General features: G+C 36.9%; 5 protein-coding genes, 1 non-coding gene and 1 pseudogene across 7 annotated transcripts; 3 read left to right on the top strand and 4 right to left on the bottom strand.

Annotated features, from left to right (window-relative positions):
- Window positions 1–324: 324 nt before the first annotated feature.
- LOC133302672 (uncharacterized) lies at window positions 325–2,246 on the top strand. Its single transcript, XM_061502486.1, has 4 exons — window positions 325–770; window positions 1,046–1,432; window positions 1,607–1,796; window positions 1,848–2,246. The coding sequence occupies exons 1-4, from the start codon at window positions 325–327 to the stop codon at window positions 2,244–2,246; spliced, it is 1,422 nt and encodes a 473-aa protein (XP_061358470.1).
- Window positions 862–968, bottom strand: LOC133302690 (small nucleolar RNA R71). The gene has a single exon (XR_009750375.1). It is a non-coding gene; the product is annotated as a small nucleolar RNA R71 (small nucleolar RNA).
- A 20,712-nt stretch (window positions 2,247–22,958) lies between the features above and the next one.
- Window positions 22,959–30,396, top strand: LOC133302676 (vacuolar protein sorting-associated protein 36-like). Of its 2 annotated transcripts, XM_061502490.1 has the most exons (9): window positions 22,959–23,662; window positions 24,403–24,606; window positions 25,545–25,638; window positions 25,741–25,798; window positions 27,691–27,760; window positions 29,051–29,186; window positions 29,262–29,346; window positions 29,901–29,992; window positions 30,083–30,396. In XM_061502490.1, exons 1-8 carry the CDS (start codon window positions 23,027–23,029, stop codon window positions 29,956–29,958), a joined length of 1,341 nt encoding a protein of 446 aa, XP_061358474.1. In that variant the 5' UTR covers window positions 22,959–23,026; the 3' UTR covers window positions 29,959–29,992; window positions 30,083–30,396. The 2 variants fall into 2 exon arrangements, with proteins under 2 accessions (XP_061358474.1, XP_061358475.1); XM_061502491.1 differs by lacking the exons at window positions 27,691–27,760; window positions 29,051–29,186; window positions 29,262–29,346; window positions 29,901–29,992; window positions 30,083–30,396 and adding an exon at window positions 26,264–26,410.
- A 2,736-nt stretch (window positions 30,397–33,132) lies between these two features.
- Window positions 33,133–43,367, bottom strand: LOC133302689 (NADH--cytochrome b5 reductase 1-like). The gene is made up of 9 exons (XM_061502503.1): window positions 43,202–43,367; window positions 42,052–42,193; window positions 41,152–41,245; window positions 40,953–41,030; window positions 40,451–40,531; window positions 40,190–40,279; window positions 33,755–33,820; window positions 33,350–33,436; window positions 33,133–33,225 (listed from the first exon to the last, which is right to left on the bottom strand). Exons 1-9 carry the CDS (start codon window positions 43,365–43,367, stop codon window positions 33,133–33,135), a joined length of 897 nt encoding a protein of 298 aa, XP_061358487.1.
- A 16,135-nt stretch (window positions 43,368–59,502) lies between these two features.
- Window positions 59,503–60,663, bottom strand: LOC133302677 (uncharacterized). The gene is made up of 3 exons (XM_061502493.1): window positions 60,108–60,663; window positions 59,715–59,797; window positions 59,503–59,541 (listed from the first exon to the last, which is right to left on the bottom strand). The coding sequence occupies exons 1-3, from the start codon at window positions 60,661–60,663 to the stop codon at window positions 59,503–59,505; spliced, it is 678 nt and encodes a 225-aa protein (XP_061358477.1).
- A 1,798-nt stretch (window positions 60,664–62,461) lies between these two features.
- LOC133302678 (F-box protein CPR1-like) lies at window positions 62,462–63,786 on the top strand. Its single transcript, XM_061502494.1, has 2 exons — window positions 62,462–63,623; window positions 63,737–63,786. The coding sequence occupies exons 1-2, from the start codon at window positions 62,462–62,464 to the stop codon at window positions 63,784–63,786; spliced, it is 1,212 nt and encodes a 403-aa protein (XP_061358478.1).
- A 1,316-nt stretch (window positions 63,787–65,102) lies between these two features.
- LOC133302679 (uncharacterized) overlaps window positions 65,103–71,411 on the bottom strand; it is an 8,760-nt pseudogene continuing 2,451 nt past the window's right edge.

A 71,411-nucleotide genomic window follows, 5' to 3' on the forward strand; every position in this document is an offset into this window, starting at 1 on the left:
TTGCTTTTAATTCTTGCAATCAATTAGTTTTAATATTTTAAATTTTCAACTCAAATTCTGTTTCCAAATATAACTTTGATTGTCCAACAAAATTTGCGATAGTGAATTAGTGCTTGAGTATAATCCTCGTGGGAACGATATCTTATTCAATCATTATATTACTTGTACAATCGGTGCACTTGCCGTGAGTAGCAACATGTTTTTGGCACCGTTGCCGGGGATTACTATTTCAACATTTATAGTAGCTATTAATTCTTTAGATTGGACCTTATTTTCTGTTATTTAAATTCAGTTTTTATTTTTATATAATTTATTTTTTAGTTAATGCGAGGTACCCTTGACACCGATTCCTTGCAATTCGACCCGGAGATAGAGAAAACAGCAAAAAGAAACAGAAAACTTGCTAAAGAAAGGAGACAGCAAGAAAAAGAAGCTTCAAGCTCAATAGAACCAAGAGAAGAAGCAATGGGAGACAACAATGTACCTCCACCACCTCCGAGAACGTTAGGAGATTACATGACTCCTGCTCGAGTTCCACGGACGGCAAGCATTGTTAGACCAAACGTGGATGCTAATAATTTTGAACTCAAGCCTGCATTATTGCAACTGATTCAAAAAGACCAGTTTGCCGGAGGAAGCACGGAAGACCCTTACATCCATCTTGAAAACTTCTTGCTATATTGTGATACCTTGAAGATGAATGGGGTGTCTTGGGATGCTATTTTGCTCAGATTGTTCCCTTGTTCACTTAAAGATGATCCGAGAGGATGGTTGTAGTCATTATCTCAAGGAAGCATCACCAACTGGGACGACTTGGCAACAAAATTTTTAGAGAAATTTTTCTCATCTTCGAAAATGGCAAAGCTCAAGGCGGATATCACTTATTTTGAACAAAAAGAAAGTGAATCTCTATATGAAGCATGGGAAAGATTCAAAGGACTACTCAGGAAGTGTCCCCAACATGGCATTGAAGCCTGGGAGCAAGCGAGAACTTTCTTCCAAGGGATGACACCCAACACAAGAACATTGGTGAATGCTGCATCAGGAGGGTCCTTAAAACAAAAACTCCAGAGGAAGCTTTGGAATTACTAGAATCTCTAGCCTCTCAGGAGTACGATAATGCTCCAGTACCACAGAGAAGAGCGAGGATTATGAAGCTTGATGGCTATGATGCCATCTTAGCTCAGAATGAACAGATTTTACAAATTAACAAGAAACAACAAGAACAACTAGATGCTCTCACAAAGCAATTTACCAGTTCTCAAGTCTCTTCTGTTAATAATATTCAAATAACTTGTGATATTTGTGCAGGTGCCCATGCTACTGAAGACTGCAGGGCACCCGAAACTGCAGATGTTAATGGAATTTGGCATGATCAAAAGGCTCCATATAATCCGGGGAGGAACCGATACGGAAATAACCAGAATCAAGGGTGGAGAAATAAAAATCAAAATCAACACCCGAGATTTAGTTACAGTTCGAACCATCAGCTGAATCCTCCTATGCCCGTGCAACAACAACCTCCATAACAATCAGAATGGGAGAAGGCTTTTGGACAACTATCCAAGACTACGTCAGATTACATTCAGAGTTCCAATGCTTTCAGAGAAGACACTTCAGCCTTTATGCAAGAAACAAAGGCCTCATTCCGGAATCTTGAAACTCAGATTGGCCAGCTGTCAAGGCAATTCACTGAAAGAGTTCAAGGAACTTTTCCAGGTAACACTATTCCAAATCCAAGTAGGGAACACTACAATGCAATTACTATTATGAGTGAGAAAGCCATTGAACCTGTGGTAAAGCCTTTAGTTGAGAAAAATAAAGATGATGAACCTGCAACTGAAAAGGAAAAAGAAAAGGAAGTTGCTAAAGAATCTGCTGCAGAGAAAACTGTTCCTGAAAAGAAAGAGTTCAAATGGGAGAAAAAGAAAGCTCAAGAAAGGCAAGAAAAGTCATTGGAGCTCTCACCTTATGCAAAGATTCCATATCCACAGTCGTTCAGAGAAGAAATTCAAAAGCAACAGTACTCCAGGTTCCTTGATATTTTCAAGAAGCTGCAAATCAATATCCCATTTACCGAAGCCTTGGAGAATATGCCCAATTACGTGAAGTTCATGAAAGATCTACTGTCAAGAAAGCGTAAGCTGCAGGAATGTGAGACGGTGACTCTGACAGAGGAATGCAGTGCCATTATCCAGAAAAAGTTGCCTCCAAAGATTAAAGATCCAACATTCCATGCAACATAGGCAATGTGGAAGTGTAAAATGTTCTATGTGATCTCGGTGCCAGAATTAACGTGATGCCACTATCTATGATGAAGAAACTGGGGATCACTAAAGTAAAGCCAACCAAGACAATAGTGCAACTGGCTGACCGCTCTACAAAACAAGCTTATGGCATCATTGAGGACATATTGGTAAAAGTTGACAAATTCATTATTCCTGTTGATTTTGTCATCCTTGATATAGAGGAAAATGCTATTGTTCCGATGATCTTCGGAAGACCTTTCTTGGCAACCTCAGGAGCACTGATTGATGTACAGAAAAGCGAGTTGATCTTACGGGTAGACGGGGAGAAAGCTATTTTCAAGTTCTTTGATAAAGAAGTCCCTTCACCTATAATTGAACCGCAAGATCAAGTCTACTATATTAGTGAAAAGAAAGGAAAAGAAGAGCACAAAGAGAATTCTTCTCAAGAAAGCAAGCCAAAGGTTAAAATGGAGAAGCTCAGGAGCAAAGGAAAACACGTAAACACCAAATTCAAAGCTATTGAGCCTACTACATCTCACTCATATGCACAAGAGTACTACGGGAGGACATCATTTCTGAATGATGGAGTTTGGTCATCACCAAGCCCATGCTTTGAGCCACCATGAACGTAAAAGAGGTACGTCAGGCTCGTGACGTAAAACAAGCGCTTATGGAAGGCAACCCAACCATTTTTTAATTTTCCAGTATTTTAAGTTTCAGTATTTTAATTTAGTTAGTTTAGTTTAGTTTCAGTTTTAATTATAGTCTAGTTATTTAAGTATTATGTTACATAAAAATAAAAACATTGAGGCTAATGATCAAATTCTATTGGGATGGACTTTTAGGTGTAAGTGGGATTAAAGCATACACAGGTACGCAACTCTTATTAATTTGTACGTTTTGTGTATGATATTGAGCGGAATTATTGAGGTTGAAGAATACACAATAGAGATGAATGCAAGGAATAGGAAAATATGGAGAAAATTTTCTAAGTATTGAGAGCTTAAGCCCCTAAAGGAGGCTTAAGCCCCCAAAAGTGAAATTTATCTCGGCCCTAGCGCGCTTAAGCTCTCTGGATCGCGCTTAAGCGCGCTCCACGATTGAAAAATCCCATACGAAGAGCGCGCTTAAGCCCCCAAGGGAAGCTTAAGCGCGATAAACAATAAAAATGACAATAACTCACTGCCTCTCCGCGCTTAAGCGAGAGAGAGGAAGCTTAAGCGCGCTAAATAAAATTTTATCCCATTCCTCACTGCTTCAGCGTGCATTACTGCGCTTAAGCACGCTCATCACTGACGTTATGCATGCTGTTAAAATATCTCAGTTCAATATACTCATTATTATTTTCAGATTGCATCTAAACCCAAATCTGGGAATTGTTTTTTTTTTGTGGAAGGCATATTGACTTGGGAATTTTTCTGATTTTTCAGGACACCACACCCACCACTGATATGAAGGAGGATTGAACCCCATATCAGTTTTAGACTCTTATATTTTATTTCATTTATTTTGTTGATGCTAGTTGATGGTAGTATGAGATGTATGTTGAGACTAATCCTGATTATGATTTTTGTTGGATATGACATGCTGACATAGTTCATTCTCTGACATGTGTGCATAATACATTGTCAAATCTTTCTGATTTCTTGCTTTGGAGTCTTTTAGATTTAAATTAATCGCTGAGGAAAACAAGATTTAAATCTGGGAGTGGGTACCATGCAATTCATCAGACCACAAACCTCACATGGTCGGAAGGAAAGAATTCATGATTACACAGAAATTATCCAACTTGCATATGCAATGATTCAGGGAAGATTTCTCAATATTATTATATTTCATATTATCTTATTCCTTTTATTTATGTTATTTTAAATTCGTATTAGTTTAAATTAGATTTTAATTATATTAGTTTACTTTAAAAATTTTAAACTTTAAATTTAGTTTTTATAATACCCCACCCATCTTTAGTCACTAAATGTTAGTGAAATTTTTAAATGGTGAATTCTTTGTTTTTAAGTTCCATTGTACTTGATTGCATACATTGTGAATAATTACAGGATATTGATTGATTGCTGAGATTAAGAGTATGATGGTGTAAATTTATTTTCACACATAAATGAGTGTCAGTCAAGTATGCTTAATAATTCACTGGAATAAGAGAAAAAATAACTAAAGTGATCAAATAGAGAGTTGGAAAAATAAGTCTCACACCCTTAGTCGTGAGCTATTGAGCCTAAACAGAAAATATTGCTTTTTTGTGGTGTGAACTTCACTGTATGAATCACTCTAGAACTTGTTTTGTTTCTCCTTGAGATGGTCTGCGGTATATATTGTTGAAATGATAGAGACAGTTCTTTTTAAAAAACTAGATAGCCAAATAGCCACCCTGATATTTATCCTTTGATTAAGCCCCTTGAGCCTAGGCCTATTTAGTCATTGACAACTTATTATGAATAGCCACTCCATGCACATCCTAACCTGAACTGATTAATTTTCAAATTTAAATGAGGAACTAGATATGATTGGAACAAAAGAGAAAATCAAACTCTAACTGTATGGGAGAAAAAGGTGAAAAGAGGAAAAAGCCAAAAAGTGGTGGAAAAGAAAAGCAAAGAAAAAGGTTGAAATGTGTATCTGTACAAAAGCAGAAAAAGAAAACAAAAGGAAAAAGGAAAAGAAATAAAAGATTCATATTATATGAATAAGTGGAAGAAGAAAAGAGGAGAAAGGAAAATAAGGGAAATTTGTTTACTGTATGTTGAACAGTCATATATAAATTCCTCTTTGAAATTGAATTTTTATCAGTAATCTTAAGCCACTTACCCAGATAATTTCTTTCCTTTTACCTAAACCACGTTACAACCCTAACAAAGACCTCTTGATTAACCTTGTATACCAATTAGACTGTGGAGAGTGAGAATATAAACAAGTCTATGGTAGTGTTAATTCAGTGAAGTAAGAGTGAAACACATACCCTTAAACACTGAGTGTGAGTGAATAAAAAAAAAATCCAGTGAGAGGGTGTTGTGGATTTGAATTAAACTACTATTTATTTTGAGAACTCGTGTTATGATTTTATGACTAGTAAGTGTGAAAGTATGCTTGAAATTGATGTGTCATTGATTTTTTATGAAAGTCTGAAAACTTTGATATCTTACATTGATTAGTTTTCTGTCTGTTATTCATTAAGCATGATTAGCCGTCTCCAAACTTTCCCATAGTTTTATTCTGTTTAATTTCTGAGGACATCAATGTTCAAATCTGGGAATTGTTTGATAAACCTTTAGTTTATCTTGTTTTATAGACTAAAATAATATAAATTATCAAGTTGAACAAGTCAAAAACTAGGGTTTTAATATGATAATCATGAACATTATATGAAATTTAATTAAATGAATTATATTTGTTATTTTGAAGGGATTTTAAGATAAAAGGAGGCAAATTTGAAGATTGGAATCACAACTAGAAGAAATGATAGATGAAGATCAAAATAAAAAGATTTGAAGATCCTATCAAGTTGTTGAGAGAGGAGGCTTAAGCCTCCTAAACAAGCAAATAGCCTCTGCCTATAGGAGCTTAAGCCCCCATTTTGAAGCTTAAGCTCCCTAAAAATGCAAAAAGCCTCTGCCTCAAGGCGCTTAAGCCCCCTACTTTGGGCTTAAGCGCGCAACAAGAAGAAAATTCCAGCTCGAGGAGCGCTTAAGCGCCCTCCATCGCGCTTAAGCGTGCAACGCGAACTCTGCAATCACCGTTCTAGGGGGCTTAAGCGCGAATGACCAAGCTTAAGCGCCCCAGAAACCCAACTTAGGCCCATACGAGGTATTCAACTAGGATACGAACTCTTGGCCAATAAATAACACATTTGGGGGTCAGAATAAGAAACTTTTGATATTGAAACACAATTCTTGGTACTTGGAGGCGGAGGGAATGCGGAGAAACACTCGGTTCATGTTCGTGATTGGTGGAGACGGATCAACATCAAGTCTGCACTGGGGATATTGAAGATTCACCAATCACCTATGGAGTTTGGGGGAGCTTTTATATTGTCTTTTGTTCTTGATTTTGCTATGTCCGGCTAAATCTTTAAGTAGTTAGGGTTAAATAGTTAATCAATTTATTATGCTTTGAACAATTCGTATGTTAATTTTCCTTTATATCATGAATGAAATTATCTGTTTTTAATGCTTTATATAGGCTTGAATCTTATATAATGATCGTAGGTAAATGCATGACAATAGGAATATTGGTGTGTGATCCTTATCTGATAATTTCATCGTACGCTTTATGATTCTAGGGATAGACATAGAGTTTGCGTAATCTTTAAGATTCTTGAACTTAATGCTTGCATTCTTGGGGAATAACCGGGGAACTAGGGTTCTTTCAAGATTGTAAAGGTTTTAGGGTAACAAGGGATTGAGCCCTAATTACATGCGAAAGAATTGATTAGATTGATACTAAGGACGATTAACGTAAGGAAGGAATTCAAACGTAATAAAGAGATTGAAGGAAATCGAAACCCTAGCTATGTTTTTATTTTATCAGTTTATTCAAATCTTTACTTTCTTGCTTTTAATTCTTGCAATCAATTAGTTTTAATATTTTAAATTTTCAACTCAAATTTTATTTCCAAATATAACTTTGATTGTCCAACTAAATTTGCGATAGTGAATTAGTGCTTGAGTATAATCCTCGTGGGAACGATCTCTTATTCAATCATTATATTACTTGTACGATCGGTGCACTTGCCGTGAGTAACAACAATTGCATTGCACCTTTGTGTAGGTGTTTGGTGTTGAGATTATTGTTAATAGTAGTAAATCTTGCTTGTGCACATTGGTGGTGAACAAAGGTTGGACTTGAAGCAAATAGAGGTAAGCCTTCGGACATTGGAAATTGATCCTTTTATTGTTCCACCAAGCGCAGAATGGGTAGTGGTTGTTGATAGTGTAAGTAAATGCAATAAAGTAGTTTAATGTTTTGTTATATGTATGTGTATGCATTAGGTGTGGCATAGGATGGTGTTTCCCTATGTTTTGTATGTTGCATGATGATGCGTAATTCATACTTGGTAGATTCTTTGATCAGTAGGACTATTTGCATCTGAGTGTCTTTAGGACATCATGAGAGCTCGAAGGATGTATCCTGGAGATGTTTTACACACTGCATGTATATGTATTTACTGTTATTTCTATTATATTGTGAGTGAACTATGGGGTAGAGAGATGTTTTAAGGACCCCTGGTTTACTGAGATGTATTCGTATATTTTATCCCGTGTTGCAGAGATCCCCTTTCAGGTACAGATGTTATAGGAGCCTCTGTTGGCAAGTGGCTATACTTGAGTTAGAGGGATGCATGATGATGCTACATTCTTTTGGGTTTTGCATGCCACTTGGATAGTTTACCATGTACAAGACATTTTGGATGTATATTTGATATATGTCTTCATGAAGGACTTAAGGGATAATCATGGACATTTTGTATAGCCCTTGCATATATAGATAGGGACTTTGATCATATGTTATTCTAAGTTCTTTGGCATATATGTAATTTTGAAGAAAATGGATGTAATTGAGATATTGATACATTAATGGAATGTGATGTTATGTTTTGTTATTTTGATTTGCACAGGGAATTATGAAAATAGTTGATCCATTATATGATGTAGGATTGTCAATCAGGTCATATGGTGTGTGGGAGTTAATTCCATAAAGGAAAATAGATGAAAATAGGGAAAATTTTCAATTGGTGGGAGTTCAAACGCGATACGATGTCATTTTCTTCTGTCCTTGGGCGTTCAAACGTGCTAGTGGGCGTTCAAACGTGTTGCCCAGAATCAACACGAATACTGTTTAGTAAAACTCGAATAACTTGAGCTACAGAGCTCCAAATTGAGTGAAGTTTAAACCTATATAAAGCTGACATATAGGGCTATAACCTTGTAAAATCTTATAACCATTGGTTGAGTATATCAATACCAGTTTAGGATTTAAGTTGATGTTGTAACTCCGAAAGTTCGGTTTCATCAACTATTTTGCGAGTTGAATAACTCCGGCTATCCTTAACCAAATGGTTAATGTTATACTGTTCCAGAAAGCCCTAAACATATATGTTAAAGAATGTTATGATATTAAGTAAGAATTTAATTAATTCGCAACGTCACACAGTTACACTTTTCTCATTGGTTATTTTAAATACGGTATTAATTAAAAGGGAAAAGAACAAGGTTTTAAAAAAGAAAAAGTTTATCCATGTTTTAATTAACCAATGTGATTCTAAGTCCGCTTAATATCATAAAGCAATGATAAGAAACTGGTTCTAAAATGGGGTGTTACATTTTTTGGTATTAGAGCAGTTTCTTAGGAAAACTTGTGGATTATTGTTATGTTTGTTTGGTGTTTAATGTTTTGTAGTTGCTTTAGGTACTCTTTATGATTATTGTGTCTGTGATCACTGAATGTGAGCCTGGTCAACTTATTTCTTTGTATAACATGTGTAGTGTCATGACGAGGTCCCAGAACAACATTGAGGCATCGAATGCCAATGCTCAGTCAGATCCTGTTTTAGCTGCTTTAGTTAGAACCCGAAGTGGTCGTAGGGCAACAGGTGGACACTCTGATCATGTAGCGGCCACTATGGCAGCCGTGCAAACGAAGTTGACTGCTAGTCGTGAGGCTAATGAGACCTTGATGAAGACTAATGAGGATGCGCGAAACGCTATGAACGCCATGATGAATGAATTAAGGATTTTGAGGGGTGCTAGGAATGAGAACAGACCACCCACTCCTCCTCCTCACACTACCACGCCTATTCCACATACTCTCTATGTAGAGGGTGGAGCGGGTAACAGTAAAGAAGGGGATAGTCAGCATAATGATGGTTCTAGTCCTCATACCGTTGTTCATCAACCATATGTAGAACATATTGGTGGGCCAGACGCAGATAACAGGCGATTGATTGCCTTTCAAAAACACAAACCTCCATCCTTCACTGGAGTCTATGATCCGTTGATTGCTGCGAAATGGCTTCAGGTCATGGAAAAGAATTTTAGAGTGATAAGATGCCCTGATGCTCTGAAGTTGGTTTACTCGACGTACATGCTTGAAGGTGAAGCGGAAGATTGGTGGATGAACATGTTAGTCATGTATTTTACTGATATGAATGGGTTAATTTTAATAACATTTGGATTGTGAACAGTTGATATTGCAGGTAAATGTGCCAAAAGAGAATTAAAATGGCCCAAGTAAAAAAAGAAGGTAAAAAGAGAAGTGGTTGTAGGTTCTTACACATTTTCTTTCTATTTTACTTTCAGCTAAGGTAAAAAAATAGGGAAAGCTACGTGGATGAACTATGAGCTGGAACAAGTCTGGATCATTGGATTAAGCTTTGATGGACTTCACAACTAGCACTTAGGATATTTTTCTTTAGTTTTTTTAGTTAGTAGCAAAATATATTAGCTATGTACAGAACAAAAAAATTGAGATTTAGATTTCTTCAGAATTCCTTATTTTGCTTTTGAAAGATTCTGAGTATTGTGAGATTTCTTGAAAGCTGAGTGCATGTATTCTTCAAGTTCTTGAACTCAAAATGCACTGACAACGCACCTTCGCGGGAAGGGATCAAGGATATGCATGCAAGCTTGTGTTTCTATATTTCTGCAAGTTCTTCCTAGCTCTAGTTTAGGAAATTCAATTCTTAAAGCACTGGTCTACAATTTCGTACTTTGAGATCTCTTTTCTTGATATTGGTAATGCATGTTGTTTTTAATTCAATTTCAGTAATTTTCGTTTGTTAGTATGGGTTGCTAAATTCTTTTTCTGGGATTCAAGATGATTGGGTGATTCTTATTTTTATGAACATTGTAATGTTTCTTTTAGTCTCATTTGAGTAGCAAAATTCTGATTTTAAAGTTCAAGAAAACCATGGAAATGGATCTTGAATATTTTTAGGATAGCTTTGATTGGGAAATTAGGTTATATTCTTTTGCTAATAGAACCCTTGAGGTTAGGGATAACCCAAGGAGGTATTTGATATAATTCTTGAAGATTTAGAAGACTTTGGGAAAAGACCCTTCTAAAGATTAAAACTGGAACTGGGAAGTTTCAGCTAAAACAACCATAGTAGTTCAAATTCTGAGATTAAAATGCCATAGTAGTTGTAAAATGCAGGAATGCGAATTTCTTTAGAAAATCCATGACTCAAGAAAGTTTGATTACTTAAAATTCAAGAATTTAGTCTTTTTCTAAGGAAACTAAAACAACCATTCCTAGAGAACGATCCTAGAGAATTTAGGAAAAGAAATTAAAAGTGTAACACCCTCTCTTGTAGGCCTCCAAGAGAGTTGTTTGCTAAGCGGAATTAGAGTTCTTTAATAGTATTTTAGAGACTGAAAAAAAATCGCTTTTACATTACCAATTAAAACTAAAGCGGGGATCTGGTTAATTACAAAAATCAGAGTACGCAAAATTTCTTAAAATTGCTGAAAATATAAATTTCCTGATAGACCTTGTTGTCTTTAAAAATTTGTATAAAATCCAGTTCAACGATTCAAAAAAATATTCTTTGCAATATGGAAACTAGACATCTGGGGCTTCACGGTCATATAAAATAATAGTGATTTGGAGTTCGTCCGCCCCTCGAAACATAACTCGCAAATTAAGGGATAAAACAGTGAAAATATCACAAACGTCCTGGCTGGAAAAATTTCATAATAAATCAAGCTTTCAGAATTTCTTTGCAAGGTTTATATATAATGAAAATAGACACCTGGGGCTACGCGTGCATATAAATTATAAGAAAATCGGAGGTCCGTAGCCCCAGTACGACAACTTACAAAGTGCTCGCAAAGACTTTTCAAAACTCAGCATTTAAATAACATGTCAAAATCCTTTTCGCAAACGTTTCAACATCTGTTTCCAAAATACTTGCTGGTCATAAAATCGTAATGCAATAATAAAATCATAGTTCACAGTAATAAAAGCTTCTCAATTTCATACAGTCATCCATAAAATATCACATCAATAGCAGCATGCCCAAAACAGTAGAAGCCAACAGCAAATATCCAAGTCCTCAAAAGCTTTTACGTCCTCCTGCCATTTTGTAAAATTAGCAGCCCCAAAGGGGTGAGAGAAAATCCCAGTAGTGTGGCAACAAAACCATAATGCAACAATATTAACTAGGCACAAAATCATAAATAGTCACTTCAAACATTTAATCCTTTTCATAATATATCATAACGCGTATATAACGCCTTTTTTTCCTTTACGCTCATAGCACCGTCGTGCGCGTAGCATCACAGTGGGTATTCCTAATGGCTCCCATGAAGGTGAATCCCACTGTGGAACCTATGCGGACTAAAGCCAAGTGTCCCCTCTCCTGGTACCAGGCATGCCTATATGATGCATGCTCAGTCACATGTCCTCAATACAAATATATATATATTCAAGATGTCATGAATCAAGTGTACATGCCATGTTATGCAATCGCACCCAACAGAAAAATGTATTATGATGTAAAATGCATGCATATATCATATCATCCTTTCATATTCTTACCATTGGCTCATCATCATCATAACATACATAGAACAAATGTGAGCAACACATCACAATTCCATACACTAGCCAATAGTCACATTAGGTAATACCGCCTACACATACCTCAAACGTCACAATAAATTTTACCAGGCAGCAGCGTATAATTCCAAGTTTCAAGAGTTTTTCGCACCTAGTATACAGCGTAACAAAATCAGAATGCATTCCAACCATTCCTAACAAATATAATCAATTTTCCCATGCTCAAATGCCTTTGCACCTATTCGGCCATTAGAGTCCTTTTCAAAAAAAATATTCTGACTTCAATAATAATTTTCTAACGTCTAATCATTGATTAATTACCCTCAAACAGAACCGGTTTAGGCACAAAGAACGTTTTGAAGGTCCCATCATATACTTTCCATTTTCCTACTCATAAGTTGCGCAAGAATGAGGGCCTATAATCATGCCGTCTAGGTAATTAAGAAAAGAAATATAACACCTCAAAGCTTTACTAAAACAACATCGGTTTATCACATAGGAGTTCATGACAATTTATTCCAATTTGTAATTCTACAAGACTGAATGACGTGCAGGAGGGCCTAAACTCATACTGTATTTTTATTTCAAGAAAAACCTAATATATATCAGAATTTTACCAAGAGAGAATGGGCTGGTCTATGCATTAATTGGGAGCTTATTCAAAAATTCAACTTCCTCATACATAGTACACTACAAGAGCCTAATCATGCTGTTCAAATTGCATTGTTTCATGAATTCTCAAAGACATAATTCAAGTCAGAATCGGTTTCATGTACCAACCATTTAAGATGACTTATTCTAATGCATTTACTCCATATTGAGTGCGCTAAAAAAAAAGTCCAAGGATGCTGTTTTGTTATTTAATTTGTAACAGCCCAAAATTGATTACAAGGTTATCCAACGTTTATTTTTCATGCTTACCACCAGGGTCCATCGAATTTTTAAAGCAGAAACACGAGGTATAAATTTTCTAGACTAAAACTTGCTAGGCTGCTCATTAATCGGCCAATGTTTTCAACAGAATTTTTCTTTTATTTTTCATTCTTCCTAATATAAACAAAACTGAACAGCAAGAACGCAAACAGTAAGAACACAGGGAAATCACTTACTGTTCCTCGCCCACAACCAAGAAATCAACTCTAAAAATGGAGAGCTTCTACTACCCAAAGCTCCACACGGTCCAACCTAGCAGCGTACAAGGAATATGAAGGCTTCCCAAAACAAAAGCTTTTTCAAACAACAAACCAGACCCCATGAGAACCGTATTTGGAATAGGAAATGATAAGAGGATAGCAAACACTCACCTCTTTGAGAATGGTTTTCGGCCAGCAAAGGAAGAGAGACGAGGCGTTGAATTATTCTGATTTCTTGCTCTTGGAGCTCTCGGTTTTAAGGGAGAAGGAAAGGATGGTTTGTTAAATTTATTTATTTATATATTTTTTTTCTTGATGACCCAACTTCACTAAAGTCACGGTTTATTAAGTGGAAGGAAGGGAATGATTTTGCTGGGTTTGTTGTTGTTTCTGGTTTAAGACTTCAGTCTGTATTCTTTTCTACAGAAATCAGCGCATGAGGGGTAAGAGGATAGGAGTTTTGATACAGAATACAAAGACTACACCAAACAGAATTTGTCCAATACTTTCTACTCCTTTCAACTGCTGAGAGGGTGAGGAGGAGTGAGGTGTTCCAGCCAATGAGATAGCATGCAAACTGCGTTCTCTTCTCTTATTGGATGCATGCTAGGGGCTGAACAAGTTTTGAATTAAAGCTGAAAAATTTATTCAAAGCAGTAAGCAATCAAAGCAGTAAGCAATCAGACTCCTTTTTGGAGCTCTCTAAGCGCATGTGATGAAAGAAGTAAAGAGAGGCTGACTTGGTTTCACTAAATGAACTTAAACAGAATTTTTTTTTCCTATTTCACTATCCTAGACGCACAAAGGAGAGAAGGTGGGGTTCTTGCCATGTGGAGATTTCAACCAATGGGAGACTGCCATGATGGGACTCTAATGAAAGCTGTGCGCACAAGACTGGGAAGAGCTTCCTAGCTTTAAAAGCCTTCCTGCAAAGGTCAGCTCCATTAACCCCTACGCCAAAAGAAGAATCAAAGAAGAAGGAAATTTATTTTACCCCCTTAAAGGATGAGCTTAGGCCGATAGATATGCAAGAAACGGTGCTTGATGGAAACTGCTTCCTAAGTTCACGATGGAAGGTAAGAATGATAGAGAGATGAATTTGTTTCTATAGAGTTTTTCCTCTACTAGTGTCACGGTTCAGGGAACAATATGAGTTATAATGACTGGGTTCTCTGGTGAGGGTCTTGGATTCTCTTGGCAAGACAAGAGGATGATTTGAAATCCTTTACTTGGTGTTCACAAGTTCACGGTTTTAGTATGGGAAAAGAATAAAATAGCTTGGCTTGGCTTCTAACATCAACAGCGCTTGGGTGAGAGGAAATGAGGTTGGGAAATGCTGATTTAAACTTGTAAAGAAACCATCTAGAAGTGCTTGGCTTTTTCCTCCTATGTAGCGTAACAAGTGAGGGCTGGATGACATTGTTTATCCAATAAGGTTACATGCAATGCTGGCTACTTGTTATCTATTGGTTGCATATCCTTAAGGCTGACTGCCTTTGGAGAATTCATCAAGCAACTTCAGCCTTTTCCTTGGTGCAGTCCATGCGTATAGAAGGAAAGGATTTGAGTGGCTAATCTGTCCACTTTTAGATGACATAAATCAGAATTTCTGCTCACACTACCTATACCTACGCGCACATGTGGAGGGAAGATAAGGATAACTTGCCATGTGTGATCACCTACCAATCAAAGACTAACTTTTGGAGTTTCTTTGGATATTATTGAGATAATACACAATGGAATTTTGGGCTGCACTAAGACCCTCTTTGCAGCCCTTATGCTTCGGCCCACAAGCATAAGAGAAGGAAACAATAACACTAAAATGACAAGCCCAATGGATTACCACTCCAAGATTATTCTAAGACATCCTAAAGTTCCACGTCTCCTAAGTATCTTTAATATTTTTTTTTTTGATCGATTTTCTATCATGCTCATATACTTTACTAGTATTTCACATGCCTAAGGTACATTCGCATCTATTCTAATACTTCCAGTAATTTCTCTACTTCTAACCATAGGAGTCAAAATTAAACACACATTCCATGTGATTCGAATTTTCAATCATGCATGCTTATGCCTTATAATAATGTATATATATTTCTTAATTACGTGGGATGTTACAAAAAGGAAACTAAAACAACCATTCCTAGAGAACAATCCTAATCTTCAGATTTTACTACCCAACAGAACACTGTGCAACCGTTGGAGGCTGAAGGCCAGGAAATCACTTGACAACTGTTTGAAACTTTGTTTTTGAACAATTATTTCCCTAAGGAAGCTAGGGAAATGAAGCAGAATGTGTACAATGATTTGAAGCAAGGGTCGTGATAATTGATCAATATTTTGCCAAGTTCAATGAATTGGTGAAATATTCTAATACGGGAGAGCCCTACCTACTTCAGCGGAGATGACCTCCAAATTTCAATGGGATTTGAATGAGAAGATGTCTCAGAAGATGTCAAACTATGACATTAGATAGTTTAGCAAGTTCATGAATCAGTGCAGAAAGGTGGAATAAGTTTATAGTGTGCCTAAGACCAAGAAGCCTTCTGAGGCACAGGCATCTAATGCTAGCAGAGAAACTGGCTCAAATTCTTGGAAGAGCAAGAAGATGAAGGGCAAGAAGCTGAATATGAACAATCTGTTAGATAGGTTCAAGAAGCCTGGGAACCAAAGAAATTTTGTCGACAGAGGACCTCCTCTAAAGTGTAGTGGATGCGAAAAGGAGAACCGAGTTCCGTGTGCCACGGGTGAAATTATATTTTACAAGTGTGGAAGATCTGACCATTACTCTAGGTAGTGCCCTGAAAATGAAGTGAGGACTATGACAGTTCAGCCTGCTGCTATTCTGATTTTTGTTGCTCCGCCTATGATAGAGTCCCAGACTGTTGGTAGAGTATATACCTTTGACCGTCAGCAATCAGAGAAGGCTCCAAACCTTGTGAAAGTTACAATCTATATAGATAATTTTGATATTGAAGTTTTCTTTGACATAGGAGCTACACACTCCTGTATGTCTGATTTTATGGCGTTTGGATTGAACCTGCCTATGTATAAATTTTTTCTTCCAATGAAAGTAATGACTGCTACCAGAGAGAAGTGCTATACATCAGTTTTGTACAAGGATGTGGCATTTAAATATGAAGGATGAGACTATGTGTTGGATTTTATTTTTCTGCCTATGATCAGTCTTCAAGTTATCTTGGGAATGGACTGGTTATCAAAGAATTATGCTATGGTAGACTGCTGTGGAAAAAGGATTGTGATTTCTAATGATGATTGTGCTACTAGTTCTTCCCCATATATATCTGCGTTGCACGTTAGAAAGGCTTTAAGAGCCGGGGCATTTGGATATGTCTTTGTGGGGGGTTTAGTGAGTGAAAGTCATGAGAAGATCGATAATATTTCTGTGGTGAAGGAGTTTGTGGATGTGTTTCCGGACGAGATTCCACAACTTCCACCTCCGAGAGAGATTGAATTTACGATTGATTTGTTGCCTGGTGTGGGGTCTATTTCCTTGGCTCCATATCAGATGTCGCCATCAGAACTAACCGAGTTAAAGAAGCATATTGAGGAGCTTTCGGCTAAGCAGTTTATCAGGCCAAGTGTGTCCCCATGAGAAGCACCAGTTATATTTGTCAAGAAAAAGGACGATAGCATGAGATTGTGCACTGATTACCGTCAGTTGAATAAGGTTACTGTTAAGAACAAGTACCCTCTCCCTCGCATAGATGATTTGCTTGATCATTTGAGGGGTGCTTGTGTCTTTTCAAAGATTGATTTGAGGTTAGGTTATCATCAGATCTGAATTAAGCAAGAAGATATTTTGAAGACTGCTTTTCGATCTAGATGATTTGTTTGATGAAATGTAATAATGAATTTAAGAGTATAGAATAATTTGATGATGTTTGGTTCAAGAGAAATTAATTGGAAAATGTGAAATTAATCTATGGAAAATTAATTAAGGCCATTCGGCCATGTATGTCTAAAATAACTAGGTTTGTTAATTAATTGTGTTAAATTAATTAAAGTGTATCTAGTGTATGTTTAATTAAGAATTGAAGTGGTTTACATTAAAAATAAATTAAATTGATGACATAGAAATTATATAAGTGTCATTGAAAAAAATATAGAATATAATGTCAACTAATGATCATTTAAGTGAACTAGAATGTCTAATGAATTGTGTAGTGTAATTGAATGTGGATTACAAGGTGATTAAGTTGGCTAATAATAAAAAATCATGAACATTCGGCCAACATAGGTTAAATTACCTAAATTTATGTAACTTAACAATTAAATATTGTGTGATGTACAATTGGTGAAAAGAATGAAGATTGAACATAGTTTAATTAGATTTGATGTGAAGAAAGTAAATGAATTTTTTTTTTTTTTTTTGTAAATGTAAATGAATTTATATAGGTGTCAATATGACTATGTAAAGAAAAATAGTAAGTGAATGGAAGTTGAATCCAAATCATGTTAAGTTTGTAAATATGTTAATTTGTAAAGAAAACTACACTAATAAAGTGTATATAAATTGTGTGTGGAAGAATATAAGTTAAAGTATTGTGTAAAGTTTATGTGTGACATGAAAATAACCTAATATCAAGTAGTTATAAATAAGGTTGAAAGGTATGTCAATTTGAGTAAATAATTGGAAGAAAAGAATGCATAAAAATGCATGATTTTGATGAGATGCAATTCGGCCATGGTGAATTAAATATCATATTATGCTTATTAAATTTAATTAAAGGTTGTGTGATGTTTGTGATGTGAAATCAAGTAGGTTTTAAGTGGTATTAAGGTATATTAAGCCTTAATTACGTGATAAGTACTTACTTGAGTTAGTGATTAACTAACTAGAAATGTTGGTCCAAGGTTAAAGTATGTTATTTGGTTAAGACTTGTTGTGGAATGACATGAACTGTCAATTGAAAGCTAATGAAAATGAATATTAAAAGGATTACCAAGTGGGTAGTTAAGTTAATATGTAAATGATATTTGTTTGTGTGTATAGTGTTATGTGTTTTGGATTGATGACTAATTGTATTTTATCAGAGTTTAAACGGACACAGTAGGTGGACGTAAAGAGTGTAGGTTGTGAGGACAAAAGTTTATAAATAGGAAGCTGAATAGGTAAGTTCTCGGTTTAGGAGCTTTCTTTGTCTTAATGTTCCGCCATAATCAAATGGATGGTTATGGTTTCTGTATGAAATATCTGTAAAAAATGTTAATTCTTGCATAGATTGTATTCATATAGGATCAATAATTATATATGAATGATATGATTTAATTAATAAGATTTAATTATATTGATTCTATATGAACTGATTTAATTTACAATAAATAATTATGTTATGCTTAATGGATAAAATGATGTGAAATTGTATGATTTGCTATGATTAACATGCTAAATGATTGATGCATTGATAATATGTGCATTATGTATAATTGTTGTGGATAACATGTCAATAGATGTAATATGCATGTTTTTCCATTTGCACTTAATGAATGATGTTGAACCTGAATTTGTAAATAACATGTTGTAGCGGTTTATGCAAATTGATTAATGTGTTATTTAATATGATTAGTGTGATTTAATATGTTTTGTTGATATGTTCTGTTGATTATGATTGTGTTTGAAATTCTGTGTGGGAGGTACTTTAAGTACTGTGATGATTCTCTTACCAGTAGGTAAACTGTTGTGTTGTGAGGAATCTGATAATAAATTAAAGAATGGTGTATAATTATTAAACACTGATATAAAGAATTGTGGTTTGAAATAAGACTGTTGTGATAAATATATATAATATGTATATGAGAATTCCAGTACGAGGCCATTTAATAAATTGGTCGTACAAGTGGAGATTTCCATAAAAATGATAGCTCTGGTGGAATTTCTGAGAATAAATATGATTATGAAAGTATATGATTTTCAGTTGAATTTGATTACTCTGTAAAACAGAAATATTTAATATCCTGATGTGTTTTGAGGATTTTGATATTGTGTTCTGATGGGTTATGATGATTGTGATAGAATGTATTATGATTAATTATGATATGGATAATTATGATGTAAGTTTTGATTTCTGAAGTAAAGTCTGTCTGTTTGAAAAAGGTAAATTCTAGTTGAATATAATTACTAGAATGAAATTATGAAAAATATGATGTAAAAGTTTAGTTTGTGAAGGAAAGTAATGGAATTATAATTTGTATGGTTATATGTATTAATTGAAATGTAAGAATGAATTAAAATGCTTAATTGTATTATTTGATAATATATGATGTCTGCTTGTATTTGGAAATTAACATGTAATGCACTAAGTGAACTCGTGGGTGGAGACTTCTCCATAAACCACGAGCTTATTGAGATTCGTTCTCACCCCGCGTTATGGGATATACTTCAGGTACTTCCATAGTAAAGGATAAAGATAAGGGTAAAAGACCAGTGGAGGAAGATTAAAGTTATGTCGGCACTACTAGTTGCAAGGATGTATGTTTTGTGAGATCTCTGTATATATGTTTTGATGTGATAACTAGTAGAAATAGTATTTTGAGAGGCCTACATTGCTTATGTAAATGTTTTGTTAAGATTAATGGACATATGTAAATATACTGTGTTAGTTTGAAGTAAATGGCACGGAGCCATCTTTTTATGTGATTCGAATGGAATGAGTATTGTGTTAATCAGGTCTTGTTAACAAGAGGAATTGAGAAATTCCTAGATGTTGGAAAAACAGTAGAGATGCTGTTAAAATTTATAAGAATTTATAAGTGTTGTGTGGATGACTTTGATAAGTCATATCTCACTCAATTCTTTGTCAAATAAGATGTATGAGCTGTCATTTTGAAGATTAGGATGTGAACTTTAATGTCCTAAAATATAGGACAACATTGAGTGTAAAAAACATGGTGCAGTTTCGCTGTTTTGTTCGCTGCTCAGTTTGCAGTGAATTTGATGGCAAGAGTTGATAACGTAGAAAATTCATAACTCCTTCGTTTCTTATCGAAACAAGGCTTATAATATATCAAATTGAAGGTGTAGATGTCAACTATAACATTTTCAAAATTGAGAGAAAAAAGATAAGTGATTTTACTGAAGTTTGCAACTCTGTAAAGCAGTACAGTTCTCGCTGTTAACGTATGTTGACAGTTTTGAGCAGTAAGCTTACGGTAAGGATATCTATAGTTATAGAAGTCCAAATTAAGCTTATGATACCTCGTTGGAGCTAGTTTAACATATTAGAAGATGAGAATTTAATTAATAACAGGTCAAGTGCAATTTTCACAAAACCGAACCTATATAAGGTTGGTACGTCGTGTAAAAATGTATCATTGCTTTGTTGGTTTATGGGAATCACTTAGCATTCTTTGTGTGTGCTTTATGTGATATTTAAGCAGTAGAATTAATATTTCGCAAATATTTTTGGTTATGATCATGGTATGGGAATTATTTTGAATACGGTAGTTCTCAATGAAAACGTCGTTATAAAAGGAAAAAATTACCGTATTTTAATTCAATTATCGTGATTTTAACTAAGCTTAATATCATAAGTATGGTTAATACGCGGGTCCGGAACGGGATGTTACATGTTTCAAATGTACGAGGTGTTATATCTATGCTATAGCATCGTTGCAGTATTGTTGTATAAGGGAAATTGACCCAAACCTATTTCACATCCATCACTTTTATACCATAGTTTAATTTGTTGTTTTCTTTAGTTTAAGGGTTTTATAAGAGTTATGTTGTAGGAAAAATGATTGTGTTATGTTATAGAGATTCGTTTTGAGTGCTGTAGTTTTTTTTTTTAAAATCAAAACATGCGGGTCCCATAAAATATTGTGTGTGTTAGGAAACTTTTTGTGGTCATGTTAAATGATGAATGCAATCCCCTTAGTTTAATTGTCTTTTTATTTTATAAAATTATCCATAAAAATCAATCATTTTCTTATTTCTTTACTTGAATAATCTAAACTGTATAAATCATCTCTGTGAGAATGATACTTGGACTCACACATCTCTTTATTACATATTTGTGTGGTTATTATTTAATTGCAAATTACACAAAAATCAATACCTTCTTGGGCCAAAAGATTATGTATCTCCATAAGGGAGTTTCATGCAATTAAGATTTAAGACGTAAGTAGCGTATACGGGGGAAGTTAGTTGGATAGTTAGTTAGGAAAGAGTACTTACATAGGGAGATAAGAAATAAGGTGTAAAGCAAGATACCGTTCATGTAAAGAAAAATATGTGAATAATATTGTGATTGTTACGTAAATACAAGTGCCATTTATATCAAAGTTCACAATAGAAATAAGGTAATTTGGGACAGGAGCGTAAATGAGCTAGGCTGGTCTACAGGGGCCTATGGCCTAGTTTATATTAGGCCAGACTTGACCTATTATAAATAGTAAAATAGCACATGCTTAGGCTTTTAAAATAATCTATTTAGAAAACAGGTCACAAACTTTTTTTGTACACGTCGGGCCTATAAACCTACATGCCAGCCTTTATCATATTATTTATTTAAAATATAAAAATAAAATTATTATTTTAATAATTTTAAATAATAAAATAATATTATTTTAGTTATTCTTTTAATTGTTGAATGTTTAATAGAATTAAATCAATGTTATTAAAACCGGCCGGTCATTGACCCCGTTGAGATACTAGGTCACTGGGTCACTAGTTCAACCAGTGGGTCACTGGTTCAACCGCATGACCCGGTAATTATAAGCAATTTTATAATGTATATTAAAAAATTATAAACATACTCAAATATCTAAGCAAAAATGACAAAAAATTCAAATATTTTAATATAAAAAATATCACATATTATTATACAATAAATGATCAAACAAAAATATAATGATCGTGATACAGGACTTTAGGTTCAGAAAATGACATCTCTAACTATAAATCAAATCAAATTTTTTTGCATAGTACATAATTGAGATAATATTAGTGTTCTAGGTACATAACTTATGTAAGTCAATAAGCAAAAAAATATATTTAAATATATCCATTATGATTGTTTTTTTTGAAAAAAAATTTTGAAATTTTTTTTTGGGACCGGGCCGGGTCACCGGTTTTCATGAAAACCGGCCGGGTCGCATCGGTTCTGATGCATGGCCGGTTCGTTGCTTGAACCGGACCGATTATATGACCGGTTTAGCGGTTCCCGAGTCGACCCGGCCGAGTCGGTTCAATTTTAATAACACTGACTTAAATAGGCTAACAAGCTTAAGCCAAGGTTTTTATTTTTTAAATATAGGTCAGACCAGACTTGTAATTTGGGGCCTACACAGGCTAAGAGGTCAAGCATACCCAATATTTTTACACAAGCCTGACCTACTTAAGGCAAAGCCCAGCCTATTTACACCCCTACTTTGAGGCTCTGTGTGAAAAAATTTCACAGGAAAAAACTTTCATCAAAAATCAATTATTCGTTTATCAAAATGAACTAGTTAAGTAGTTATTATTAAATAACTGTGGATTCGCTTTTTCTGCGGTTATTACAGATAAGTTATCTGCAGTAAGTGCAATACAATATCGTTTTGAGACAGAAATTATGGTGTTTTTGTAATTTTAATTTATTTCAGGGTTATTATAGTCTTTATAATTATAATTTTTTAATATTTCAATCTCAAAACGACATTGTTTTGGAAGTAAATGCAGATAACTTATCTGGAGAAATATTTTTCTTGAATAACTATTTATTTAACTTTACAAATGCAACATAAATATTAAAAACATCACTATACATATCCAATGTATTTTTAAAAATATATGAAGTTTTCTATAAAGTGTTAAACTGATACATTAATTAAACTTTTCCATATTTTTTTTTTAACTTTTAGTTTTTAGAACATCCAAATTGCAAGTCGAGATCATTAATTAAGCTTTAATATTATTACATTAGCAAGTATCACAAGATAATTAAAATTTAATAAAGATGCAAATCCAAATTGCGAAAAATGCTTTGGTTTTTGAAGGTTCATCTATTTTTCAACTCCAGCTAGAACTGAAGCCTTCAAAACGACGTCGAACCGTGTGACTCGGCGATGGCCGGAAACTACTTGCCGGCGGTGCAGCTCACCGGAAGTGGCCGGCCGGTACTTGTACCTAACGAAATCGAGTGCTTCTTCCTCTCAGGTGTGGACCTTCTCTGCGAAGACGAGTCCTACACTTGGTTCCCTCATCTGAAATCGGGTCTCCTCATCCTCACCACGCACCGCCTCATCTGGCTCTCCGATTCCGCAGCGGGCTCCGCCGTCGCGGTCGCCGTCCCCCTGGGCGCAATCTCGCACATCTTCTCTCACAAGAAGTCCCTGAAGTCCATGTTCGCTTCCCGGAGGGTCCGTTTCCAGGTTGCTCTGGCGGCGGAGGGTAAGGTTTTGCCGTCGGTGGTGGTGACGATCGTGGTGAGGGGGAAAGGGGACTGCGATGCGTTCTTGGCCAAGTTTTGGGAGAATTGGCGGTCCAGGGCGTGGGAGGAGGCGGAGAATGCTCCGAGTTCGGGTTTGAATGCGGTGGCGGCGTCGTCATCATCGGCGGCGGCATCTTTGAGCGGGATTTATTCGAGTGACGGGACTGTGAGGATGGTGGGAGTGTCAGGGATATTGAGGAAGGAGCAGGAAATGTGGGAGAGTACTGATCGGAGCTTGCAAGAGGCTTTTCAGGATTTGAATGCTCTCATGGTAATTAATGTCTTTATGTTTACTCTGAGTGTGTAAACAAATTTATATACATATTGTTTTGCTATTTTAATTTTTATTTATTTGTTTGTGCTTATTGCACCAAATGATATAAATTTGGAAGGGAACATTGCACAACGGTTAGTGTTAGTTACCATGTGATCGGAAACATAGTTCGATTCATGTAATTAGCCTCTTACAAATACAAGACAAGACAGAACCTTCCGTGAACTCTGCACATAGTGGGAGCTTTATAGCATCAGTTTGCCCATTTTTTGTTGGACCAAATGAAGGTTATGTTGAGGTTTGGTGGAAGAAGGAGAAATTAGATGAATTGAATTCTGTTTACTTTACCAAAAGATTTCTGAGGATTTCCGAGGTTTTGCTACTGTTTGTCTTCAATTTTAGGCAGTGGTAATTTATATATATGGAGTAATTTGTGGAAAATGTGTATTCTTCTCTTTATAGTCTTAGTTTAGCGAAGCGGAAACATCACTCAATTTGATCGATGAGGACTAGTAAGGCGAATGATCTCTGGTCCTATATGTTACTTTTATAGGCGAACTTGTGAGCTGAGTTTTACCTTTATGTTGTGATGTAATCTCGTTCTTTCTCCTACTTGATTGTGACAATTGTAGTTTGGTCTAGAAGTATTTTTGTACTGAAATTCTTTAACCAGTTTTTTTTTTGGTTCGTATTAAGCGAAAGCTGCTCTAAGTTTTGGATTGATGTTGGGTTTGCAGAGCAAGGCTAAAGAGATGGTCATGCTAGCAGAGAGAATGAGACAAAAACTTTTGTCTGGCTCAAGTTCTCAAACCAATGCAACTAATGATGAAGAGATGGGTTCAAAGGAAGAGATACAAGATTGGTTATTGAGTGTTGGTATAATATCCCCCGTTACCAAAGAGTCTGCTGGTGCTTTGTATCATCAACAGTTATCTCGTCAGGTTCTCTTATCTCTCCTCCTCAATCATGCATTATTTCTTAGTAACAAAAAAATCATGCAAATTGTAAGATATGCTTTTAAGAAGGATTATTATTGTTATTATTAATTTTGGTCTTTTTTCCTTAACGTTTAAAATATTGTTTTGATATAAATAATTCGTAGTCAAGAATTTTTTTATCATGAAGGCTTTTATTCCTGCTATTTTAAATTGGGGGATTCTCATGACTTATGTTTTTAAGTGATTAAAAAAAAAAAAAAAAACCAAAAAAACAAAAAGTGTAATGGTTTCCAAAGCTCATGGGGACATTTAAGTTTTGCTAGTGTCACCAGAATAATGAACTGTTCGTACATATGATTATAGTTTTGAACCATATATTCATGAACTTATTGAAGATGAATTTTTCTTTGCCTTTGGTGATGACAACGAATGACTAACATGGTCCACATGGGAGTATTATCAAGGGAAGCTGGTGTTGGAGAAAAAAGTAAAAATACTAGAAACCAAGCCTAAAGGGATAACATGAGCAAAGTCAGAAGAAGATTAGAAAAATATGGATCAATTAGAATACAGAAGATATTCTTCATGTACATAAAACTATGGTTGAAATCATGATTCATGCCAAATATAGTGAATTTCTTTGCATTAGACAATTGTGGTCTTTTGACTTAATTGTTGTGCAAGAGCCTTGGAAAAGCTCTCTCACTCATTCTCATTCCTGGGGAGGAAGATATTTGTTGATTTTGATATTTTGCTTACTAACCTACCTTCAGGCTGTGTGTGCATATGATTTGATATGTTTTTCTCACTTGTATAGAAGTAATGGGAAAAACAATGTTCTGGTTTTTTAAGTTTATGGAGTTAATTAATGGCCACTTGACTTCCTTTCGTTAGTTTTCTGTTTGTTTAAAATACTCTAATCTGTCCTTGCTAATACTTAGTTGGCAGATTTTGTTAAAGTTCCACTTGACAGAGCTGGAGGGATTATCAATCTTATTGATATTTATTGTCTCTTCAATCGTGCTCGTGGCACAGGTTTCAATACTCTGTCTTCTGTTTTCGCTCAGACATGATTATCTTTTAAGTTTTACATTTTTTGAATTAATACCTCACTTGTTTTGGTTGTCTAATAAACAGAATTAATCTCACCTGATGATTTGTTGCAAGCATGTTCTCTGTGGGAGAAGTTTGATGTGTATGTATGACATTATCTTCTATTATTATAACTTCTGTTACTATGTATTGGTAGATTGTGGTCATAGTATAAACATGGAGATTAGGTGCCTTCAAATCATAATCGGGATTTGTTATGTGATGTAAATTCTAATAGCTGATAGTTAGTTCCGTGAATAATGGAAGTAGTTAGAAGAGTCTGTTGAATAGTTATTAGTTGTATGTGATATAAATAAGTGATGTAAACTCAGAATGAGGCATTGAATGAAATAACCAGAAACTCTTTGTTTTCCATCTCCTTTCTCTGTTTCTTGGGATTAACCCCTAACATTGGTGCTTTCATCATCTTCTGAACTTCACGATGTCGATTCAAGAATTGTCTGAGTAGCTCAATTCATTTCAGCAGCGCATCGACACCAATCTTGATGAGATTTGTTGTGCTCAGGCTACTGATACTCGTAATCAAATCTCCTTGTTTGTGACTCAGATGCAACAACTTCAGGAAGCTGTTCTTGCTCAACATGCACAACCATGAGATTCCCCTCGTGCACAACTACATGTGGAAGTTTCGCCATCGTTCCAGCATTCCACGAAGCTTGATAATGTGGATCAAAGTTCGCTGTTGAAAGGTGTGCGAATGGAGATTCCGGTATTCATTGGTATTGATCCGCATAGCTGGATTTTCAAGTCGGAGCTGTTCTTCAGTCTTCAGAACATTTATGAAGAATCCAAAGTGGTGCTCGCAAGTCTGAAAATGGATGGCATGGCTGCTTCTTGGTTTCAATGGACGTTCAAAAGCGGCACAACTTGTTCTTGGAGTGATTCCATGGTTGCAGTGTGTCAACGATATGGAACTTCTGGATATACAAATCTAAAAGGCGCTTTGACCAAACTTACTCAAACCACTTTTTTGAGGGATTATGTTCAGCAATTTGAAGGCTTAGTTGATCAAGTACCTGATTTAAATGATGATTTGTTAATGAATTTTTTTGTGTCTAGTTTGCAATCGGAGTTATAGAGTGTTGTGCAGCTAAGGGAACCAACATCCCTTCACCAATCGATCCAATTAGCGATGGCATATGATGATCATCACGGGGAACTCAGCGCTTCTTTCTCTACTGGTTCGAAGAAGTTTGCTTCTAGAACTTTTGTTTCTGTTAACCCGATTCTTGCTTCGAATCAGATTCCACCCTTAGCCTTGCCTTCTTCTTCGAACATTAAACGTATGTCGCATGAGGAGTTGCAGAGGAAGCGGGCGTTGAGGCTATGCTATAGTTGTGATGAGAAGTGGACCAGTAGACACAGGTCAGTCCAAGCTGATGATATACTAGGGGATTCTGCGGTGGAGGATGAACAGATCCTTTGGCAAGCTGATCCACGTATTGTTGGACCAAACTATGGATGATTTCTGTCATTGCTTCGCTCATGTGAACTTTGAGGACAAGGTTCCTTGTCAAGGAGAGGGGAATGTTACGTGATGTAAATTCTAATAGCTGTTAGTTAGTTCTGTGAATAATGGAAGTAGTTAGAAGAGTCTGTTGAACAGTTATTAGTTGTATGTGATACAAATAACTGATGTAAACTCAGAATGAGGCATTGAATGAAATAACCAGAAACTCTTCATTTTCCATCTTCTTTCTCTGTTTCTTGGGGTTAACCCCTAATAGGATTCTACCTTGTGTAATACTTTATCCACTTTTTTGTTTGATTATTGTTCTGGTCCGGCAATAATTTGTTTTTATTTGTTTCTCTTATCTATTTTTATTTTTACTTTATATTTATTTCATTTCTTTTTCTCCTCTTCTTTTCTTTCAATCTTTTATTTTATTTTATTTGGGTTCATTTAATCGCCAACTCAAATTAGTTTGGGATAAAGGTGTTATTAATGTTGTTGTTATTATTCATTTGTTTCAGCCCAGTGGTTCTACGGAAGTTTGATAGTGGAGTCATGGTAATACAAACGAAGTCCCACAGTGATGAGGAGGTAAGTTCATTTTATCTTTTCGTTTGTGGTCATTTTTATAACTGTTTTAGGTTTTATTGTTGTTATTGACTTGGGAAAATATCCTTGTCTTGTGGGAATTATATGGATTTTGTGCAGTGCATTAATTGTGAAACTGTGGGATCAGATTAGTGGATTGTTGTACAATAGCTTGTATTTATACTAGTTATGTTTTTCTTATGAGCTCTGAGCACTCTCGTCTTGAGCTCAGTTTCTTCCCAGACAGTGTAATAGGTCGGGGTGGGTTCTACAAGTGAGGGGCCACCTGGACCATCTGGGACTGAGGTAAAAAGCATAATTGTATGAACCAGACCAGTTGGCTAGCCAGATCACAAAACTACTAACCTGGCTCCTTGGTCAATCCATTTGAATTTTGCTGACTGTACTTTGAAATGAACTGGTTAAATCCAGTTGAGCTGATATAAACATGAAAAAATCAAGCTGTTAATGAACTCTGCAGAAACCTAAGGAAGAAAAATGAGAACGAAAAAGTGAAAGAAATAAAATCTATGTTTTGCTGAATTGTGGGAAATATAATGGAGATTGGGTTTTCTTCTTCTGCGCCTTTGTCTTCCTCTCCTTGACTTTGTTAGCATTTGAGCTTCAGAGCATTCAAAACTGCAAACTTTTTCTCGCTTCCCTTGTATCAAGAAGCAGTCTTGTTTTTTCTTCAGCTTCTCACTTTTTTGTCTTTTCTCACTTTGAATGCTTTCATGTGACTTTGATTTTGGTTCCCTTATGGGTTTTTGTGCGACATGGCCTTTTGACTAGTTTGATCTCCGGTCTAAGTTATGCAAAGCTCTAACTTTTTTCGAATTGTTTATACGGAAAGCAATTCAACTGTTGTTTTTTAACCAAATAAGTCATGTTGGTATGCTAATTTTAAAGTTGAACTCCGGATCTCCCTTTCTTATTTTTGAGAAGATTTTTATATTTGTAATGGATTATACAGTATCGGCCAAGTTATATTGATTTCTGTTACCTATTTCTCCATCTGTCGTATAAGTTTCTTGGGGTACAATGTTTTGTATTCTACCTTTAATAGGTTGCCACATGGACATGTTGATTATATTTTAGATTAATGATTTCAATCTTCTGCACTGATTTTTTATTTTGGGTGAGATGGGATTTATTTTGTGTGTGTGTGTGTGTGTGTGTGTGTGTAAGGTTGTCAATCTTCATTTACATTTTTGTCATTTTGATATCAACTTCTTATGATGAAATTAAAGGTGGTCAAATTAGACTTAAGTAACTGACTGCTGTTTGGTGTAGGTTTTCACTAAAATCAAGGTGCTTGTTATGAAGCCTGATGCTCTTAGAGCTGGGATAAGTGCTAGTGATGCTGCCATGACACTGGGAGTTGCCCCAGCAATGGCAAAGGAGCATCTCTTGTCTGCTGAGAGCAAGGGTACACAATTGCACCACTTTCTTCAATACATATAGCAACCTGACTGTGTTCTAATTTCTGTCGAATCTTTCCCAGGTGTACTATGCAGGGATATAAGTCCAGATGGATTTCGCTTTTATATTAACTTGTTCCCTGAAATTGATCGAGATGATATGTATTTGTAAGTAAACTTTCTATGCTTATGTGGTTTTGGCTTTTGTTTTAATATAATGTTTTGGCTTATTCTAAAATTTAAATGTACTAACTGCAATATTTGCTGTTTATTCAGTATTCCTTGTCCAGTTGTCGTTTCTGTTTGTTTTATCTTTCCCATGCTCTGTTTATTTTTCAAATTATAAAAGAGATAATTATTGAATTTCTTCTCATCAAGAAATTTAATTTTCACTTCTGTTGCAGCCTTTTTGTAGTTTCATTGTTTCAAGATAAATAACTAAAAATAAGTCTTCCTACTTGAAATATATAGAGTATGCTTTTGATTTTATTTGAAAATTATTGCTGCCCTTTTGGAATCCATATCATTGGCCTTGCAGTTCAGCTTTCTACTTTGTAGCTGCTCAAGAGTTATTAATTACTATCCCTGTTTCTGCATCTCATTGGTTTCTAGTTTGATAATTGATATGTTGTTTCAATTATAGAAAATGATTTTGGTTATTGATTGATTTCATAAGCATAAGTTGTTCTGGGATAAAGTGTTGCATACTGCCATGTATGCAGAGTAAAAGATCAAGGGATTTATCCCTCATGGGTAAGGGCAAACCATGCTCGTGGTTAGAGTTACAAGCTTGTTCAATTCAATTTAACTAAAGGTATGGACAAATTTTGAGTTAGTTTATGTGTACTTTGCTCCTTTTAGTCATTCTTTATTTCGAAGTTGACTTTTCTCTTTTTGCTCACAGAAAATTTACAGATTGAAATGATTGGTTATTGAAATGATTGTCGAGTCAAGTTAAATGTTGGGCAAACGATTTCAAGACAAGCCCTTATCTTAACAAGTTAATATATAGAGGTTAGTCTTTTCGTATGGCATCACTACGTTGGATATGATCCAATTAAGGCATGGCCTATGGTTGCAGTTTTGACGATTCTTGAACATTGTACCATATTGTACATTTGAGACGGGTTACTTACAAGCATATTGTTAGGGGTTTCTTGCAATTTACAGACATTGCTTAATACATGTTCCGAAATTATCAAAATAAGAGTCATTATCGGTCATGCTCTCAATTGGCAATATTATATTATTTATTTATTTTTGTGGAAAGGGTTTGGTGTTGTATTTTTTGGTTTGGGGAGAGGCTTGAAGGGTGTAAATAGGTTGTGTTTGACTTAAATAGGTTAATTCTATATGAATTATTGAGTTTGGTTTGACTAATTAGTCCAGTGTAAGTTAAATTTTAGAATAGATTTGACCCATATTTAGAAATTAAAAGTTCTGGCTTAGGTATAATTAGTTTATTCAAGTCTTCTGGACCTCTAAATCTACAAGATTTAAAAAAGTGTAAATACCCTTTTTGGTCCCTAACAAAAAACACGATTCCCACTTTAGTCCCTTACAAAAAAAAAGTAGTCAGTTGGTCCTTAACAAATTTAAAGTGGACCAATTTAGTTGAAATCGTGGTCCCTCACAATTTCAAAAAAGACCTATATTAGTTCCTCAAAAGGACTAAAATGGGTCTACTTTGAATTTGTTAGGGACCAACTGACTAATTTTTTTTTGTAAAAGACTAAAGTGGGGATCATGTTTTTTGTTAGGGACCCAAAATAGTATTTACTCTTTAAAACAATATCATTTTATTATGTAACATTATTTAAACAATTATTATTATTTTTTAAAAATAATATGGTTTAGGTTGTAGATTAATAGGCCAACCATTGTAAAAATATGCCTATAATCTGTTTATTAAACACGCATTTTAAAAGGTATGAGTCAATTATATTTTAGTAAATAGATTAGGTTAGCCTTGACTTGACGGAGGACATATCCTAAGTTCTTGATAGGCCTCATGATCTATTTATTTTCCTAGGCGGGATTGAGAATGGGAGATTTATTGGGAGAGAGAGGAGTTTGATAAAATGATAGGGAGGATGTAATTTCTTTTTGTTTATTCCATTCAGCCATTTGTCATTTTATAATAAGGGTTTAAAATGCTAAAATAATTAAAGGCAATAAATGTTAATTCTAATTGATAGCAGTAAGGGTTAATTGATGTTAATCCAATTATTTTATTAATGTAACTTGAAATGCTAAACAACATAAAGTCAATAATTATTAATGTTTATTGATACCAATAAAGATTAGTTAATAACAATATCCTTTTATTCATGGAAGCTAGTGAATTCTAATGTGATAATTGATATCAAGTGATGTGTTGGGATGTAAAATATTATGTTATTGTTTTATCAATTCTAAAACTTAAATCTTTTAAGTTATAGATCAACGAATGTAAAAGTGAAAGGAAAAAAAAAAAGGAACTTCAAAAATAAAATTGTCATATTCAATGACATAATATGGTATTTTTTTTTATGTAAAGAACCTTGGGATACATCATTCTAAAAGCTAGCTTAAATGGTGAGAGTGCTCAAAATCTTATAAACTCCGCATTAGTTGCACATACAACCAATGTGAGACTATATATCTCAACACGCCCCCTTATACGAGAGTCCATTGGGCTAGAAGCGTGGATATTGCACAGGTCCAAATTTTTGGTTTACCTTTTTGTGCTTTTATTTTAATTTCACTTTAAAGTGGGGGGCGGTGAGGATCGAACTTGTGACATTATAGTCACTCAAGCTCTGATACCATGTAAAGAACCTTGAGATACATCACTCCAAAGCTAGCTCAAAGGGTGTGAGCGTTCAAGATCTTATAAACTCCACATTAGTTGCACATACAACAAATTTGAGACTATATATCTTAACATTTTAAGTGAAATATGTTTTAAAAAAAACTTCTCTATCCTTTTCTCTCGGTTTCCCTTATCCTTTTTCACATTCCACTTAATTTTTTTTCCTCAAACCAAAAAGCCAAGTCCACCTTTCCTCACAAAAAAAAAAAAAAAAAACCACTTCACTCAAATGACACTATTAAAAAGAACATTTGATTGTACTTAAAAAAAAAAAAACAAAAGAACATTTGATTCGTAGGGATTTGCCATAAATTTGGCTATTTGGCACATGGAAATAGGGGTGGTAAACGAAACAGGGGCCTTTGGCTCAGCTCGTAAAGGCCTGAGTTTACATGTCTAAAATTGGTTGTTGGAATCAGGCTTGGACTTGTATAAAAGCTCGTTTAATAAAAAACTTCAGGCACCAATTCAAAAGCTCGGCTTTAGAGCCTCTTAGGCTGACCTAGTATATTAATTTTTATTTTTATTTTATATTTTTTATACTACTTTTAGTAGCTCTCTCTCTCTTCTCAATCTATTTCACCCCATCTTATTGGTTAAACAGACTTTTCGAATGATTTTGTTCTATATTATGTTGTTTAGATGTACATTAAATTTATGAATATTTATGGAATATATTATGTTGTTTAGATGTACATTAAATTTATGAATATTTATGGAATTACTAGTGCTTTGATTGTATATTCTATTTGGATAAATTTTTGTTGTTTTATTTTTTTTTTAAACAGTCTAAATCAAACTTTTATTTTTCTGTAAATAAGTCGGGCCACAAGCCGATAATTATATTCATAACAGTAACAGGCTTGGTCAGGCTAATACATTTAAACACAAACTTAGCCTTTTAAGATCAAAGTTCGGCTGACTCGGCCCGTTAACACCCTTGCATGGAAGCAAGTGCTAAGCTCAACGTAACTCTTCACTTGCAAATAATTTCCCTTTCGGTTGATTTTTATTAACATCGAATTGAATTATGTAATAAGATTTGCTTAACGCACGCGGTATACAAGTAAAATAAGTGTTGAGGAAATTAAATTGAAGGGCTAGAACTCGAACTGCATGTCTGATGTGTACCCAAGTGCGTCAAGGTGTGCAGCCATTGCTTTATTCATAGGGGGTGGGCCGCACCTAAGTATCTGAAAAATGTAACCATTTTATAAAGTGATGAATTATAACTTAAAGAAGTAATTTAGGTCAATGTGATAAAGAAAAACAATTCCATTCTTAATTGGCACACTATAGGTTAGTTCTGAATTCAACCTGAATATCTGAGGCAGGTGCAGGACAATGGGTTTGAATCATCTCCTTCGATATAAACCCAACTCCACCATTCCATGGATAAGGAGGCTGTCAAGTGTTAAAAATACCATACATTTTATTTTCCAAAGATATTGATAGCTATGAACTCAAATTTAGTTGATAATGAGAAAATGTTTGTTACAGAAAAAATAATTTTTTTTAAAAAAAAGATAAAATGAATTGTAGTCACAAAATTCTTATTTTAATTTTAGTTTAAGGCCACTCATTTTTAAATTATGCATGTTCATGTAATATATATATTTTTTAGTGATCATATAATTGACAGAGATATTTGAAGTGATGAAGGAGGAGAATGCATATTACAAGAATTCTTCGAATGTTTATCTTTTTGATAGAGCAACTAACCTTATTAAGAACATGATAGACTTTGAAACGGTCAGGATATTCGTTTGCAAAGCTATCTAATTCTTCCTGCAGCACATAGCAAATACTCAATAATAAAAAACCCTTCACTTTAAATGCAAATTATTTTTCCTCAACTCTTTCCTCCTTTTTAACTTTTACCTGTCAATATATAGCAGTCATTATTATTATTATTAAAATTGATAGAACATTTCGAGAGAAGAGAGAAGAGACACTCTTATTCCAGAGTAGTACGCTACAAACCATGATGATATTGTTAATAAAGAGACAAACTATTACTGATGTGTCTAGAGAGGTGGTAGATATAAAATTTCAATCGTTCTGTTAGCGTAAATTAATGTTAATTCTCCAAAACGCCGAGCACAAATCACAATTACTGTAAGACTTATGGATCACAATGTTTTCAACTCAATTATCCATCTCCCGTAATTCAAAATGGGACAGTTGAACTATACCCATTATATCCCTAAAGCTAATAGCAGAAAGTCTGAAACTACTATATAATAAATATCTATGTAGAAAAGAAGGAATAAAATAATTACAAACCTGAAATTGATTTGGTTTGTGAGCAGATGTGTTTGTATAACTTCTTTATTCTATTGATCTTATTTACAACAATACAATTAAAACTACTAATCTAAGCTAGTTTTTCATTATTTAATTTTTTTTTTATCATTTTACTCTCATTTCAAATTATATATCAATCTATTCTATTTTTTTGGAGTTACCCAACCCTAATTACCTCTTTGACCCTAATTACCTCTTTGAGGCGAGTTGGTTTCCTCCGGTATTTCCACAAGCTTTGACTCTTTGAACCAGCTATGAGACTAATCCGGAGTGCGGGGGTCAGTGATGGCTAAAAGTTCAGCCCCCTCTCCAAGAATGCATTCAGCGGGAATCGAACACATATCCAACTCCACTAACTCAACGCCAAGGAACCAACTGAGCTGCACCCATTGGGTATCTGTTTTATTTTTTAAGTTATATATCAATATGTTACTATTTGACTAAAATTAACCGATATTTATTGAATAAATTGTTGGGAAAACTCGGTTCCCTCACGCTCGGCTCAGGGGCCTTTGTGCGGAAGTCAATCAACAAGATCCTGATCTCGGATCTCGGCGATACCTCGGCCTGAACTTCACCAGGTCAGGCAGCGCAGCGGAAAATCAAAAACGAAAAACAGGAGAGAGAGAAGAAGAACACAACCAGATTTAACGTGGGAAAACCTTCTTGAATTAAGAAGTAAAAACCCACGGGACCTAGTCCAGATCAAAAATCCACTATGAAAATAATGGTTACAAATAATCAAATACACCAATATGGTGGTTAACTCAACCTCTCCAACAATGGTGATAATCAAACTACCCTAGAGATGTTTCACTCAAACTCTCTCTAGAGATCTCTCAAATGCAAAGCATAAAGCTTTACTCAAACAATCAAACAATTTTTCTCTCAAATTTGTTCTCTCAAATCTGACCTTTCAAATCTAACCTCGCCTCCACCCTCAACTAATGAGTATATATAGAGGAGGTGGAAATTAGGGTTAGGATTTTTAGGAAACCCCTCAAATGGGCTTGGGCTTAGCATTGAAGGAGGAAGCCCAACAAATCTCCCCCTCCGACTTCAATGCGTCGACTTCATCATCAACCCGGCTCCTTCACAACAGTCTTCAAATTTTCTTGCTGGAACCGGCTTCGTCATCATGTCGGACCAATTTTGGTCAGTGTGCACCTTGACTAGTTTGAGCTCTCCACCTTCCACCACATCCCGGATCCAGTGATACCTCACATCAATATGTTTAGTGCGGGAGTGATAAGTTGAATTCTTTGCAAGATGGATTGCGCTTTGATTGTCACAACCCAGCTCGTACTTGTCTTGATCATGGCCGAGTTCCATGAGGAACTTCTTCATCCACAGCATCTCTTTGCTTGCCTCAGTAGTGGCAATGTACTCAGCCTCAGTTGTAGATAGTGCAACACATTTCTGAAGTCTTGATTGCCAAGAGACAGCTCCTCCAGCAAATCTCATCAAATATCCTGTAGTCGACTTCCTCGAGTCGACGTCTCCCCCTAAATCAGAATCCGAGTAGCCTTGCAACTCGGTTTTGCCTTCTCCAAAACGGAGACATAAGTCGGTTGTACCTCGGAGGTACCTGAAGATCCACTTCACTGCTTCCCAGTGCTCTTTGCTGGGGTTTGACAAATACCGGCTTACCATTCCAACAGCATACGCCAAGTCGGGTTTAGTGCAAACCATTGCATACATCAAGCTTCCGACGGCGGATTGGTAAGGGACCTTCATCATCTCATCTTTATCTTCATCAGATCTCGGACATTGCTTCTGGTTCAGCTTTATGTGTCCGGCAAGGGGGGTGCTCACTGTTTTGGCTTTGTCCATGCTAAATCTCTTCAAAATCTTCTCAATGTACTTCTCTTGACTCAGCCACAGTAGCTTCTTCTGTTTATCTCGGATGATCTTGATTCCGAGAATCTGCTTTGCAGGGCCGAGGTCCTTCATTGCGAAGGACGACCTCAACGCCTTTTTCAGGGCGGCTATCCTCGATTTATCTTTCCCTACAATAAGCATGTCGTCAACATATAACAATAATATCAGAAAATCTCCGGCCTCATACCTCTTCACAAATACGCAGTGGTCGGCTTCAGTCTTCTCAAACTTATGATCAGTCATGAATGATTCAAACTTCTTGTACCACTGCCGAGGTGCTTGCTTCAAGCCATAGAGGCTCTTTTTCAAACGACATACCAAGTCTTCTTGGTCTGGAGCTTGGAATCCTTCAGGTTGCTCTATATATATTTCTTCTTTCAAATCACCGTGAAGAAATGCCGTCTTCACGTCCATTTGTTCTACCTCGAGGTCCATTGAAGCCACCATGGCTAACATAGTTCGGACCGAGGTCATTTTCACCACAGGAGAAAAAATCTCCTCAAAATCTACTCCTTTCTTCTGATTGCAGCCTTTCACTACAATTCGGGCTTTGTATCTCGGCTTTTGCCCGTTCTCTTCATTCTTAATCTTGTAGACCCATTTATTCTTCAAAGCTCGTCTTCCTTTAGGCAACTCGGTCAGCTCATAAGTATGATTCTCGTGTAGAGACTTCATCTCGTCCTGCATTGCCTTTTTCCATTCTTCTTTCTCTGAGCTCGTCACAGCCTCATCATAACTCTGAGGCTCACCGTCTTCAGCAACAACGGTGTATTCATCGGATGGGTATCTTGTAGAGGGTCTTCTTTCTCGAGTTGGATATCTCGGCTGTTCTTCAGCTTGAGAACCCGGTTCATCATTTTCATCCCGGATCTCATCATCAACTCGAACCTCAATGTCTTGGTCATCTTCAGCTTGTTGCTGATCATCATTTTCTTCATTTTCTTGATTTTCTCCCCCTGCTTCAGCTCAGACAGGAGGGATGGGTTCTTCATGTCTGACAGTAACCCGGACTTTGGGCTTCGAGATGTCATGAATGTTCTCATGCTCATGAAAGATCACATCTCAGCTTCTCACGATCTTCTTATTGATTGGATCCCAAAGTCGGAATCCAAACTCACATCTCGGTGAACCAAGATAAATGCATTCTTTAGTCTTTGCATCAGGTTTGGCCCTTTCATCTTTAGGGATATGCACGAAAGCTCGGCATCCAAACACCTTCAATTGATTGTAGGCCGCTTTCCGACCCGTCCAGACTTCTTCTGGAATTTCTCCTTCAAGTGGCCGTGATGGTGAGAGGTTGATTAAATCAACAGCAGTTTTGACGGCTTCTCCCCAGAATGATTTCGGCAATCCAGCATTGGATAACATGCTTCGGACCTTCTCTTCAATAGTTCTATTCATCCTCTCAGCAAGTCCATTCAACTGTGGAGTCTTGGGGGGCGTCTTCTCAAGTCGAATCCCGGCCGCTCTGCAGTATGCATCAAATGGGCCGCAATACTCACCACCATTATCAGATCGGACCACTTTCAATTTCTTGCCAGTCTCCCTTTCAACCATAGCATGGAATTCTTTAAAGGATTGGAGTACCTGGTCTTTAGAATTCAACAAATATACCCACACTTTGCGGGAATGGTCATCAATAAATGAAACAAAGTATTGAGCTCCTCCAAGGGATCTTTCCGACATGGAGCAGACATCAGTATGGACGAGGTCAAGAATATTCCTTCGTCTTCTTGGTTGATCCGGTCTCACAAAAGAAACCCGGTGCTGCTTTCCAGCTAGGCAGTGCGTGCAACTCTCCAACGCTTGGCCTTTCAACCCGGTCAATAATCCTTTCTTGTTAAGGATCTGTAGCCCTTTCTCGCTCATGTGGCCGAGGCGCTTGTGCCATAGCTCCAAGCTAGGTTCATCTCGAACAGAATTGGCTTCTCTGCCATTGATCTTTCCTTGCATCACGTACAGGGAGCCTTCCTTCTTACCTTGGGCCACGACCAAGTTTCCCTTGGCCAGCTTCCATCTCACACTACCGAAGTAGTTCACTAACCCGGCATCATCAAGTTTGCCTACCGAGATTAGGTTCAAACGCATATCAGGAACATGCCTTACGTCTTTCAACACAAGTCGGCATCTGACATCTGTGGTCAGAGTTACATCACCGACACCAACAATCTTGCTGGTCACTTGATTTCCCATCTTCACGACTCCAAAATCTCCACCTCGATAAGAGGAGAAAAAACCTTTGTGTGGAGTAACGTGGAAGGAGGAACCGGAGTCAACAATCCAGGTGCAGTCATCATATGCAACATTCAAATAATTATCCTCACCAAGGAGGAATATCTCGGCATCCGGGTTGGCAGCCACCACAGTGGTGCTCTTGTCTTCCCTCTTTTTGGGAATAATCTGATCTGGCTTCACAGAGTCGTTCTTCTCATCATTTTGTAGGGTCCAGCAGTCTGGCTTCTTATGGCTTGTCTTTCCACAGTAAAAGCACTTCAACTCGTATTTCGGCTTTGACCGACCTCTGGACTTGTCTCGTCTGTCACGACCTCTACCCCGGCTTTTGCTTCTACCCCGGGAGTCAGATTTCCCTTTGTTCTCAGCAACATTGGCCTCAAACGTACTCGAAGTACCTCGTTCTCTTCTCCTGGATTCTTCGCCTAGGAGGCTGTCTGTCACGACATCCATCTTCAATTTTCCATCTGGAGTCGAGTTATTCAGGGTCACCACCAGAGTATCCCAGCTTTCTGGCAGCGAGCTCAACAGCAGCAATGCCTGCAATTCTTCATCAATTTTCATATCAGCCTTTGACAGCTGATTCACAATACCTTTGTAGGTGTTCAGGTGTTCAATCATGCTCATGTCGTCCTTGTATTCAAGCTTAACAAGTCGGCGAACCAGGTGTGCTTTGTTCCTGGGAGTCTTCTTCTGAATCATGGACTCTAATTTCGTCCACAACTCATACGCGTTCATGAATTCGGACACGTGCTCAAAGAGGCTTTTATCAATATATTTCCTGATCGTGGCTACCGCCTTCCGACTCAGGATCTCCCACTCCTTATCTGTTTTTCCTGCTGGTCTCTCATCAAGGATAATGGGCTCATGCAGATCTTTGTAGTAGAGATGATCTTCCATCATCGGTCTCCAATAAGTGAAGTTATCTGCGGTCAACTTGAACATATCTCCATCATGAGTTATGCCACTGGTCTCCATCTCGTCTCCCTCAGAACCCGTCGAACTCGGGCTTTGATACCACTGTTGGGAAAACTCGGTTCCCTCAAGCTCGGCTCAGGGGCCTTTGTGCGGAAGTCAATCAACAAGATCCTGATCTCGGATCTCGGCGATACCTCGGCCTGAACTTCACCAGGTCAGGCAGCGCAACGGAAAATCAAAAACAAAAAACAGGAGAGAGAGAAGAAGAACACAACCAGATTTAACGTGGGAAAACCTTATTGAATTAAGAAGTAAAAATCCACGGGACCTAGTCCAGATCAAAAATCCACTATGAAAATAATGGTTACAAATAATCAAATACACCAATATGGTGGTTAACTCAACCTCTCCAACAATGGTGATAATCAAACTACCCTAGAGATGTTTCACTCAAACTCTCTCTAGAGATCTCTCAAATGCAAAGCATAAAGCTTTACTCAAACAATCAAACAATTTTTCTCTCAAATTTGTTCTCTCAAATCTGACCTTTCAAATCTAACCTCGCCTCCACCCTCAACTAATGAGTATATATAGAGGAGGTGGAAATTAGGGTTAGGATTTTTAGGAAACCCCTCAAATGTGCTTGAGCTTAGCATTGAAGGAGGAAGCCCAACATAAATAAATCATTTATCTAAGTAAATAACTTACTAAGGATTAAGATTTGGTCAAATAGAAACAAAACAATGGATAAAATAATAATAAAAATTTAAAATAGAAACAAAACAATGGATCAAAGAAAGGAATTCTTAATTATGTTACCTTTAACAGAATGTCTTCCACTGTCACATTGGCGTATAAAAGGTACACCTTTGTTTTGTCCTTAGGGTTTTTCAATATGGCTTTTGTGAGCTGCAACAAAAGATGGGGAAAAGGAAGAAAAATTAGCACATTTTCTACCCACTTCCAAGCAATTAATGGACTAGATAATCGTGTGAATCTCATTCAATAAATTCTTTTAGTTGAACAATGTGTACAAATTAAATTTTACACATTTTTCTAGTGCCGAAAAGTTATATGTACCTGAAACATTGGGGTAATGCCTGAACCTCCAGCAAGCATTCCAAACGCCCTAACTTGGCCAGGTTTGTAACTGAAACGTCCCTACAAGCTCACGTGTTTATCCATTACAATTGCATTCCATATTTTTATTGATAGTAATTTTATAGGGTTCACATAATGTCATTTAAAAGGACACAACTTGTGTCCTTTTAGTAATTTACACAAAATATGACCAGTGTAAATTTAAAAAGTCATTTTTTTTTTCACTTTATACGTCAACAATATAACTAAGGAGAAAGAAAAAAAAATAACTTTTCAGATTTACGCAAAGTCTGACCGGTCAGACTTTATGTAAATTGGCTAAAAGGACATAAGAAGTATCCAAGGATGCTTCTTTTTTCCAATTTTATATGCTTTTGGACTTTCAAGTATTTGAAAACTTAGCACATTAGAGTTTCAACTTTTTTTGGATCAATAATTTTTTGTTTTAGTTTATTTTTATTTTGCTTAAGGATGGAAGCACCTTGGGGCCCTTCACGGCCAATTTGTCACCTTCCTTCATTTCTCTAAAATGGTGCGACATTTTTCCATTTGGGTACATCTGCTTGCATATAGATGACGCGTGTGATTATCAATTATCACAAATAAAGTTTAGCAATAAATATATATGGAAAAGATAAAATAATTTATCCTTCTACAAAATTTGTCCACGAATTTTTTACCTTCACAACTAATTCAAAATAACCAATATCTTCTGAATCCAACGTGATTGGAGTATAAGATCTCAAAACTTCCTCTCCTTGGCTATCTTTTCCCCTGCTTTAAGAGTTAACATAAAATAGTGCACGATCTCTTGTGGGTTTTGTTTTCTTCATTTTCATTATAGTTCAACTTTAGAAATTGGGCAATGCTTTTCTCATGCTACATGAGATAATATTATCTCATGTAGAGACATAATTGGGTGGGTCCCACGGTTAAGAGAAAAGAAAAAAGAAAAAGAAATACTGACTCGAATTGCGATGTGTCAGTGAAATGAGATAAAAAAATTTATGTAACTTGAGAAAAACATTTCTCTTAGAAATATGTTGCATTAATTTAACATCATAAGTTGAATATAATATGGGTTTGCTTTTTTTATTTATTTTTTTTTTTTTTGCAGTTACTGTAGATCAATTATCTGCAGTAAGTCCAATACGACGTTATTTTGGGTGGAAATCATGGTATTTTTGTAATTTTAATTTATTTCAGGATTATTATAGTCTTTATAATTATAATTTTTTAGTATTTCAATCCCAAAATGACGTCGTTTTGAGAGTAAATGCAGATAATTTATCTGCAGTAACTGCAGAAATATTTTTCTGATATAATATTATAACAATGGGTTCGCTTTTTCTGCGGTTACTGCAGATAAGCTATCTGTAGTAAGCTGAATACGACGTCGTTTTGGGGTGGAAATCATGGTGTTTTTGTAATTTTAATTTATTTTAGGGTTATAATAGTCTTTATATTTATAATTTTTTAAGATTTCAATACCAAAACGATGTCATTTTAGAAATAAATGCAGATAACTTATCTGCATTAACTGCAGAAACATTTTTTCATATGATAAATATTTTTCAAACCTGACAAGTATGTTTTTTCCAACAGGAAGGCCCAATACCGAAGTTGGAGTATCAAGGGCAAATCTGAATCTTGCAACGTTGTGGCTGAGTTGGGTCTTTTTTGTGAGTGTAAATTCTTTGAATTTGTTGGGGTCCAAGCAACCTGAAAATATTGTCATTTTGATAGAAAATTTGTATGCAATGACGAGTTTAATGGCATTTTAAAATTTGGGCACCTTTCATTAAAAAAAAAAAAAACACTTTAATATTGATTTAAGGTTGTATTGCTAAGCTTCGGCATAAGCATTTACACCCTTATTGATTTTCTTAAATTAATCTACCCTCATCTCAATGCCTGAAGAAGTGAAATACTTGAAGAAAAATGAAAATTTTGAAGAGGTCAAACTTATATTTTACCGACAATTTATATGTAAAGGAAATTCTAATACATAAACGTATATGAAATTGGTTAAACAGGTTGAATTAGGATTCTGAAGAACAAACTAAAAATAACTCAATTAACTGGGGCTTACATCGCCCTTAAATAAGCAATGAAAATAAAAAATAACAGAAATAACGAAACTATCCTATGCAAAATAAAAAGATTAAAAAAATAGGAAAAAATTGAAAACTCAACGAGAATAATTCTATTAATCCAAAAAAATGGCAAAGTGACCTTGCTCTTGAGGCCGGTTTCTAAGTACCCAAACAAATTTGGGCCTATTTTGAGATGTTCACCTTGGGTGCATCAAATATTAAGGATTAAATTTTTAATTTTGGGCATAATATATATAATATTCCAAAGTAGACAACCCCTAATTTATTTATGGGTAAAGCATTTCTCCCGTCAATGAAAATAAGTTATCTCGGTGAGCACAAAACGATGTCATTTTGTGACTGAAATCAAAGTAGAAATACTTTTCCCTTTATTTATAGGATTCAACTTTATCGTAAGATAAATTATATATTTTCCATTGTTTAAAAAAAAAAAAGAACTCTTCCAAAAATTGATTAAGAAGCATTTTCGATTGGATCACATAGAACTTGGTTTCACAACAAATGCAAATACGTGAAATCGAATAGATAGAAGATTTTATCCCAGAATTTTAATGAGACGATGAAATAACTTTCAAAATGATACAAACAAATCAAGAAGTAGTGAAATAAATACCTTTGGGGTATTTCATGCGATAGTAAAAATAAGCAGCCGTAAGGCCAACAGCAACAAGAGCAACTGCGCCACCTAGCAGTTCAGGCTGCACGTTTTCTGCAAAGGGTAACCACTTCAAATCAAATTTGGAGAATCGAAGTGTCATATTGAGTGGTAGTTTCAACATTTCGCATGAAATTTTCCAAAATCCACAATTGCTTTAATATGTACGTGCAAACATGCAAAAGATATTAATATATGTAATAATTATATAAAGCTTTCTCTTTAACTGATGATTAATTCTTTTCTTCTTCTCGTCATTGTTCTCATGAATTGAAGCAAAGAATAATCCTAAACGTCTCACGGAGGACACAAAATATTCTATACTTTTACATCTCTGAAATAAGTTTGTCCGTACCTTCGTCCCTAGCAAAAACTATAACCTACAAAAGGTATATGTGATTGGAAACTGCAAGAATCATGGTAGCTGAGTTAGTTCTGGTCACCATTGACAGCCATTATGCCACTCTTTTTTGTTGGTCAATATTCTTAATTACATTACATTAATATAATAATCTATGTTGTATAAATTAAGCTAACTGCTTGGAATTTTTAAAGTAAATAAATTTTGTATTTAACCTAGATTAATTATTACATTTTATTATATTTTAATTGATGTTACGTAACGATTAAATATTTATATATTATAACATATTTATTGTTATTTATTGAGGGAATTACACATTAGCCCTTTGTCCTTGGATCATTAAATGAAAAAGTTTAAAAACCTTCTTATGATTTTGTTTTGAATCACTTACATCCTTATTTTTTATATATATAATCACTTAATCCATATGATTTTTTCCCATCCAAGTTTAATCTTAACACAGTTAAAAATTTAATTAATTTACTTATTTTACCCTTTTTAAAATAAAAGAATATAGTAATTACAAAAGAAAAGAAACCAAATATGGTTGAAACTTATAACACTTACAAAAACGAATAAGTAAAAAAAATCATACAACAAAAAAAAGATCAAATATGATCAAAATCAAAAAGAAGAAAATAGATTAAGGATAAAAAAATTTAGAAGAAAAAATAAAACAAATATTTTAAAAAGAGTAAAGACCCATTTGGGTCTCTGATGAAAAACATGGTCCCCATATTGGTCCTTCACAAAAAAAAAAATTCTCGAGATCCCCAACAAAAACAAAATGGACCCACGTCAGTCATTCTGTTACTCACAATCCTTCGACGTTACTAACAGAGCTTATGTGTCTCATTAAGGCAACCCACCTAGCCGTATAGAGAACAAGGTTCATGTTGTTGCATAGGAAAGTAAAATGTCAAATTTACCCTTCACCTAGCCGTTGTTCACTTTACCATTTAATGACTTGGAAGTTCAACATCCATTGTTAAGAAGAAATTCTACATCACTTTTTGGCTTACACTTTATTCATTTTTCATTTTTTTTCTACAGTGCTTCAACACTCGCAAAGACTTGAGCTTTGCGCGCTTGGGTGTAGTACGAGGTTTTTGTTCGGTTTAAGGTAAGTGTTATGACTTTTGTAGAGCTTTTTTCCAATGCGCATTTGTTGTCTGTGATTCCATGTAGTTTTGTTTTGTAATGTGTGTTTTTTTTATCCATGTTGCCTGGATAATGTGGTTCATGTTTAATTTAGGGTCCATCTAGCAGTACGATACATAGAACAGTGGAAGACATTATATTGGGGCCAGTTTTTTAGATGGTAGGATTTTTTTTAATTTCATTTTTGATATATTGAATTATTAAAGTTTAGGGTGGGGGAAGGGTCTCCCCGTTTCAAGACCAGAGAAAAGCATCAATGTCACCGAGGATTTACGATATAATTACAGAAAGTCAATCAACGGGGGAGTCTACGATTTAAACCCAAGTCATTAGATGGTTGAAATTTGATTTACATATTTTTTTTTCCTAAAAACAAAACCAACACAAATTTTTCTATAGCTCTTCGGAAAAGATCTTTTGTAACAAAAACAAAGGAGCCTAAAGGGTATTATTTTGAGTTTATGTACACATCAATATTTGAAATAACATTAATTAAAATTTGTATGCAAAGCATGCTTGTGCTTAGTGGCAACAAAAGGATTTTAATTTTTCGCTCAAGTCAATATAAGCACTAAATAAGTCAAACTTACAAGTTGAATATTCAGCATATTCTAGCCAATTTTTAACAGAGCTCTATTTCCGAAGTTAATCAATTATGTTCAGCTTACAAATCTACCACTAGAATAATTCAACGATATTAATTGAACTGTGAAAAAATAAAATAAAAATAAAAATAGAAAGAATCGAACTCTAGTATCTTGAGCACTGCAAGTCACTTGTACTACAGGCTGAGAAGTAAATATGATTGACAGAAAACTAAAAGCAATTTCATTTAAACACGACTCAATTCTTGTATTTTACTTTCTTTTGGGTTACCAAAATCTGAGACAAAAATTAGACATTTGGAGCCAAATTTGTATACAGTTGTCCAACCCTAAAAACTCATGAGTTATACACTTAATCAAAGTGCACATTTTAAAAATCTCACGATTGAACATTTACTTATCATTTTGATAATTAAACAACGTGAAAATGGGTCAATTTTCACAAAAACTTGTCCTGTAAAATGTATATGCTATATCATGAATATAAAAAATAAAGGGAATGAATTTCCAATTCAATATACCAGTTTGGAAAGAAAAATCTATTTGAGAAATGCTTAAAAAATTCATAATAATGAAACTGTTGAAGATGAAAAAAAGAAACAAAGATAAATATAAGGGTAAGGATTCGAAAGCCAGAAGATCATCTCTAGAATGATGGAAGAACACAAAAAAGCATTTAGCAGGATTCAAATCCATTAATATGAATAACAGCGCCTCAATACATTTAGCAGGGTAATTGACATTTATGGTATCAGAGCAATTTCACCGGGACGTTCACTGATGTATTGCTTAAGTGTTAGAACTGTTTATTGAGTGTCTCTTGAGTGTCATGATATTGCATATGCTATCACTTGATTGAGCGTAGCTAACTCATACCTCGTGCAGTTTTGTGTAGTGACATGGCACCTCGAGGGAGACCCAGGCGAATAGTTCAAATCCCTCCTCCGGATCCTATTGTTGCAGCTATAGCAACATTGCAGCAGACCCTGAATGAAACCAGGGAAGCTGATTTGAAAAGAATCGAAGAGGCCAGAGATCGCGATAGAGAACAGCTAAGAAAGGCCAGTGAAGACCTTATGGCGCAGAATAGGCTGGCCAATGCTGAGATGATCCGACTACTGTTGACAGAGGTACGAGGAGGACCTCCACCACCTTCACCACCTCCTCCACCGCCAGTTACACCACATGTGCAGCAGCAGGTTGCACGTGCTGCTGGTCCCGTACAGATTCTTGAGCCTGTTGTGCTGGGACATGAAGGGTCAGGAGAGGCCCATCAGGAGGCGGAGGCATATGTCCATGAAGGACTAGTGAGGCAGCCAATTATTGAGGTTGATAGATCAGCTATACCACCCAGGTTTGACCGGGATACTAGAGAGCGTATGCTGAATGCTTTCAGGAAGCATTCCCCACCTCACTACAAAGGTGGAAGAGATCCCATTGCAGCATTAGAGTGGCTCCAAGAGATGGAGCGTATTTTTCAGGTTATGGAATGCGATGCCAACATGAAGCTCCTATATGCGGTGTACATGTTACAGGGGGATGTTGCTGACTGGTGGAGTAATATTAGAAACCCACTTGAGTGCCAAGGTTATGCTATTACTTGGCCATTATTTGAGAGGCATTTTCTGCAAAAGTACTTCCCTGAAGAAGCCAGGGAAAGGAAGAAGAGTGAGTTTGAAGACCTCCGGCAGGGAGGCATGACTGTGGATGAATATCTCAGCAAGTTCAACCGCTTGGCAAAATATTCTTGTTATGGTAGAACTCCTCTCACTCCAGAAGACAAGGCCTTTCGATTCAGGAAGGGTCTGAATGATATGATAGCAGACAAACTGGCAGGTCATTGCACCGAAAATTTTGTGGAGTTGATCAAGCAGTGCCAGAATATTCAGGAGCACTATCGTACCAGGGGAAAAGAAGCAACAGGAAAGAGCTTCAGTGGGAGGACTACGCCCTGGAAGGGTAAGGGCAAGGGTTTGCAAGCACAGCAGAACACCAAGTTTAAGAAGACTCCATTTGTGAAGAATGGAAGCGGAATGTTAAATGCAGGGAAGATTCCCATTTGTGCCAAGTGTGGGAAGATGCGTACAGGTGTTTGTCGACTGGGGCAGAATGTTTGCTTCAGTTGTGGTTAGGCAGGTCATTATTCCAGAGAGTGCCCCAAGAAGACGGGGCAAGTTGCAGCCATTCAGGCGATCCCTATTCAGTTCGTGCCTACTCAGAGAGCCATAGAGGAGCCTATGGCGCCCACTAGTGCCAGGGTATATGCAGTGACACAGCAGGAGGCAGAGAGGTCTCCAAACCTTATCAGAGGTACTATTCTTATCAGAGGATATGCTTTTGATGCCATGTTTGATTCTGGAGCTACCCACTCCTTCATATCGGAATTTGTTGCTAATGGGGTACATTTACCCATTTGTGAGTTCACGCCTCCCATGGTAGTGAAGACTGCCACCGGAGACATTGTTTCTACTTCCTTGAAGTGCAAAGAAGTCAGATTCATATATGAGCAAGAAGAGTATATGGTGGATTTGATAGTGCTTGAGGGCATGAATCTACACATTATCTTAGGCATGGATTGGCTGGTCCGATATGGTGTGATGCTAGATTGTTGTAGCAGAAGGGTTTTCTTTGCTGCAAAAGGAGAAAAACCGGACAGTTTGTACTTGACGGCACAAAAATTAAATAAGGCTCTAAATGAGGGAGATGCAGGATACATTATCCTGGGAGGACTCGTAGGAGACTCCAAAGAACCTACTGCTAATATTTCGGTTGTATGCGAGTTTGAAGATGTATTTCCGGAAGAAATTCCTCATTTTCCACCTGAGAGGGAGATTGAATTCTCAATTGACTTAGTACCTGGTGTGGGGCCTATCTCATTGGCTCCATACCGGATGTCACATGTGGAGCTAGCGGAGCTGAAGAAGCAGTTAGAAGAATTATCCCGCAAGAACTTTATCAGACCGAGTGTATCTCATTGGGGTGCACCAGTCATCTTCGTGAAAAAGAAGGATGAGACTATGAGGTTGTGCACTGATTATCGACAGTTAAACAAGGTAACAGTAAAGAACAAGTATCCTCTACCACGCATTGATGATCTGTTGGATCAGCTCAGGGGTGCTTCAGTGTTCTCAAAGATTGATCTTCGTTCCGGATATCACCAGATTCGGGTAAAAGCAGAGGATATTCCGAAGACGGCTTTCCGATCTAGATATGGGCACTATGAGTATCTAGTGATCCCATTTGGGCTTACTAATGCCCCGGCCGTGTTCATGAGTTATATGAACCGAATTTTCAAACCACATTTAGATCAGTTTGTTGTGGTATTCATTGATGATATTCTGATCTACTCCAAAAGTAAGGAAGAACATGCAGAGCATTTGAAGATAGTTCTACAGATTTTAAGGGAGCATCAGTTATATGCCAAACCATCCAAGTGTGAGTTTTGGTTACATGAGACCCAGTTTCTTGGACACGTCATATCATCTACAGGAGTGGCTGTTGATCCGAGTAAAATTGAAGCTGTGCTGGATTGGGAGAGACCCAAGAGTGTTACTGAGATCCGAAGTTTTCTGGGTTTAGCAGGATACTACAGGCGGTTTATTAATGGATTCTCCAGAATTGCCTTGCCATTGACTAGGTTGACCCGAAAAGGGGTGCCATTTGCATGGACCCTTGGGTGTGATGTGAGTTTTCAAGAATTGAAAGATAAGTTGACTACCGCACTGGTTCTGATTCTTCCTGATCCGGAGAAGAGATTTGAGATCTATTGTGATGCATCCAAGTATGGATTAGGGTGTGTGTTGATGCAGGAGCGAAAGGTAGTGGCCTATGCTTCTAGACAGTTGAGACCACATGAAGAGAATTACCCTACTCATGATCTTGAGTTAGCGGCCGTGGTTTTTGCATTGAAAATATGGAGACACTTCTTGTATGGTGCTACCTTCACAGTTTTTAGTGATCACAAAAGCTTGAAGTATCTATTCGATCAAAAGGAGCTTAATATGAGACAAAGGAGATGGATGGAATTCCTGAAGGATTATGAGTTTGACCTTCAGTATCACCCTGGAAAGGCGAATGTAGTGGCTGATGCCTTGAGCAGAAAGACCACGGGTGTGGCTAGCATGATGATTGCAGAGTATGATTTGATTGAGGAGTTCAGGGATTTGCGAATTTCTGTGACACCATTTGAGACTTCATATTTCATGACTACGGTCGAAGTCCGAAATTCGTTAATGGAAAAAGTTAAAGCAGCCCAAGTGCTTGATGAAGGGATCCAAACGATGAAAGAGCAAGATTTTGTGTTCACCGATGCTTCTCATGTGAAATACTACAAAGATCGGTTAATTGTCCCGAAGGGACCAATGGTAGAAGAAGTGTTAACAGAGGGTCATATGGGTAAGTACACCATCCACCCAGGTGCAACTAAGATGTACCAAGATTTGAAACAGAATTTTTGGTGGTCTGGGATGAAGAAAGACATAGCCCAGTTTGTGAATAAGAGCCTTATTTGTCAGAAGGTAAAAATTGAGCATCAGAAGCCTTCTGGTTTGCTACAACCATTAGATATTCCGGAGTGGAAGTGGATGAGTATATCCATGGAATTTGTTGTTGGATTACCAAGAAGCCAGGCTGGATTTGATTCCATATGGGTTGTGGTTGATAGGTTGACTAAATCCGCCCATTTCATTCCAGTCAAGACGACCTTTTCGACAGAGCAGCTAGCCAAACTATATGTTAGAGAGATTGTGAAGCTTCATGGCATTCCCGAAAGCATAGTTAGCGATCGGGATCCGAAGTTTACTTCACGCTTTTGGGAAGCGTTACATGAGGCCTTTGGTACTCAATTGAGATTGAGTACTGCTTATCACCCGCAGACAGATGGTCAGACAGAGAGGACCATTCAGACACTGGAGGACATGCTGAGAGCGTGTGTGCTTGAGCAGGGTAATACTTGGGACAAGTACCTGCCACTGGTTGAGTTCTCCTACAACAACAGTTATCATGCCAGTCTGGGCATGGCTCCTTATGAGGCCTTGTATGGTCGTAGGTGTAGAGCACCTACTTGTTGGACGGAGATCGGAGAAAGACAATTATTGGGGCCATACTTGGTCCAAGAGACTACGAAGCAGATTGAGATGATCAGAGATAGGCTGAAGAAAGCCCAGAGCCGTCAGAAGAGTTACTATGATGCCAAGCACAGACCCCTTGAGTTTTCTGAAGGGGATCATGTATTCATCCAACTATCACCTACTACAGGTGTTGGGCGTGCCTTGGGAGTGAGGAAGTTGAGTCCACGGTTCATTGGGCCCTACCAGATAATAAAGAGGGTCGGACCGGTGGCCTATCAACTTGCTCTACCTCCCAACTTGGCGAATTTACATGACGTTTTCCATGTGAGTCAACTCCGCAGATATATATCTGATGATTCACACATTGTACAGTATGATGACATAGAGGTTAAGAAGGACCTGAAGTTCGTTGTTAGACCTTCTAAGGTTCTTGCTCGAGATGAGAAACAGCTTCAAAATAGAGTTATTCCCATGATCAAGATCCAATGGGAAGGATTGACACAAGAGGATGCCACATGGGAGCGGGAGGATGATATTCTCCGGCAATATCCCGATTTTGATATCAGGTATGATCTGATTTTGAGGACAAAATCTTTTAAAAGGTGTGGTGAATATAATAACCCTAATTATATGAATTTTAAATTAGAGGGTTATAATGAGGACCTTATAGTCATAAATGGAATGAGCATAAAATTATAAGAATTTTGATACCCATATTGAGGTATTATGCACAGATGAATTTTTATCTGTTAAATTTGACTGCTGACGTAATAACAGTTAGTAGAATAGCTCCAAGTTAGCAAATTATAGTTAGAGAGCTAATTTAATGATATAAACATCATGAATGAGGTTAGGATATGATTTGGTGAAGATTGATACTCATATTGGGGTATTTTTGAAAAGTCACTTCTGCCGGGTATTTTGTACTGCTGTAGCAGCATCCGGTAGAATCCCGGAACAGGAAAAAGATAAGAAAATAGAAATAAAGACCAATATATGCCTAACAAGTCATAATTAGACCAAAAATGTTAAAGTTAAGAAGATTATGAAATCCGGGTACAGTTAAGAACACCGGTAAAGACTACAGTGCAATTAAACAACTGTTAGTGGATCTGTGATCTACTAATCAAATTTTTAAGTTATGAACATGATAATTAGACAAAATTAATGTTAAGTACTTAAAGTTAGAGTCTTGAGAGTTTCCGGGTAAAAATTTGACGACGGATCAGTTAAAAATTACACCGGGTCTCACTAAAGGACGAATATCACTTAAGTGACATGGCACCCCTCATTAGGGCACCCTCCTCTCCTTCCCTTCCATTTCTGATCAGCAGCCCCTTCACCTCCTTCTCTCTCTAAGTTTCAAATTTTGAAAACTCTCTCACTTCTCTCTAAGATTTCTTCACCTAAATCTCTCTAAACCACCAAACTTCCTTCACAAAGATTGTTCCCCTCACTCTCCTCTTCACAACCATACCATTTTCATGGTGTGAATCAAAAATTTTGTGTCCCTTATCATCCCAAACAGCCATGGTTTTGTGGAGAGCAAAGGCTATGGAGTTGTGTTCTTGAGCTCTCTTGAAGAATCACACTTGCTTGCTTGTTTCCTTTGATTTTTGGGTAAGTGTTCTTAAATTTTTTTCATGAAAAATATCATCTTTCCTTCTTATGTTCTTGAGCCTAACTCATGAGCATGTTCATGAAGGTGTGTGCTTGCCTAAATGTGTGTTCTTGGTGGAAAAAGGTGGAGACTTGAGCTAAAGGAGAAACCTTGAAGATGTAAGCTCCCACTTGGGAAATATGAACCAAAAAGCCTCCCTTTTCTTGTTGAGTGCCTTGGTTTTGATATGTTCATGAGGAGAATGTTGTTTAAAATTTCGTAATATCATGGTTTGATGATGATTCTTAAGTGTATGTGTGTTTGGAACCATGGAATGATGGATTGGATGACTAAAGGTGCCACCTTTGGACCTTTGAGTGATGTTCATGTAAAAAGATGACTATGAACTCAAAAATGGACCATGAACATTTCAGCAATATCATGTAAGGATAGGGTTTGATGACAAAAAATGTGATTAAGTTGTTAAGTGTGGAAAAATGATTAGAAAGATTAACTAGGTGGGTTAACTCTAAGTAAAACTCACTAATCATGATTAATAATGGCTAAAAATCCTAATTAATATATGTAACATCCCGTCTAACTAAAACCTTATTTAAAGTACGATTAGGAAGGTGTAGGACATTTATTTTAGAATTATGCTCATGTATATGCTAGGACAGGATTATATTAAATTATGGAACCAATTTATATTCCAATGGAAAGTAAATATTTAATTTTAAATATGAGACATCTTAGTCATGAGTGTATATTTAATCCTGTAGCAATTGTATATTTCATCTTAGTCATTATGTATCACTAAGTGAAGAAGAGTGTGATTGATTTGATTCGTAAAATACAAATAAAAATACCTCAACTAAATTAAATAATTGAACTAAGAATATGTAGGCTAGTGCATGAAACAACCAGTGAACAACTAGGACATTAGTTTTGGAATCCAATTGCCTACTAGGGCCACGACCCAAGAGTCCAAGAGAAAGGCTTATTTCAGCCCAATATAAATCTTGCACACACTTATCCATTAGCTTATCTAGAAGAGAAATCTGAATGCTACTTTCCATTGGGTAATAAGCTACACACACTCATCATTACATTTTCTAGTCATGCGCATGGAGAGAACCAAAAGCTAGCTAATTGCTTGTAGCCTTAGACAACCTTTAGTCAGATTTGCTATAGCATTCGTCCAATGAGAAGAACGGGGTCAACATGCATGTGTTCCTATTGGTTAAAAGTGAGATCAGTTACTTTAATCTCTCATTTTCTATGCATATGGATAGGAAGAAAAATTCTGATCAGATGCTTTATGCATTCAAACTTAATCTGTCACAAGCCACCCATCCATGTTTCTTCCATAACGTGTGCGCATAAGTATATGATAGAATTCTGTTTTGTTTGCAATTGTTAATAGTAAGTCAGCCATTGCCTCCTCACTCAGCCAATACAAGCAAATAAGAAACTTGAATTGTGTCATATTGATTTAGCACTCAAGCTCTTTCTCCCTCCATCTCTTGTGCGCACTCTAGAAGGAAGAGAGCAGACCATTCTTTGCAAAATAAAACCCAACACCTCTCTTCTTCCTTCATCTTTCAAGGCCGTAAATGCAAGGAACCCAAAGAGAAAAGAAAAATATTGCAACTCAGCCCCTTTTCCCTTGAGACCATGAACTCCTTAGATACAAAGCAAAGCATCTGAACCTATTTTCTCATTTCCCTGACCGAAAACATACTTGGGAAAGAAAACCAAGATAGTGTACCTCATCCCCATTTCCTTCAAGTTGTGAACTACTGGTGTAAGGAGTAAAATGCCTATGCCTATGCAATAATCTGGAACTTTGGAACTTAGGAAGCTGGCTGTGTGCTCTTCGCTTGGTGACCGCTGTACATTGATTAAATTGGGAGCTGTAGGTGCGTGCAAGAGGTAAGAACCGAATCATTAACCCTCTCCTTGTCACCACTGTTCGATCTCTCTGCTTGACCTAGGAAGAATTTTATGTTAGTATTTTTCTTCCTTAATTCTCCTCCTTTGCTTTTCCCATGCGGTCTTATATTCCTGTTAGGAGATTGTTTTAATTCTGCCGTTCTATTTTCCTTAAGTTCCATCATTTAGAACAGCTCTAGAAATGCAACTAATGTAAGCTTTAAACTGAATGCTATGAACAGCCATGAAGTAAGCATATGAAAATTGAAATGGATTCCTTTATGAGTTGAAAAATGGCCCTTGTTTTGCGCTATTGAACTGCCCCTTGGGTTAGGAAATTTATTAGGTCTCTCTTGTGTTTGGAGGGACGAAATTAGTATGCTTAAGGCTTAATTGTTCAAGCCTAAGAAAAATAAATAAATAAATTCTGTTTTAAAGTCCTTCTTCAAATGCGGTATAAATTGTAAAACCCTCATTATATATATACACCATGATAAATAGGTTCTTCTTTGCGCACTCCGTGAGTAGAGAAGCAGGAAATTGATGAATAAAGTCTTGAATAATTTGTGTCAAAACCGGTTCTGTTTTGAGTAAGCCATTGAGACTTATTCGTGGTTAATCATTCGTGAAAATTAAATTAATGGCAGAATGCTATTAGGAAAGAAACCATGATAGGAACCAATTGGGTATTTGTGCTGTATAAAATTTATAAACTTAGGTGAAATCAGGAACTTAAAACCGAATATGAGTAGATTGTGAACCTTGGATTTCTTCACTGTTTGCTTGGGGGTAAACCGAATTGGAACCTGAAATTTTGTAAGAAAAGAACCATGATGGCCGAATGGGGTACATGAGCCTTAAAGTTTGGAGGCTTGTTGGTAAATTTCTAGGAATGGCTTGGGACGCATTCTGATTTATTGCACTTGTATATTAGGTACGCAAAACCCTGAGACTTGGATTATTTCGCTGCTGCCTGGTAAATTAACTGTGACGTGTGAGGTAAGTGTCTGGTGGCATTACCTTCTGTGACTGCTAGCTAGTACATGGATTGTGAACGTTGCTCTCATGATTTGGATTCGAATTATGTATATGTTATTCACATGCTATTCTGGAATATGATATGCTGGATATTCTGTTTTGAAAAGTAAATATATTCAGCAACTTGATATTGGAAATCCATGGTGTATATGCCATTCTGATTATTATCTAGTCATGCATACGCATTCATGATTTTTTTACTGTATGTTGTGTGTGATTCATGACATAGCATACATGCATAATTTTCATGTTGGCATCTGAAAATAATTATGTAAACTAAGCATACGTTTGAGCACGCATCATGTAGGCATCCCTACGGTACCAGGGTATGGGACACTTGGCTTCAGTCCGCTTAGGTACAGTTGGAGGCCTTCTGAGGAGCCACCCAGGTTACTCCACTGTTTTGTTTAGTACGCGCACGACGGTGCGATCCCGTACTTCTGGCGTTATATACGCAATATGATATTATGTTAGTGATACGTGCACCGTAGTGCTATGAACGTACACTTCTGGCGTTATATACGCACTATGATTATGATTAGTAATTGTCGGATTTGAACTGATGATGCGACTGTTTTGTAATTCTGTATTTAGTTAGTACTGTTGCATTACTGGTTTTGTTGCCACACTACTGGGATTTTTCTCACCCCTTTGGGGCTGCTATTTTACAAAATGGCAGGAGGACGGAAGAGCATATGAAGTCATGATTACATGGATTTTTGCTGTTATGTGCTGCTGTTTGAACTATTGTTGTTGTTGTCTATTTGATGGATGACTGTATTAAATTGAGTAGTTGGATTACTGTTGGATTATGATTTTACTACTGTTTTAAGATTTTTATGATCAGTATGTATTTTGGAAACAAATTTTAGAAACATTTTGTGAAAATATCTCTGACGTTTTATTAAGTATTGGTTTTTAAACAGTCTCGCGAGCACTTTGCGAGTTACGTTACAAAGGGCAAACGAACTCCGATTTCCTATTATTTTATATGCACGCGAAGCCCCACGTGTCTAGTTTTTGATTATATAAACATTACAAAAGAATTGTGAAAGATTGATTTTATACAAATTTTTGAAGACAACAAGGTTTGCCAGGAAATTAATGTTTTCAGCAAGTTAATGAAATTAGAAAGTATACTCTGATTTTTGTAAGCAACCTGATTTCAATCATACTTTTTAATTAGCAACATCAAAATGGTTTTTCAGTAGTTAAAATGACGTCAAAAACTCTAATTCCGCTTAGCAAACAAACTCTCTTGGGTGCACACAAGGGAGGGTGTTACAATATAGCTAATCAAATCTGCCCCATAAAGTACATAAGGGTTTAGTTGTGTTAAAATTAAGGAGATGATGAATTAGGTGATTAATTAAGGGTAGAGATTAATTAACAAAAGTAATCAAGGATTTAACTCTAAAATTGGACTAAAGTAAGGTTTAGGTACACTAATTAAATAATTAGTAAAATTTAAGTATCATGACATAATGTGACTAAGGATATTTCATAATGTGACTTAATAATAGAAAAAATCCAAGAATTAATGTGAATTAGGATTTATAATCAAAAGTAATTAAGGTTTGTTAAGTAAACACATTTAAGGCTAAGTAACCAGTTTTTAGGCAAAATTGGGGAGAGCATATCTCCCTCCAAAGAGGTCATATAGGAATTTTCCTTATATCAAATTGAAGATTGAGATGTTATCTACGTGGTGTCAAAATTTGGTATCAATTGATGATATATTCCATTCTGTATGTTCGTTTGAGTGAGGACTGCACAAGGAGGCATGTGCAGGGGCGCTGTACATGGCTGACACTTCCATGAATTTTTCTCCCTCAATTATTACTCAAATTAGGCTCATAATATGTCTAATTAAAGATAAAGGTGTCTAGTTGTCTACATAAAAATTTTAGAGCAATTGATTTAGTAGAATTTCCATAATCGCAGAAATGGTAAAGGATGTTTAGGGTCCTGTTCGGAGTTGGCAAACAGCTTTGTTTGTCCAACTTCAAATGGTGATAACCTGAGCTAGGAAACTTCAAATGAGGCATATGATACCTTGTTGGAAAGGTAATTGAGTCTAGATTAACATACGAAAAGATGAGAATTTTATAACAAGTGAGTCACGCCCAGTAACTAGAAAATAGAAGCATGTACAGTTATGGAAAAACTGTAAAAGTGATATTTAAGCTAAGTGGGCTTAGGGGAACCCTTAGTAACTTATAATAATCATAAATGTGACTTGGATGAGTTGAAAATAATCTAAGTGAGCCTTGCATGTGATTCTAAGCTATGTAAGTAATTGAAGATTAAAGTGGCTTGTAATAATGCACTAAAATATGTAATAAGTAATAATTGGTCTAGGCTTGTAATGGGCATATTATTGGCATATGAGTATGAAAAGTGGAATCATTAAATGATTAAGTCGTGGATATGACTTGATTAATTAATATGTAATTAATGATGTGAATGGTTCCTACTCTAGGTGTGCCTAGAGAACTGTGCACTTGAGGATTTTGTTGGAGCATACGTATTATATTGGAGTGTGGGCTTGTGCTAAGCTCCCTAAGGTAAGCTCCTAGTTCTAGTTGACTCCTCTCTCTTGTGGCCCCACCATGATGGCGGGCATTATGGTTATATTGTATGGAAGTATATGGTATGATGTATATGTGCATTCATTCACATTCATATAGATGTTATATGATCTTGATGTTATGATGATGCACTGATGATATATGTTATGAGGATCCTGGCCAGTGATCATGGTATGTAGGCTGCCCATGACTTGACTCTGGGAGCTATTTCATACTGAGGTTGTGTTGACTGTCTATGGCTTGACCCTGAAAGTCACACATGTGTAACCGTCTATGGCTTTGACCCTGGGGTTACACAAGGATGATATGATGATGCTATGTTTATGCTGTATGTCTGCATTATATGCTTTATATCTAACTTGTTATGCAGGAAGTGGGCTCAGGGGTTAAAGGATCCTCTATGAACCTTGAGCTTACTGAGATATTGTTATCTTACCCCGTTTGGGGACATCATTTCAGGTACCCAGAGTAGTGGTGATGCTTCTAGGGGCAAGGCCCCCGCATTAGAGTAGTTGATGATGCAGCTGATGATTTTATATTATGTTTAGATTTGATATTGGCATGTAGACTTGTTAACATGCTTAATTATTTTATGGAGATTATTGTATGTATTTATTTAGGCTCATGATAGTATTCTTAGAGCCATGGATTATTTACTGATACTTTTATACTTCGAATTAATATAGACTTGATGCATGTATTCAGTTAATTTGGGCATGGAGCCTTATTAGTTGTATTGACCCATTAAGGGGATTGCAGTCCGTGTGGGACTTGCAAGCTATCTGTTTAAATTGTTGTATTAATTAGGTTATCTGTATGTGTGGAATCATGTTTCTAGTTATCCGAAATACAACCGTTATGCTGTCCGTGAGACTCCGTCAGGAATGACACTTGATGTCATTTCTTAATGGTCAATGGCCACTAATACTGGCTCATGAGATTAATTAGTAGATGTATATTTAGATTTACGCTTTCGCAGTATCTGACGTGAATGTTTTTAGAAATGTTTTTATGAAATGTTTTGGAAAAAGTTTACTCGTATTTTTATAAGATGCTTTATTCCTTTTCAAATAAAGTCTTCCGCTGTGAATGTTAAATATCATGTATGTTAACAACCGGAGTACTACGGGGTGTTACAGAAGAACACAAAAAAGCATTTAGCAGGATTCAAATCCATTAATATGAATAACAGCGCCTCAATACATAGAAAATGAAATTGGCCAGAATAAAGACTTAGTCGAGTGGTTTAACAAAAAAAAGAAAAGAAAAAAGAAAGAAAGAAAAACTAAGTGATCATAATAATAAGGGGAATCATTTTCCTCTGTTATTGGAAAAAATGACCCATCCTAACAAATGATCCCAGCTTAGATTTTTTTTTTTTTCTCTTACTTATTATTATTTTTCTCTCATATATTGTCTTGTGTCAACAGGAGAGTAGTTTTCTCTTATAAAAGGAGAAAACTAAACCCCTAATAATAATCAAGCTTAGGTCTAGAAACTAGGAAAATACTGATACCATGAATAATGCATCTATTATGTTTACCATCAACTTCCGATGATTCAACATCATGCATGTAAGTTAATCTCAATTTTCTTTTCTATTTTGCCTTTAGTCTCTTCAGAATCCAGTCCTTTTCATTCATCGCCATTCACTGCACAACAATATAAACAAAAATAAGATATTAAGGAATCATCAAGTATAAACAAATTTTCATCCGATAAGACTTAAAGCTCTATTTGGTATTGCTTGGCATTCTGAAAAAACTATTGCCGGGTGGTCACTAAGAACAACTTTCTTCACATGTTTGCAAATTCTCATGTGACAGATGCTCCTCTCCTCCCGTGGATATGACTTCTTACTTCCAGATAGAGAACCAATATGCGCTTCTTCTTTTTTCAAACAACAAAACCAATATAAATTTTTATATGCCCTTCCTGAAAAACTTTTGTAAAAAACACAACAGGTCCTAACAAAACCATTTTGAGTTTATTACACCCCAATGTTTGACATAACATGCCTATGCATGCTTGTGCTTAGTTGTAGCAAAAGGATTTGAATTCTCTTCACTTTAGTCAATATTAGCACTAAATAAGACAAATTAACTTACATTCCAGCGTATGCTATTCAATTTGTCAAATGGCAATGGCTCTTCAAAATCTTGTACTTCCCATTCATCATCATGCCCCGACACTGCACAATAGTATAAACAACAATACATTAGCAACTAGTCAAATAAACAAGGAGCACGGTATACTTACTTTATCACTTTTACCACTAAATCTTAATAGTTGACTTCCGTCAATCTGACGATTACAATTTATTGAGATTTAATAATTAATTCACAAGTATTATCTAATAAATTATAACCATTAGATTGGCGGAAATCATCGGTTACAGATTTAGTGGTAAGAAGTGATAAACTTAATTGATGTTAAGTGGATTTCTCTCCAATAAATAAATATAAAAATACATTACAAAAAACTAAGCATAAGTTACGTACACAAAGAAGCAGCATTGCTTCCTCTGTCAAGCAAAACCAAGCTCTGTGTGAAATCAGCAGCACATAAATCTTTTCCTACACTCAGTGTCCCAACATTCTTCATCACTTCGCTATGGAGATCAAAGGAATACAAATTTATATACAAGTGGCGTCGGACAATTAAAATTTCACTTGTGCTCAGTCCCATTAACTGTACAAACTCTACCTCTGAAGAAACACTATAAGTCTTCATCCATGATTCTCTCCTTGACCATATTGTGCATATCGAAGAAGACAAGTACTCTATAATCGATAGGCATCCTTCAATAACAGACGTAACCAATTTGCAGGGTGAAGTAGCCACCTCCTCCGGAAGCTCCATCTTCTCGAACTTCTCCTCAACCATATTGAACGTCAATATGCAGTTACATTGTAAAGAATCATAAGCTACCCAATGCACATTCTCATGGAAAAACAATTGTTCCCTGCAATCACCAATCCTTAAATCCAATAATTCTAAGTATGAAGCATCAATGATCCTCCAATTACCTTCCTCGAGTGAATACAACTCCACCATGGGAGCAACCACACTTTCGCCACTATCAACACAACAAACCCTAACAACCTTAAAATCATTCTTCTTCGAATCAAACCCGAACCCGAAGAGAGTGGCGACACACGTGGATATCGATTTCGGGAGTTGAAGTTCTTTCCCTATCAGAGGGTTCAAAAGGACGATATCATGGGTGTAATAGTCATAGAGGCAAACGACGCCGTTTACAGCGCCGACAAAGTAGAATAATTTTTTAACCGTAACGGAAAATGAAAATTCAGCGATTCTGCGAAAGGAAGAGGAGTAGATAAGATACTGCTCTTTATATGAGGGAAAGACATAGCGGAAAAGGAGGAGAGAAGTGGTAGGGTTAATGAGCGAGTGTTGAAGGTGTGAGGATATGAAGCTGTGGCTATTTATCATTGCGTTCCATGATTTGCATACTAACATGCATTTTCCAATGCTTTTTAGTGGTACGCGATGGACGATTTCGTGCACTAGGGCTTCTGGAAGGAAATCGAACATTGTGATTGTGATTGTGATGATGCTCCACGAATGTTTAGGTTGTGACGGAGACCTAGTTATAAAAGTGATGCCACTCTTGACCCAACAGTCAAAGCCCACTTGGATGAACGTTTAGGCCAGACTTGTCATATTATAAATAGTCAAATAGAACATATTTAGACTTTTTAAAAAACCTATTTAGAAAGCAGGCTTTAGGCTTTTTGTATATGTCGGGCCTATACTTACAGGCCGACCTATATCATATTATTTATTTTAAATAAAATTATTATTTTAATAATTTTGAATAATAAAATAATATTATTTTAGTTTTTTTAATTATTGAATATTTAATAGGCTTAAACAGGCTAACAGGCCTAGGTTAAGGCTTTTATTTTTGAAATACAGGTCATGCCAGACTTATAATTTAGACCTATACATGCCAGAGCAATCATAAAGATTTTTACACAGACTTGGCCTATTTAAGTCAAAGCCTAGCCTAGCCTATTTACACTCCTATACCTACAACTAATTTTTTTTACAACTCTTGCTACTAAATTAATTACTGTTAATTTTCGTCAATCTAATAGTTATAATTTATTGGGAACACTTATTAATTAATTATTAATTTTCAATAAATTAAAACCGTTAGATTGATGAAAATCAACAATGATTATGATTAGTTTTATATTAAGAGTTGTAAAACTTTTAAGTAGTAATTATAACAGCCCTTATTGGGAAAACTATTTTTGTTTTTGTTACAGAAATATTTTGTCCGTCACACTCACGTAAAAGTGAGTGGATTTCATCAAATTTTTCTCTCCCTCACTTTTATGTGCACTTGGTAGACAAAATATTTCTACAACAAAAGCATAAAAGTTAAACCCTTCTATGTTTAGATGGAATGAAAAAATGTTTGTCATTTTTAAATCCTCACATGATCTAGTTTCTTTTTCAAACACAAGTTATGACAACAAAATCATATCACACTATATATTAATGCACATCAAATACGGTATGAGTTTCTCCTACCATTATCATTCTCTACTCTTATCTATCCCTCTTATATCTTATCTATCCCTCTTATATCATATCTTCTCCACATAAATAGCACTAATATATATATATATATATATATATATATATATATATATATATATATATATATTTGAAAGTCACGCGTCAAATAATTTATTGAAAGTCATGCTTCAAATAATTTACCCTCTTTGTGATCACGTGGACATTTATGTTAGTAGGTTTTTAACTGCTATGCAGATTAGTGGGGTGACTTTATTAACTAAAGCTCTACAAAGGAAGAAGAATGAATTCACTTGGCTCCCTAAACTCTCCTCCCAACTTCACAATGTTCGAGTGCCTTCCTGATGCCATAGTGCGCGAAATACTTCTTCGCTTACCTCTCAAAAGCATTGGAAAATGCATGTCAGTGTGCAAATCATTGAATACAATGATAAAGAGTCCCACATTCATATCCTCACACCTCAAACATTCTCTCTTAAACCCCTCCCTTCCTCTCTTCCTTCTCCGCGATTTTTACCCTTCATATCCCTCTTATAAGCAGAACTATTCTTTATGGTCCTCTTCTTTTCCCAAAATAGCAAATCTCGAATGCTCATTTTGGGTTCCCGATAGTAAATTCCTCGGCTTTGTTGGTGCCCTCAACGGTATTGTTTGTCTCTTTGATTATGACACAGATGATATCATTCTCTTGAACCCTTCGATACGAAGACACCTCCAACTCCCAAAGTCAATTGTGCCGGAGTCATTTCTCTTGCATCCTGGTTGTTACGTTCTCGGGTTTGGGTTTGATTCTAAAAAGAATGATTTCAAGGTCGTGCGGATATATCATCCTACATCTGTCTTCATGATTCCTCCAAAGGTTGAGTTGTATTCCCTCAACGAGGGTCACCCTTGGAGGGTCATTGATGCGTCATACATTGACTTAAGCATAGATTATTGCTCTCAACAGGTATTTTTCCACGGAAATGTGTATTGGCTTGCCTCCCAAGGAACCCAAAGTGCTCCTTTTCAAAGTAATTACATATTGATGTTCGATATGGTGGAGGAGAAGTTCAATAGGATGGAGCTTCCAAATGAGTTGGTTACTGTGTCTATTAGGAACTTGGTTGTTACTATGATTGAGGGTTGCCTTTCGCTTATAGAGAACCCCTCGCTTGAAAAGACTAACTGCTGCATATGGATGAGAAAAGAAGAGTCATGGACTAAGATGTATAATATTTATTTAGAGGAAGGGTTTCAAAAGCTATTGGGACCGAGTCCTACAAGTGAGGTTTTAGCACTTCCATGCCCATATGGAGAAACAGTTATGTCCTTGCATTCATTTGATCTCAAGAGCAAAGAGATGAGGGACCTTGGGATCAGTCGTGCAAGAAAAAGCTTATATGCTAGTTATTTCAGAGAAAGCTTGGTTTTGCTTGACCAAGAAAGCAATACTGCGACTTCATGTACTTCACTAACACTTTCTATTTTATATTTTTATATTTATTTGGCTTCAAGTTATATTATATTATGCTAGATGATTATTCACTGATTGATTGTTGTTTATATTGCTGTGCAGTTTGGAGCCAAGATGATGAATCTCCGGAAGTTGAAAGATGGTGGACATAGTAATTTGGGCCGTACAAGTTCTTTATGATAGAATGTCTGATATGATAGATTCTTATGATAGATTATCATCAAGATAGATTCTTAGGACTTGTAAGCATAAATGTTGAATAAAATTTTACTTCAGCTTCCTATTTTTTAGAACTTGTAACATTATCAATTGTTTTGTTGTTAGTTTGAGTTTATTTTCTAAGATGAGACATTAAAATATGGGAAAAAGGTTTCTAAAGTTACTTTAGGTAACTTTATCTGCTTTTCACCATTTTAAGTATATCTTACCGATAAGATATAGTTAAAATGGTATAAAATTATTTTTTTTCTTTTCGCCACGTTAACCGATAATCTCTAAGGAGAGTAAAAAAAATAGCTTTATTAGAAACGATGATATTTCTCCCAAATAGGGATATTTTCCGTTACTCTTTTTTGTACATTTGTGTATCAGTTGGTCCTCTTGAATTGTATGTAAAATAGATAGATGAAGAGACTAACTTAGAGGACCTTGATAAAATACCGAGAAAGAAAGAAATAAAAAAAGAACGAGAGATTCAGAGATTGAATTCAACGAGGACTAACTCTACTCGCTTTTACTTTTTCTTTCTTCCTTTCACTCCAGGGTTGGATAGAGAAAAATTGGATTGAAAAAAAGAAAAAGAAAAAGTAAATATCATTGGACAATTAATAACAAGTGCATCTAAACTTACACTTCCTTTCATTTTTCATTCAAATCCACTGTATCAGGTATGTAAGCCCTACTAGGGATCAATCTTGAAGGGATGGTTTTTCTATGAACTAATGATGCTTATATATTGTTCTTGATCTTCAATTTGAGTAAAATAGCATGGTTTTAAAAGGTTTAAAAGTTGCCAAAATCGAGTTTCTTAATTTGCGGTTTATAGTTGTAGCATTTGCTCAAGGTCAACCAAGAAGAAAACATTCCTGCCACCATTTTGTAGTCGAGAGTCAATTTTAAATAGGGTTTTATTAATCTCATGTCATAGAGACAAATTAGTGGGCTCCACCACCTGAAAAATAAAAGAAAAAAAAAGAAAAAGTTGGCACAATTATCGAAGGATGTATAAAAGAAAAAACTTGTCTAATGTGACATGAGAATAGTTTTTCCCTTTTAAATATGGTCCGTGATGTGTACCTAGCATCGACAGGAGACATTTTGAAACACGCAAGGTTTAAAAGCATCCTACAGCTACAAGGCCAGGGTCTTCAAAGATTTAGCACATGCTAGCTGATTGGGTCACAAGGCCGTGGTGAATGTCTTCCTAGTCCACAAGACCGAGAAACTAATGCCCGGCTAGGTAATAGACTTATAAAGATCCACTTGTTAAGATAGACAACAGAGAAGAAGAAGCTGAATTGGATGAGGATGATGAAGAGCTATAATGGAAGTCAATCTGCAATTGCCGATGAAGATTAGGACTTGAAACATTCCATTTCTTCTCCTCCTTCTCTAGTTGCCTAAGTGGTATGGCAGCGAGAAAGCGTTTGATAAACTCTTTACAGCACTCTTTTCCACGGCAAATTATCTCAAGGCTTTCATTACTTTTTGCACCCTTTGAAGGGGATTACATAACACTCGAATCATCAAACTTTAATATGAATGCCTGTTGGCACCCCTCAAAAAGTCTCTCACCCAACGAGTCAATGATATAGTAAGCATCTACTTCTAGCTTCAGAACAAAGAAATGATCGTTCCAACTTACTATGTAAATTCTTGGCTCGGAATCAACAACCTTGCCGTTTATCTCATCCCAAATCTCATCAAAGGACATAGCTCCTTTCAAGCACCGGAACTTCTCAGGGGAGAAAAACCCCGTGTATGATTTCTGAGGCAGAACAATGAGAGGTCTCAGATTGGCTTCTACGATCGTCTCCAGATCAAAATGTTTATCTGGGAACAGCTTCGAGTAGCAGTCAATGTTGCACAGGCTTCTCCATTCAAATGAACCTTGTCTGATGAGGCTGTCAAATTGTGCTCTTGTTGGCATATCATGGTTGGAATGGAGCCAGTGTGCTATGACAGAAGCTAAGACCGTGCACGCACCCTCACCACAGGCTTGCTGATAGGATCAGACAAAGATTAAGAAGAAAATGTTGTATATTAATGAAAGGACCAACGGCAATTCGAGGATGCCGGCAACTCCAGAAATTTTAGAGGAAGAAGAAGAATTCTGTTACAACTTTCGCTACCCTCATCAGAGAAGGGATTCCTACTTAAAAAGTGAATCAGTATTTCCTACTTTGGGCTTCTGCAAGTTAAGGCCCATTATTACAAGCTTTACTAAGATAACTGCTAATAGGTAATGAGTTGGGCTTGAGTTCACTTGGCCCAAGCTCACATCACATAGTCACTAGTCCACCTGGAACGCACCCTGGCCCTTGTGCCTCTCCTTGGACCAACTGCATCTGACTCATCTTGTTGACCCACCGTCTCTTCTGTCTCAAGCGGTTCTGTCTCATGCGTTTCCTCAGCAGTATCACCGACAACTCCACCGACATCTTCTCTGTCTTCCCTCATGCGTTCATCCAGTATAAGGGTCGTATCAGATCCCCCTTCCCTTAAAGATTCGAGCTTGCCCTCAAGATCGAACTGAGGAAAAGCTTGAAGAAACTCAGAAAGGGAAATCCATGAGGCATCCTCTAAAGGTAAGCCACGCCATTGAACCAAGATCTGTAAATCTGAAACCCTGCCCTTCGGTATTGTTCGGGAACGTAGGATGGCCATGGGCTCTGTCACCGGATGATTCTCCCAAGCCACGAGGGGTAATGGTAAAAGGTGAAAAAGAAGATTTTGACGGTAAGCCTTCAATAAGGATACGTGGAAAACCGGGTGGATGCGAGATCCTTCAGGTAGAGTCAGTCGATAGGCGACAGATCCGATCCGTTCTGATATTGGGAATGGCCCATAGTACCGATGCCTGAGTTTGGAAAAGGTGTGGTGGCGAACGGATTTCTGACGATATGGCTGCAGCTTCACTAATACCCGATCCCCAACGGCAAACTGGACATCGCGACGATGCTTGTCAGCTTGTGTTTTCATGCGGTGTCGAGTTCGGTGAAGGTTCTCTCTGAGCTGACGAATGATGTGGTCCCTTTGAGTAAGCAGGGTGTCAACTGCTTCAATAGCTGAAGTGGTTCCTTCATACGGTTGCAATGGTGGTGGAACGCGACCATACAGAACCTAAAAGGGGCTTGAACCGATTGAGGAATGATAGGAGGAATTGTAAGAAAATTCGGCCCATGGAAGGTATTGTGCCCAAGTCTTTGGGTTGTCCATGGCATAGCATCGCAGGTATTGCTCCAACCCACGGTTAGTAACCTCCGTCTGGCCGTCGCTCTCTGGGTGGTTTGCTGTGCTGAAATGTAGCTGTGTCCCACTTAATCTGGATAGCTCTTGCCAGAATTTGCTGATGAAGATGTGGTCGCGATCAGAGACTATGGAACGAGGTATTCCATGGTGACGGCAAATATCAGATACAAACACTGATGCAACTCGCGAAGCAGTGAAATTTCCCTGTAAAGCAGAGAAATGTGAGTACTTGGACAGACGATCTACAACAACCATTATAGCAGTCTTCCCTTCCGATGGTGGCAATCCAACTATAAAGTCCATGGAGAGCTCCTCCCACACTGCCTTTGGGATGGTGAGGGGCTGTAATAACCCAGCTGGGGAGAGTGGCTGATATTTGGTCACTTGGCATACTGGGCACGTTCGCACAAACTCTTGCACATCAAATTTCAGATTGGGCCAATAGAAGTGGGTGGATAATCTATGCAGTGTTTTGCGGATTCCACCATGACCTCCAACGAGAGTGGAATGAAATTCATGGAGTACAGAAGCTCGAAGTTCAGAATTACTGGCCAGCACTATTCGCCCCTTGAAAAATAATAAGCCATCCTTTAAGGTATAATTCTCAAATCCCTCCTTGTTTTCTGTAATGCTCTTGGTAATTTTGATCAACTCTGATTTCTCCTTAACTTCTGCCTTGATTGAATTCAACAGGGGGTTAATTAGGGTGGACAAGGTCATAAGGGTGGGTTGTTCTGTCTCATTGGTATTTTCCCCTTCATGGACCCGTGATAAGGCATCAGCTACCCGGTTGATAGCTCCAGGGTAGTATTCGATGGTGTAATCGTAACCCAGCAATTTAACCAAGAAACGCTGCTGTTCAGGAGTTTGAATGACTTGAGCCATCAAATCCTTAATGTTATGCTGGTCTGTGCGAATGGTAAATTTGCTACCCAACAAATATTGACGAAACTTGGCTACTCCTTCTGTTATAGCAAATAATTCTCTAACATAGGTAGAGGCTTTTTGCATTTTTGGTGACAACTTGCGACTGAAATAAGCAATGGGTTGGTTGTTTTGGCTGAGTACTGCTCCGATTCCAACCCCAGATGCATCAGTGGTGAGTACAAAAGGTTTACTGAAATTGGGTAGGGCTAACACAGGGTTATTTGATAAGGCTTCCTTCAAGTGTGTCATTGCTTGTGCTGCTTCTGAGTTCCAGTGAAACGCATCTCTTTGGAGGAGGTTAGTCAAAGGGGCTGTAATTTGTGAAAACCCCCTCACAAACTTGCGATAGTACCCTGCCAAGCCAAGGGAACCTCTCAGTTGCTTCAGCGTGCGGAGTTCCTTCCACTCCATAATGGCCTTAACCTTACCCTCATCTGGTCGGACTCCCTTAGCATCAACCACATGCCCTAAGTACTCCACTTCGGTTTGAGCAAAAGAGCATTTCTCTAGTTTGGCATACAGCTAGTTTGTCTTCAAGCAGTCCAATACTTCTCGTAGATGTTCCAAATGGTCTCCTAATGTCCTGCTGTAAACCATAATGTCATAAAAAAAAACGATGACGAACTTCCGCAAAAATGCCTTCAGTATCGAGTTCATAATGCCCTGGAATGTAGCTGGGGCATTAGTAAGCCCAAAAGGCATAACGACGAACTCGTAGTGACCCTCATGTGTGCGGAAAGCGGTCTTATAGATGTCTTGCTCAGCCATACGTATCTGGTGGTAACCAGATCTGAGGTCCATCTTGGAAAAAATTGTAGCTCCTGCCAACTCATCGAGCAACTCATCCACTGTAGAAATAGGGAAACTATGTGCTATAGTCACTTGGTTGAGAGCTCGATAATCCACACAGAATCTCCAGGTTCCATCTTTTTTCTTAACAAGCAAGGCTGGAGAGGAAAAAGGGCTAAGGCTGGGGCGAATCACCCCTGATTCCAGCATTTCCTTTACCATTTTTTCTTTTTCAGCCTTCTGAAAATGTGGGTATCGATATGGTCTGACACTAACAGCCTTGGTTGCAGGTTCCAAGTGAATTTGATGATCCTCTTGGCGATAAGGAGGCAAAGTGGTGGGCTTATCAAAGACCTCCTTGAATTCGGCCAAAACGAACTGTACCCTGCTGTCAGGTGCTGATCTTCCAGGTGCTGGTTCAGCAGGATGGTGCTCAATAGCATGAAGCTGATATAAGCACGCCACAGAATTGGAGGATGTTAATCTGCAAAGTTGGTTCAGCTGTATAGCCTCCAAGTTGAGATTAGACTCACCTTGGATCTCTATTGGGTGCCCATTGCGCACGAACTTCATGATCAGCTGCTTGTAATTTATGGTCACATCACCCCACTCAGATAACCACTGAACTCCCAAGACCACTTCAGCCCCTTGGATGGGCAAGACATACAAGTCAGGACAAAAACAATGGCCCTGTACCTCCAATTTCACCTTCGGGAACACCCCCAAACAATCCATAACCTCCCCATTTCCCACCAACACCTGGAATTTTTGTGTGGGATTTGTCTCCAAACCAAGAAATTTCACCAAACGATCCTGTATAAAGTTGTGGGTTGACCCACCATCCACCAAAATCTGTACTGTTGCATTGTCAATCCTTCCCTTGACCCTCAATGTACTAGTGGAATGTTGACCTGCCATAGCATGCAAACTGATTTCGGGCATGGTTTTTTCTGCTTCCCCAGACTCTGCATTGGTAAGTTCTGGTGCTATCACATGATGTTCTCCTTCGATGCTCTCTTCCCCTTCATCTTGCACTAGCATGATAAACATTTTTCCTTTGCAAATATGATTTCTGTGAAATTTTTCATCGCAGTAGTAACACAAACCTTTCTCTCTTTTGTCCATCATCTCTGCTGCAGTGAGCTTCTTTACGGGTAGATTTCCCTTGGGTGCTGTAACACCAGTAGCAAACTGTTTCGCAGGTGTAGGTAGCAATGCAGGTTGACTATTACTATTGTTCCCCGTATTTGTTTTATTATAATAAGGTTTGCCAGGACTTTTGTCATTCAGCTTGTCCTCCACAATTTTTGCTAAGTCAATTGCTTGTTCTAACGTGACAGGGAGGTGCATACGAACCTCTTTACGAATGTCTGGTTTCAGGCCTGACTCGAAATAGCTCTGAAGGGTCACATCGTAAATACCAATGACCTGATTAGCCAAGTGCTCGAACTGTGTCTGATACTCATCCATGGTGGTTAGCTGAGTCAAACGACCCAATTCTCCACGCAGATCTCGATAGCGTGAAGGACCAAACCTAGATCGAAGTGCTCCCAGAAATTGATCCCACGTGCTCAAGCGACCATTACGATACATCCAGTGGTACCATTCTTCTGCCTTGCCGTCCATGTGGAAGGACGTCAGAGTGAACTTCTCAGTATCAGATAGAGCATGAAACCCATAAAACTGTTGGATCTTGTGGATCCACGGTTCTGGATTTCCTCCGGCAAATCGTGGTATCGTCAACTTGATGGATTTGAAAGCATTGTTGCCAAAGAGACATCCAAGTCCCTCACCAGATGAGCTCTCTGTTTTAGATTTGTTTTTCTGGTTTTGATCCATCTTGCCCTCCATTAAAGTTAACTTTAGATTCATCTCTTGCAGCAATTTACCCAAGGATTGGAACTGTTCTTCATGATGTGATAACCGGGACATACATTCATCAATTACGCTTTGTTTAACGGCATTGCGAGTTCCCTCCGCCTTAAGGATTAGCAGAAGTTTCCTCTCAATGAAAGCACCAAAATGATAGGATCAGACAAAGATTAAGAAGAAAATGTTGTATATTAATGAAAGGACCAACGGCAATTCGAGGATGCCGGCAACTCCAGAAATTTTAGAGGAAGAAGAAGAATTCTGTTACAACTTTCGCTACCCTCATCAGAGAAGGGATTCCTACTTAAAAAGTGAATCAGTATTTCCTACTTTGGGCTTCTGCAAGTTAAGGCCCATTATTACAAGCTTTACTAAGATAACTGCTAATAGGTAATGAGTTGGGCTTGAGTTCACTTGGCCCAAGCTCACATCACGTAGTCACTAGTCCACCTGGAACGCACCCTGGCCCTTGTGCCTCTCCTTGGACCAACTGCATCTGACTCATCTTGTTGACCCACCGTCTCTTCTGTCTCAAGCGGTTCTGTCTCATGCGTTTCCTCAGCAGTATCACCGACAACTCCACCGACATCTTCTCTGTCTTCCCTCATGCGTTCATCCAGTATAAGGGTCGTATCACTTGCTCACTCAGTTGGTCAAAGGAAGCGAAAAAAACATTGGTTTTGAGCTTTGCTCGCCCATCTCTGCTTGAAATTTTCTT

This window comes from Gastrolobium bilobum, unplaced genomic scaffold (assembly GCF_033153095.1).
Source record: "Gastrolobium bilobum isolate Gb01-03AN ecotype WA unplaced genomic scaffold, APGP_CSIRO_Gbil_v1 utg7258, whole genome shotgun sequence".
Classification (NCBI taxonomy): Eukaryota; Viridiplantae; Streptophyta; class Magnoliopsida; order Fabales; family Fabaceae; genus Gastrolobium; species Gastrolobium bilobum.

Excerpts from the sequence above, each read along its gene's own strand:
- LOC133302677 (XM_061502493.1), bottom strand. The coding sequence starts at position 60,663 with ATGGTGGAGTTGTATTCACTCGAGGAAGGTAATTGGAGGATCATTGAT. Across the intron at positions 59,798-60,107 it reads AAGCAATGCTGCTTCTTTGT|TGTCGGGGCATGATGATGAA; the intron begins GTACGTAACTTA and ends ACTATTGTGCAG. Across the intron at positions 59,542-59,714 it reads TGAATAGCATACGCTGGAAT|GAAGGGCATATAAAAATTTA; the intron begins GTAAGTTAATTT and ends AAAGTTTTTCAG.
- LOC133302689 (XM_061502503.1), bottom strand. The coding sequence starts at position 43,367 with ATGTTGAAACTACCACTCAATATGACACTTCGATTCTCCAAATTTGAT. Across the intron at positions 40,532-40,952 it reads TGGCCGTGAAGGGCCCCAAG|GGACGTTTCAGTTACAAACC; the intron begins GTGCTTCCATCC and ends GTGAGCTTGTAG. Across the intron at positions 33,821-40,189 it reads TGGAAGACATTCTGTTAAAG|GAAGAATTAGATAGCTTTGC; the intron begins GTAACATAATTA and ends TATGTGCTGCAG.
- LOC133302676 (XM_061502490.1), top strand. The coding sequence starts at position 23,027 with ATGGCCGGAAACTACTTGCCGGCGGTGCAGCTCACCGGAAGTGGCCGG. Across the intron at positions 27,761-29,050 it reads AGTCCCACAGTGATGAGGAG|GTTTTCACTAAAATCAAGGT; the intron begins GTAAGTTCATTT and ends TGTTTGGTGTAG. Across the intron at positions 29,187-29,261 it reads CTTGTCTGCTGAGAGCAAGG|GTGTACTATGCAGGGATATA; the intron begins GTACACAATTGC and ends AATCTTTCCCAG.
- LOC133302678 (XM_061502494.1), top strand. The coding sequence starts at position 62,462 with ATGAATTCACTTGGCTCCCTAAACTCTCCTCCCAACTTCACAATGTTC. Across the intron at positions 63,624-63,736 it reads AAGCAATACTGCGACTTCAT|TTTGGAGCCAAGATGATGAA; the intron begins GTACTTCACTAA and ends ATTGCTGTGCAG.
- LOC133302672 (XM_061502486.1), top strand. The coding sequence starts at position 325 with ATGCGAGGTACCCTTGACACCGATTCCTTGCAATTCGACCCGGAGATA. Across the intron at positions 771-1,045 it reads AAAGATGATCCGAGAGGATG|GAGGGTCCTTAAAACAAAAA; the intron begins GTTGTAGTCATT and ends ATGCTGCATCAG. Across the intron at positions 1,433-1,606 it reads GGAAATAACCAGAATCAAGG|AGAAGACACTTCAGCCTTTA; the intron begins GTGGAGAAATAA and ends CAATGCTTTCAG.